Raw genomic sequence first — 66942 nt, forward strand, 5'->3', positions numbered from 1 at the left:
TTATGTGGGGTTTGTTTGCAAGCAACAGCAGCTATAGAATTAATTCCAGTGTGCTTAGAATAAGATCAGTAAATGAAGATGCAGTTTGTTTCAGAAAAATAAAGGTGAGGATAGTAGTCTTGAATATCTTTCTCTCCTACTGAATACCTACCTTCCACTGGAAGACACTTGAATAAATGAAGGAAAATAACTGGTTATGAGCCTGCAATTTGATAAGTTTGTGTAAACTGTTCCTTCCTTTTCCTTTCTCCTACTCTGAAAAGTGCAGTGCTGCTTCTGCCTTGGTCGTAAGGTATTTTCCAAGACACAAGGCTGTATTAAAATAGCAGTTGAGGGTTTTCTTGTTTAGTTGCTTCACCTGCTATATGGACCATTTTTCTAGATTCTGTTGATGATGAGATAGATACACATCTCAGGCTTTCTTAGGTCATACAAGGTTAATCCTTTGCAGTATCACAGATGAAATGTGAAGCTATAGAGTTATAGCTCTAGTTTAAGGTAAAAGGGAACTGCAGGCCCCTCGAAGCCTGGATGCCAAGGACAGAGTGCGATTTGTGTTGTAAAAGTGTGGGGGAGGGTGCGTGCATTTGACTTGTATGGTTTATGTGCAGCTAGGGTGCTGCTGTTTGCCTCTGGTTGCATTGAGCCTGAAGGGGCAAGGAGAAGAGCTGGCAGGAACTGTAGCCGTTGGACAGGCTGGAGAGAACTGAGGCAGATCTGATAACCTTATCTGTACCTTGCTTGTGGCTCTAATGAGAGAAGCGCTTGTAACCGGTGCTTACTGTTAACTTAAAGGAGCTGTCTGTACCCAGGTTCATTCCTCTCAAAATTATGGCAGAGGATTGATATTGCAAAGTGTAGGGGTTCATGGCATGTCACGGTGCCAAAGTGATTATATAGTAGCAGAGAATGATCAATTTGTGTGTTAAAAGCTTCAGCGCTTGCATTGTTTAAACTTTAATCAGCCTTGCCTGGTGGAACAGCTAGTGTTTAGAGTAATGCTTAATTTGTAATAAATTTGGAATTAGGGCAGTGTTTTCATGGTACTCAGCTTGCAGTGAAGGGATAGCTGAAACTACAAGGATCATTAAACACGATCCAATAATGTTAGGGGTGTGTGGTTTTTGGCAGTATTAAACTCCATATTATTGTCTGTGCATTATTCTGTCCACACTAAATACTTTGTCAGTTGACAAATATTTGAAACAATGCTCTGAGTAAGGAAAGTTTGGATTACTTAGATTTCAGTGTGATTAGTAACACAGAATAGGTCTGCACAGTTCATAGCTGTAGTAACTATCAGGCAGTGCTGCTGCTTTTTGGAGTAAAATCTACTATCTGTAACTATCCAGATGATATACTTCGAGCATGTATAGCATCAGGAGTCTTCCTTGACCACTTGGTGCATTATTGTAAGCTTACATCTGTTACATGCTCTTCATGGTGTCAGAAAACCCTAGTATGATGTGTTTTGGTGAGTGAACAGTTGCAAAGAGTGCAGAATGTCAGAAGCTTTAGCGTGAGGGGGCTTGTCAAAGGAGTGGCATCTTTGGGGGATAGCATTAAAGAACTAATGACACGTCTCTTGACACTCTGAAAACTAAAGTTTTGTTTTGGAACCAGGTTGGTTTAAGTGCAGAGATCGTTGTTTGACCTCCTGGAGGATTTGGAGTGTCATAGCTGCTGTGATTCATTTTACTGTGAGGTTTGTTTTTTGGTTTATCCCCCCACCCCTATCTTCCTTCTTTATCCAAGGTCATTCTCAATTTTTTTTTTATGGTCAAATACAGGAAGTGTAAGGTACACCAGTGGGTTGAAGTTACACACATTCAAAGCTACAACTTCTCTGAAAACTTACCCATTTTATTTATTGAAAGAAGGGTAAGACCTCACTGTTTCTATAAATACTTCTCTCTCAACATTCAAATGTTGTGCCCCAGTCCTGAAACCTGCCTGACTGGGAGTACTTGTGGAGTCTCCTTATATGTTGAAGATTTCAATACACGCTTAAAATGCTTCAGCTGTGGGCTTGAATGTGGTGTATTAGTAGGGTGTGTATAGAAAGAGGTGAGTACTGCTAGTAGCTAATTCAGAAGGCAGCTTATGCAACCCATTATGAACACCTGAAATGAGCTTTTTATTTTCAGGGAAATTTACTCTTGAAGTTAAATGAGTGCAACAAAGTACAAAGAAACAGTTGATTGGAGGTTGTAAACTTTGGTGAAGAGTGTTTCAGTCTCTCTATCCCAAAACTGATGTGTTTAAATTTTAATTTTACAATTGTCTAGCAGTGTTTATTGGGATTCACTTATTCGTGCTGGTATTTTATTCATATAAAAAGCACTCTACAGAAAGTATGGTTTTAATTAGATTTCTCTAATTCTTTTCTACTTGATTAATTTGTTTTCAGTATCAGTCATGTTACCTGATTAGATCAGAAGTATGGAAAAATTAAGATGCAGCACTTGACAGAAAGTACGTAGTGGTTGTTGCTGAGTCTTGAAGGAGGAAGCACAATCTGACTGCATTCTGTACAGACACGTAGTTAAGTCTAGAAAATAGTTTTAAAACTGCTGCATTCTGATTGTTACAGAATTAAAAATCTGAAGTGTAAGGAGCAGAGAAGCAAAGGTTGAGGACTGAGCAAAAATAATTGTGTGATTGCAGCATACACATGGAAATCTCTTCAGTTCCAGTTACAAAAGCCCATCCAAGTTTTGTAATTCCTCAACTTTTTTGACTGTATGGCTGCTATTGTTTAAACACAGCTTACTGAACTTTGAAAGCAATTAAATCCACAGGCATAGGAGCTACGAAGCAGTGGCTTCAGTGTGATATGCCAGATGCAGGCTCACATGAGTGTAAGGAGAGTGAGAACTTGCAAAGGGCAGCAGCAGTGTCGCCTTTTTGTCTGAATCAAAACCAGAGTTGCTGTTGTAGCATGTAGCTATCCCACCAAAATGTTAAATGTTTCCTGAAAGGCAGCTTTTCCCCTACTTGTTTGTGAATCGGTTTTTATGATTAAGATAAACCATTCTTATGATCAATCTGGTTAAGGTTTAATTGGACTCTAATTTTAACTAAAACTTGAACTGAAAATGTGGCCTAAAAACCTAATACTGCAAAACAGTGGAAAATACTATCATGGTGTTCTTACAGTGCGAATTAAAAGGGAGTCTTTTGATTCATTCTACTTGCTGGAGCACAACATTTATTCTGGCAAGTCACCTTTAAAAGAAGTATTTTTGAATGAATTATAGTAAGCAAAATGACAACACTTACTAAGGTGTTAAAATGGAACTGCGGAAATGTGTATTTGAAGTAAAGATAGTATAATTGTTGAAGATTAGAGGATGCTAGCTGAAGGATGTTAAGGTGGGTGTTTGGAACCAAAACATCCATAAAGAATGGGGAAACAAACAAATGGGTCTGGGCTGTAGATGAAGAAATGCTTCATATAGCGATGATACAAAACCACAATCGATTGTAGTAATGTGGTAAAATCCTCAGTGAGTTTGAGAAATTATTTACCAGCACATCTTGCTGCTCTACAATTGTTGACAAATTAATATATTTAAGCAGCCATGTATCTGTTGGTTTAAATCACAAGGGATTGTTTTATATAAAAGTATGAAAGTATTAACACTTGCATACTGCAGGGAATCTGCAATAGAAGAGATGAAATCAGCCTTAAATCTACTCAGGGGGAGAAGTGTTGGTTTCTTACCAATATGCTTTAAAGCTGCCGTGTAATTAGTTGCCTCATGTTCCCAACATCTGTAAAAACTACTTCAGCTGTAGCATAGCAATTACAAGAACGTGAAGAATATAGCAAGCTGCAAGTGGACAACTTCTGAGAGAGGGGGGTAAACTTTGAAAAGGAAGACTTCAGTAGTGTGCAGTGAGTGGTTTCTGTAAGTGACAGATCTCCCAAATTCTTTAACAGGTTTCAATTTAATTCTTAAAGTCACTGTTCTTTTTGAAAGTGTGTGTGTGTGGTGGACTTTGGGTTTATCTTGTTTACTTGGTAGTCGTTTGTGATTAGAAGTTGTAAGGCACAGGAAATAGCTTTATAGTTCCTTCCTCCCACAAGTTCTAATTCATTTGTGGCCATCAGGATGTTTTTCTTGGCTTATCTCTTTCTGTGCAGTTTGCCTTGCACATCTGCCACATAAATTATGAAGCTGTTACTTGAAAAGCTGAAATTGTATTTTAGATCTTACTGTACCGTATTGAAGATGGTATCGTTGGTCAGAAAGAGCATAATTGCAACTTGCATAGAAGGTCTGTAATAATACCCAGTATTCCTGTACTAAATTGACTGGTGTCATATTTGTCATGCTTCTGAGGAGTGGCTTAAAAACAAGTAACTTTAAACGGTCAAGTATTAGCTAATGTTGTGCTGTTACCTCTGTAACCTGAGGTATTTCACTAGGCATTTTAGCAGATGGGTACCCATCTGTTTCTTCCCTGAATGTGAACTGCTGGCTTCATATTTGGTATCCATATGTTTCATTTGCAAGGCTCTAAATCTAAGTTTCGTGTTTTATAACAAAAGTGACATTACTGACAGGAGCAAAATGAAAATGCATTAAGTTTGTTACATGTTTTTTAGTTAGTCTTCACTAAGCAAGGAGAGAGATGCTGGCTGAGATTGAATATACGAGTTCACTGAGGGCAAGAGCAGTACCATAGTTTCACAGAATGGTTTGGGTTGGAAGGGAACTTAAAGCTCATCCAGTTACAGCCCTACCTTCCGCTAGACCAGCTTGTTCCAAGCCCTGTCCAACCTGGCCTTTAACACTGCCAGGGATGGGGCAGCCACAGCTTCTCTGGGCAACCTGTGCCAGCGCCTCAGCACACTCACCCTGGTGAGACCATCTTTAGTTTGAAGGCAGTTAGTATTTTTTCTCTGAATATCTGCTAGTAACATTAGGTACATACATTCCTGAATGCCCTTTATATTGTTTGGGATAACAGGTGGATAAATTATGTCTTATCTTTTCTGTCCAATCTTTAAGACAGTCTGAATGGTGAGCTTTCTAAGGTAGTGACAGACTGTCGCAGGGCAGTGAAATCTGGTGCTGATACACATCTTTCGGTTTGACTTTGTCTTAAATCCTTTCAGTTTTTTAAAACACAAGTTTGGACCAATGATCAGCTTTAATCCCTCAGAGCCTGAAGGAAGCAAGGCTAAATAAGTGGAGTTAATATGATGCCCCTTTTTAGGTGGTGTGCTAGCCCTGTGTGGTTTGGGAGATGGTGCTGTGTGGATCGGGACAGTTTCTTTTTTAGCTCACCAATTCAGATGCTCCGTTGAAAGTGTTTCATGCCCAGATGGATAAGTATTAAATGATTTTTTTAATTGGCAAAAATGTTTCTGGAAACTAATTAACAATTTAATAGATGCCAAGATTCCCACACCTGGAAGTGGGGGAAGCATAGCCTGTGCTCAGGCAAGTTGTGTAGTTTTTTTATTTACCATGTACTCTCAGTAGTTGAAGCTAAATTCTCCACACAGTTTAAAAATGGATCATTTAATATTAAAATAAGCTTTCTCAGAATGCTAAAACGTTTCTGTCTATTTTCAGTCCTGCTTTACAAGAACCTTTTAATTTAGAGACTAAAAATAGTGTAGGTGCATGACTCATAGAAATTGAGTGGTGGGGATAAGATGGGTCCTTCCTCTCCAAAGGCTTCATCTTAGATGAATGTGTGTCTGTGGGTTGGGGTCTTTTAGGTAACCATATTGTGAAAATGTTCCTGGAGTCTGCCTTACTCTTCTCTAGGTGTTGAATGTTCATTTTGCTCATCTTATTTTGTGTTGTATTTGTCCATTTCTTTTAAAAAAGCAAATATGGATGCAATCTCAAACATCTGAAAGTAAAGCTACATTATACTTTGGCTTGTTTTCATCGTTTGCCTTAAATTGACAGCCCCTGTACTGATTTGGGGGAAAAATGAAAAAAAAAAAAAAATCGCTGTTGTGTTTTATTCCTGTGTGTTGTATTATTCCTGAAACATGCACCATGGACCAGATGAACGATAGCTAGTGAGTCCCTGTCTGGTGTTACAGTGGGAGACTGCTAGCTTCTCAGCTGAAAGGGAGCAGACAGCCTAACTGGCAGGAGAAAATAAGCTGCTGGAAGACAAAGCCAGCTCTTTAACTGTAGGAGCAAAGCATTAGCTCAGCGTCCAGATGTAAGTTACTGCTGCCTTTGTTCAGAGGTTTACGTTGAAGTTACCACCATGCTGATAATAAACCATCCATATGAGAAAGATGACAGCAGTGCTGTGTGCCTTTCCATAAAAATTGTAGTGATGTTTAAATGGAGATACGCAAGATGAATAAATTAACCTGATTCACATTCTTCCTTCTTCAGTTAGAGTTAAAGCAAACTTTCCTTATGCTGTAATTTAATGGTTTCTTATCTGTTTATTTTTTAGATGCCGTTTATGGTATGTTCTGTTTGGACAATGCAATCTATTAATTTAAAATCTGATAACCACAGCATAGAGCTGTGCAAGTGTATTCTTACTGGGTTTTGTCCATGTAGACTTTGGAGACTGTTGCTGTAACAGTCTCCTTTGCTATGTCACCAAGCAAGGTGACAAGATTTTATTCTGAGTCGGTAACATCTGTTCTGTCACAGACCAAATGCAGTGTGCTTTGCTTTGATTCAGTGTGAAAGTCATGGGAAACGTGGTGAAGACTTTCTAAAAATAAAGAAGCTGCTAACAAATTACAGAGAGAAGGAGGCTAAAGTATTAGTCTGAGACTGCATATTGAAACTGTAATGCTAAACACTGTTACATAAAAGATAATTTTATGTTGTGTCTGTTCTGTCGCGTCAGATAACAAAAGGTTAAAGTACTTGTTTCTTGCAAGACTTCGGTGCCACACTGCGTAGTGCTGTACAGAAAAAGAGCTTCTGTTGTCCTCTGTTCATCCAGACCCCTCCCCCTCTAATAGACTATTTATTTTTTCTTTTAAAATTATAATTTCTTTAGTGTTGCTGTTTGTTGGGATGGCATCAGTGTTCAGACTGTGCATGCGAGAGGCATACATGTGTGTGACACTTGAGTTTGTTTTTTTCTTCTGTACTTAGTCTTTAAACAGGTATTTGCAGAATGGTACGTTGCTGGAAACTGTTAATGGTGGTAAAATGTAGAAAGTTTCTTATCTCAGCTTTTAGTATTTTAGTGTTCCCAGTTGTAAGATTAAAAAAAGGAAAACAGAAGGTGCATAATCCAGTGATGTCCTTGGAGTAATAGTTAAAGGCATAATATTATGCACATAGGAGTCCCATGTATACATGATATTGTAATTGGTTTGAAATATACATTGAAAAAAATTTTTAACTGTGTAACCAGGTTTCTTGTTCCTGCTGCTCAGTCCCTCAGCACAGTGGGCAGCTTCCCAGAGGTTGGAGAAGTGTTTCTAATTAGGTTTACCCTGTCCAACCCAATACCTTTATCATCACTATAAAGAAACTGTTGTAATGCACCCTCTCTGTGACTTCTGGTTATTTTAGTTGTCACAAGATTAGACATGGCATTTCACAAATCTTCTGTGGATCTAATGTCTAGAATTGTACTTGTGTCCTCAGTGACACCACCCACATCAATGGCAACTCTAATCCTAATGGTGCTTTTAATGGAGTGGTCTGACTCTTGCCCCAGGGCATATTCAAGGCTTTCAAGTTTGTGCAGAAACATTGACTAAGATCTGTTAGGCTTTCCAATTCCTTAATATATTTTAAAGTAAGTTCTATTCTGGATAGATGGATATTTCTTATTCTTTCATTGTCTTTAATGTATAAGTACTTGCTTTTCTTATGGTTCTTATTTTCATTATGTCAGGTTTCCTGTGCATCCGGTATTTAAAGGTTTCTGTATGTTTAAAACTGCTGCTATTTGAGCATTAATGTAAAATGCTCAATTTGCATGTCATTTGAAGAGCTGAAACTCCGAGGTACAGCTCTTTACTCCTTTCATAATGAATGCTTATCTTAGGAATACTTCCTCCAAAAGAACATTGTTCCCAGAATCTACCAGTGAACTGTAAGCTTCCTTTATGAGTTATGATCTCATGCACTTTGACTGTATTGTCAAGGTGATGAGGGTACAGAACACCACTGACCATGGGGAAAAAGTCTGGAAGATACAGGAGATGCAGGGGAGCATGAAGTGGAAATACCCAACTGTGTGGCATCCTTTTGAGAATACCATGGACACTGAACTCTTTGCTCTTACTAGTGCTATGTGCTGCATCCGGGGTTCTAATCAAAGTGTTGAATCAAGTGAATGAAGACAAAAATTGTTGCACCTTTTTCTTTAGCAGGATTGCTGATGGTGTATGTAAATCATTATCATGAAATGTTGCTTGAGGGTTAACATTAGAGTTTGAGGGCAAATATGTAGAGGAGACATTAGCTGAAAAAACAGTCTACTTCCATTTCTGTCGCTGACTGTGATCAGAGCCTCGTGTTCCCACATCCATGTTTCCAGAGTGTTCCCTGTTCAAGGGATACAATATAGAGAGATTTAGTGGTGGGTTTTTTCCAGTGTAGAACCAGCAGTGATTGATGTGGGATAATTAGTTCAGACACAACAAAGCTACTTGTAATTTTACCAATTGGAAGCTATTACTAGAAGCTACATAGTTATAGTTGTGTAATATTTTGTAAGTGATGATAATTTCCTAACAGATAATTGAGCTGACTTTGGTTACAGCAGATGAATCTGTAGAGATCCCTGTGGTCCTGAACAATGAGAAATCTTCGCTCCGAAACAAACATTTCAATTCATGATGTTGTGATTATTTAATTTTTTAATAAAATGCTGTGTGGAATTACAATGGGATTGCTTTACTGGCAGAAAAGTGATTTTTTTTTTAATAATATTTTTTATTAGTCTTAAAGAGAAAAGCTTTCTTTTTTGAAATGAATTTTGCAGCTATTTTGTGGAAAACACTACTGAAGAAGTGCTGATACATTACCAAGAGCAGAGTGCACCTCATCCTCACTAATGTTCTTCTGAATATTAGTAGCTCAAGTCATGTATTACTATGTAAGGTCAGAAGCCTGAGCAGAGTAGCCAAAATATGTCAGAGCCTTATCCTGGAGTATGTGGAAATAAATAATGGAAATAACGGAAGTTTTCTGCATATATATTCATCACTCACCAGTGTTTGTTGTATTTGTGTCCATGTTGTGGGTTGCTTTCAATATCTGCTTGTAAGAGAGGTGGAAGACAGAACTCCTCTTAAATTGTGCCTTTTCTGTATGTCATCTGTGAAGTGTGCCTTAGGTCTATAAGGCTTTATGTTTTTGCAGGCTACCCACAAGCTATCTTTAATTTCCCTGTTTTAAAGAATAGTGCTCAGAGGATAATCTCAGACCTGTAGGATTTTTATTCACTTATGCCTGGAAACTAAAGTGGTTTTCAGACTGTTGCAGCAGTAAAGGTTGAAGTGGCAGATGCTTGGTCAAACTTTTGGCAGTTTCTCTGATCCCCTCTGTTCTGTATCTGTAGGAGCAGAACTTCTTGTTTGTTTGCTGTCCTGAACTCCAACTAAACATGCATTTTTACCTTGAATTATACAACTGACGTATGTGCAATACTTCCTCTCACCCTGCCCATCCCTCTCCTCTCCCCCTCTTGCTTATTTTCTGGCATTGTTCCGGGTTTTGGTTTGGGTTTAGGGTTTTTTAGCACACTGTAAGAAATGGCCCCATGATCCAGATGACAGCTTTATCTCATATTTACAAATCTCAAAAGGTAACTTCAGAACATTTGAAGCTATTTACAATTGGTTGAATTCTTTGAAAAACACAGACAAAATTGTGCTCGGAGCATTTTTGTGGTACCTCATCTGTGGTACAGCTGTTGAGTTTCACAATTTTTAAGAGGAAGTGTGTCTTATTACCTGATGCAGAGATGATCAGAGCTATTACCCGCTCTTTCACTAGCAGTGTCCATTTATTCATGTGAAGGAATTTAGTCTCGGTCAGATCTGAGCTACCTGTTCAGCATTGCCATGAATTGTAGATGCAAACATTTAAAGTTGAGTGTTCTCTTGCAGGAAATCCAAAGCGAACATTTTGCTCAGTGTCACCGTGCTGCTGTTTGAGAGATGTGACAGTGCCCTCTCTTGGCTCTTCTGAACAGTTTTGGGTTTCTTTTAAAGAAACAATACTGAAATACTGTACAATAAAGAGTAAAACTTGTCTGTTGACATTAGTCTGATTAAGCAGACTTAAAACAAATGTAAGACACAAACAGCAAAGAATGCAACAGTTCATAATGTTAATGTCAACCCATTTCTGTGCCATGCCTTTGTTTTGGATGAAACTTGCAAAATACTCTTCTTGTGTTTAATGCCTGGCCATGTCAAAAGCTTCTGTAAATGCGCTTGTCACAAGATGCCGTTTGCGCAGGGTTTCACTTAATGATTTGGGGTAGATCCAGATGCGATCTCGTAGATAGCAGGGTGTTTGAAACACTGTCTCAAAGATACTTTCTGGCAGCCATGACTGTTATATGTCTGTTTCTTTGCGGAGCGGACTGTGTCCATGCGATCCAGCAGGATTCCCTGGAAGCTGCCCAGTATAAACTAATCAGAGAGCCCCCCCTGGTGTCTGAAAGTGTCCTCGGATATTAAATTTATATCAATCCCAGGAAGTCTTGGCAATCAAAGTAGTCACTTTTTCCCTTCACATCTGGACGTAAATTATTTTCTTGTTGCAGAGGTCACAGGAATCATGGGTAGGGCATGGAATGAGGGCCATAGAAAACATGGGAAAGGAAGAATAAAACTGTATTTCCACCTTCTTAGAAATGGTTATTTTTAAGTGACCTGGAAGAAAGCCAAGCTATACAACAGTTGGTTGTTTTTTTTCTTTCCTTGAAGTTTACATTTGTTGCTGAATTAAATGTGGCTTAAAGATACTTTGTTTTGGAATGCTTTGTGCCATTAGAGCTCATCTTGGCACTTACAAAAGAGCTTTCTCCTAGTTGCTAAGGACAATAACTTTACTACAGGAGTGTTTTAGACACAGAGCATGCTTCTGTGCGCCTTTCTTTTGGCATTACTTAATTTCCCTTGTTTTCCTTCCGTTTCCCCCTTTTGACCCTGATGCTGCCATGCACTTTGAGCTCTTCTATAATGCTGGATTATTATTTTTTATAGGATAAGTTTGCATCTTTCCAAGCATATTTCTATTCTTAAATTCTTTCCTCTAAGAAATTAAGGAAATGTTTCATTTTATGTTTTCCCCTCCCAACTCTCCATCAAGACTCTCAAACAAGCGCTTCAGGAGGGGTTAGAAAAACAAACAGAACCTTTCCATACAACTCCCTGCCTTTCCTCGATGGGACAAGGGAACTAGTGTGCGTTAAGCTGCAAATCCCTGAAGCCTGTAGCTTTGGAGTTGTGGGGTTTTTTTTTACGTTCTATGCTTATGGGGAATAAAGATGGTATTAGTTTATGTTTGTATGGCAAAGAAAATGTCAGGAGCAGAAGCTTGAGGTGCATTTAGCAGAAATGAATTTGTGAAATGTTAATTGCTGTTGTTCATAACTACTGCTGTGTTCCTACGTGGCTTTTTTTACATAGGTTCTGTTAGCTTGCTGATTATTTATTCAGTCGTGTAGCTTACACTTTTTAGACACCAAGTTGAATAAAATCATACACCAGAATCTGACAGCAGGATTCTCATGCTGAGAATTCAAGATTAAGTCCAGGAATTTTATTCTGTTTTAACAGTTACCTTCTGTGTTCCCCTTCAGGCTTAAGGGGATCTTATTCTTGATTCTGCTGTTTATAGCTCTCAGTGACAAGATCTTTGCTATCCTTATGCCAAATAAAATTGAATGGGTATTGCTTGAGTGCTGCGTTGTGCCAACTCCTACATGAACAGAGGGATGACTTATTAAGAGTCTTTATTTTTTTTTTAACCCCTCTTCTCGACCTTCAGGATCAGAGGAGCTTTTTAAGCAGCAAATGCCTTCTCCACATTGCATTATAAGATAACTAGGTTGTTCTTGCAGTAAAATCCGTTTGACTTTATGGGATGGTTTGTGTTGAGAACAGTCATTTTACAGGATTCTTTTAACTTGTATGATGTGCTTTAAACAGTTAGGTGAACTTTCAAACCTTTGTTACAATAGGTGCAAGCATGTTATTTTAAATATATTGCAAAGTACATAGGGAAAGATGAGGGCTTTACTAGATTACTAGTTTTTTTTACTAGATTTCCTTTTAGTAATAGTAATGCTTTCATTCCTATTGAATGCTATAGTGCTCCATAACTGTAGAGCTGTTTTTCAAGCATTCTCTGTATAAATGATGTTTTAGGCCTGCTCACTCACATTAAAATACAAGGAAAATCATTGTTATCAAATATATCTGGGTGTTTTTAGGACCCCAAAGGAGCTTGTAGTTAAAGGTTACCAGTTTGAGAGATTTTTTTTGAAAACGTAATCACATACTATTTTAATATAACCAATATGGAAAAATTGCTTCCTTTTTGCAAGTGATGTTTTTCTGTGAGCTCTCATGGAGACCGTCTGAGCTCCATATAGTATTTGCATTTCTTTAATGGTGAAGCAGAGTGCACTGCAGCTTTTCTTCTTTTGCTGTTTTCCCTTAATTAAATAAATTCAAGCTAGGAAACAGGCTTTGTAGTGAATCTCATCTCCCTTACTTCAGTCTGGTACTGATATTTTTGAGTTTCTCGTGTAGCACTCATCGTTAACAAAAAAAATCTGCTTCTGATTGAGTTATAAATTCTCTTGCAAATAACTGTACACCATACAAACCTGTAAGCAAATATTTGGGGATGCTATCAGCTTTGACTGTCGTGGTTTGGTCTGGCTTTTAATTTGACCAGAAGCCATTTTTACTGGACCAGATCCAGCTGTAATGTAATCCCTAGTTTCTCATCTGTATTCTTGAAGACTAATAGAATAGTAAAACCTTCTTAAAGACAAATGTGTTATATAGTGTCCTCAGGGTAACTTCTGCACTAAAGATGTTTTCTTTCCCACCCTGTAGAGGTATCTCATTAAGTGAGATAGGCACTAGTGTCATTATTAAGTTTTCATGTGTTTCTCAGTTTTGATGCTAATCTTCATGTGTGAATTTTTTTTTCCCTTTGCAGCACCAATGTGGTTATGAATTATTCAGAAATAGAGTCTAAGGTTCGAGAAGCAACCAATGATGATCCATGGGGACCTTCAGGGCAACTCATGGGAGAGATTGCCAAGTAAGTGATAATTTGGTTCAGTGATGAAGAAAAGAAAGGTGCATTTTATACAGGAGTGTGACATTTGCTGCTAAATCAACTCTGTGGTATGCTGCCTGATAATGCTGAAAAGTTGCTGTAAATCAAGTCTTACTTTCTTAACACATAATCTTATAATATATTGAAAACTGTCAAACAAAAATGAAGTCAAAGTCTTTTTTAAGATCTTGATTTTTATTTATGGAGCCTCATAATTCTTTCAATATATCTGCCTGTTTTGGAATGCTTATTTTCAAACTGCTTTCTTGTGACTTTTCAAAATAGAGAAAACCATGTCACATTCTTCCTTGAACTTTTTTTCTGGTAACAATTAGCTTGGAAGTTGCATGCTTGACTAGTTGCAGTGGTTATTAGAGAATTATGTTAAACATTACCTTCATTATAAATTAGTGAAGGTTCTTTTACTGCCTCAGATTTTTAGAATTACTTATTTCTTTTGTAGTGCTGGCATGTAAATTACTTCTATATGAGTAAGAAAGAGGGATAGCTTTTTCCCTCATCAAATGTGAATGGGCTTAGATCAAGTCTGCCATCTACTGTCAGCCCTGAGTCTTAACAAGCCAGGGCCCCAAACCACGGTGACTAAAATTTCTTTACTCCTTTTGTTTAATTCTTTAGGGCAACGTTTATGTATGAACAGTTTCCAGAACTTATGAACATGCTTTGGACTCGAATGCTGAAAGACAATAAAAAGAACTGGAGGAGAGTTTATAAGGTGTGTATGTATATGAGCTGGAAATATTCAAGACTTTGTGTTGGGCTATAAAGGACATAATTCTTGTTGCTTGTATAATGTGCTGATGTAGTGTCTTGTTTAGATACTGCTGTATCACTCCACTAGCAACCTGTAATTTCTTTTCCTAACTGCTACTGAAGTCAAAAGATGTCTTTCTAGTGCTGTATATAAAAGAAACAAAATTTCTGGGTTTAGAAGTGTGTCTTAAGATGCTACCTAATGAACATAATAAAGCAATTACATTTTGCTGATATTCAAGTATTGGAGTAGCATTCACATTTTGAATCTACCCAAAGGAGTTGTTACGGTGCTCCATGAGAAGTAGATAAGAAGTTATTGTGCTGTGGGGAAAATATTTTGGAAGGAACTCAAGAATACCTGAAATAAAATGGAAACGAATCTTAATTTTATTTCCATTCATAATTCTCTAAAAATAGTAGCTTTGAATGGACCAGATTTTCTTGCAGATCTTATAGGAGGTTTTTATGTCCTACTTGTGATCTGGAAAAAGAAGTGAATCATTTGCATTTTTCCTGTCTTTGCTTAATTAACACTGTAGAGAAACTTTTTGCTTAAGATTATCTCATGCTGCACTTAAAGTGGTGTTCAGTGTTCACTGAATTATGCAAATATAACCTCATATTTTAGATGTGTATTGGACTAGCTTATATTTTTGTTTTCCTTGATGCCAGGATTGTAACAAGACAGAATTAATTCTAAGGCATGGCTTGTGCTTTTCACAGGTTCTTGATGTTTTGTATTCATAGTAATTGTTTTCCCTGACGTACAATATAAATTAATATTTAATGCTACCACACATAGCTACTTAATGTTATAAAGACTGCTTGGAATTACTTAATCAGGTTTGGATAGGTTGAAATATAATGATAGTTTTAGCTGATAAAGGAGATACTTTGAAGAAAGAGAATGTATTCTTTTTTTCTAGATACAAATCCTCAACATAAAATTATAATTAAAGTACTACTTAAACTTCATTTATTTTGTTGCTTGCTTAAAATTGTCCTGAAATGCAGTTTTGTATATCCATTGTATCCTGCAGAAGGCTTCTTAAATTTCTGTAGGAGTTACTTTTTGGCAAAACCATTGGAAAATTGTGTGCAAAAGAGGCAAAAGAAAGTGCTTTGTTTACCAGGGTTAACTTTTTCTCTTACATTGCTACTGCTATATTTTAAAATCAGCAGTAGCTGATGAAAGTAACTACTTGTGATTTAGTAATGACAAATTAGAGTTTCTCAAGTACAGTTTTGATATTCTAAAGAGCAAAAGGTGCATGTGGGGAAAGCGTGTTTTTTCTGTGTGAACCCATATAATGAGCATTTATTTAAAAGGGGAAAGTCTTATTACTTACTAATTTGGGGAGGGGGTAGGTTTGCTTTTCTATTGCAGCTTTTCTTTTCTTATCCTTTAAAAAAGATAGAGCTTTTGTTCATACAATCATAAGGTGCTTTGTATTTTTATAGTCTTTGCTGCTCCTAGCTTACCTCATAAGGAATGGATCAGAGCGTGTTGTTACAAGTGCCAGAGAACACATTTATGATTTGCGATCCCTGGAAAATTACCACTTTGTAGGTGAGCAATAGAAAAATCTTATAAGCAAATTAAAACAGTAGTTGGAGTTGTCAGTCACCTGAACCAGCTTAGAAGCTTCCCCAGTCTAATTAGAATGTGACTGTTGCCAGTTGTGTGAAGAGTGCAGAATCCAAGACGTGGGACCCTAGAGTATTAATTAGTGAAGACAAGAACTTGCAGAAAAGTCTGGCTAATAACAACAGAACCAACACAACATGAGTGTTCGGGTTTATATTAAAATATGCACTAGAGACTGGTCCCCTGTGGTGTCCGTAAAGGAATAGCTTTAATCATATGGGAAGAAAAGGTTAGAGCTCCAAAACATACACATCTGTTTGAAGCTGGGTTTTTTTTTAACTCCCACCAAATAATATTTACAGTGCAAAGGCAGCAAGGCCAGTGTGTGTTTTGAATGTGAAAAAGGCTGGGAAAGGAGCACATTTAGCTTGTAGTGCATCCCAACTGAAAGCTGGTTTTCGAGAATTCAGTTGTGCAGTAAGACTGAGTTTGTGCAGTTAAACTTGCAAAACTGTACTAAAAAGACTGAGAAAGAGATGTTGTATTTGGAAGGGTTAAAATTGTTCCATTGAAGAATATAATTTCAGTTTCAATCTCTTGTTAATCTTTTAAATGTTTCAGCAGCAGTGAGATGTTTCTAAATACACCGTTCAGGAAAATCCATTTATCTAAGGATGAACATTTGTGCTGAAACAAAATATTTGGTCGGTCTCTTTTAAAGAAATTAGTGGACCTCAGTAAGCATAAGCTGTTTCTCTGACTGTTGTGTCTGTAATTCAGATTGCTCAGTTTGATGTTCGGTATTACTGCCTCTGATTAATTTTTTTCTCTTCCCCCCCCCCCCCCCATCCATCATCTCTGTCCTGTTTTACCTATACAGATGAAAATGGCAAAGACCAGGGTATAAACATACGCCAGAAGGTAAAGGAAATGGTTGAGTTTGCTCAAGATGATGATCGACTTCGGGAAGAGAGAAAGAAAGCAAAGAAGAACAAAGACAAATACATTGGGGTTTCTTCGGACAGTGTTGGAGGGTTCAGATACAGTGAGTACTAGGCTTTCTTCGTCAAGGATTGACCATCTTTTAACTTGGCTTGGATAATACAAATAATGTAAGGAATTTCTAAGATGCTCCTGTAGGTGCTTTTTTCTTTATATTTCTTTAACTGCCAGTGTTGCTGTTATAAAAGAATTCTTGCACGTTTTCCCCCACATAAAGATTTTTACAGTAATTCATTTAAATTTGTAAGTTAGTTTTTTTCTTTTTACATTAAAAACTAACTATAAACTTATACAAATGACAATGCATTGGCTTAGCCAAAACTTAGCTGTCTCTTTTTTATTCATAGGCAGAGTCTCCTTGTGAAATGAATGCTGCTGTAGCAGAAATAGATAAATAAATGCCCTCGTAAGTAAGGGTTTCTTAGTCAGTCTTAGAAAGTGATGACACTTTCCACCCACTACAGCACAAGAATTGCTTCACCTACTCCTTCCTGCCAACCTCCTTTAGAACCTTTTTAAATTTGTGTTAGGGCTTTTAGGGCAGTAGTAGTGTTTGGGTGAAACAATAGATATATGCCCTTAAACTTTTTTTGTTTCCCAAGTAATAGTGTTGGGACACTTGAAAGATATCTGGGTATTAGCTGTGTGGATTCTGATGTCTGTCAGATCTGACTTCAAATGCATGCACTAAGTACTTTGTAAGTGGTGGAGTTTGTATTTCAGGAATTTACCAATACAGCTGTTCGTGTCTCAGTTTGTGTGTTTAAAATCTAAGTTCCTTTATTTAAAAACATTCATGCACAAAGTGAAAAGTAAAAACCAAGCCACTATCCAAATGCTGATGACAGGTAGCCTGATGTCCCCTTGCTTTGGAAACAAATTCACCTGTTTTGCTGAGGTGACCAGTGTGCTTCGTGTGTGCATTGAGTTCTGTTAGACTATTTGGATCTTCGGTATAGTGTGTTTGTAGGATCTTGGCCTTGGAGGATGTAATGCCATCAGCTTGATTCTGTTTGTAGAGGACACAGTTTTCCCTGAAAGCCTTGGCTAGATAAAGGCACACAACCAGCACTATGTAAGTGTTCAGCTTCCTTCTTGCTCCCCAGTCCCTGCCATAATGTATAGCAGGGATCTGAGCTTGAACTGGTTTTTTATGCCTGATGTATCCCAGCTTATGTCGCCCATGATCCAGCTGTCAGTCTTGAGATGTTTAGCTGTATTTTCTTTGCCTTGAGTAACTCCTTGGCCGCTTTTCTTAAGGGATGGGTCACAGAGTCACAATGGCACATGCCTCTGGTTTGCTAGTCAGTGACTTCTTGGAGAGAAGGGGCTGATACAAGATCTGAGTAGTAACTGTAGGATTTAAACCTCACCTGTCTGTCTCTGGTGCTGCGTATGTTTTTTACTCTTCACTGTGAGCCTTAAATTTAGATTTGCTCTCTTCTGGTTTTGACAGGTTACTTATTTTGTTCCTCTGTTCTCCCTTTTCCTCATATGCAGTTGTTGAAAACCTCTATCTCCATGGCAGGATATGTCTAGTTTTATTATATTCTTTTAGGCTTTTGCTACCTGCTTGGAATTCTGGTGATTCTTTTCTAAGAAATACTTGTGAGTCACTGCATTTGTACTTTAAGTACGTGTCCTTCTGTTCTTTCACTGAGCTTATCTTTTGACTAGCTCTGTACATTCGTGGTCTCCCTGTATGCTGGGTAGAACTCTTTGTCCATATGCTCTTCAGTTATCATTCAAATTTTTTAATTTAAAGGAATATCTCCGTTGGCATGTATTTAGTTTTAATAGTAAAGGATTTTTAATTATCTCTTCAGTGAGTAAGGTTAAAATAATAATCTTTGTAGCGGCATAAAACAAACTTTTCCCAGGTCAGACTTGTCATCTAGAAAATTCTAGTTGTTTAAATCTAAAGTGCTTGTATTTTCAGGGTTTTCCTTAGCTTTTTTCGTCCTGAAAATACCGAGTTCCTGAGGTTTTTTAATTTACTTCAAGATTCCTGTTGCACGAGGAAACCTAATACTGGATTTTATGTTAAAACTCTTGAGAGCCTGGCATGAACTGAAATAAGGACATTTTATTCTCCCGCAACATTTAACAGCAGTATGTTTCTTAGCAATGTCTTCTTTTTCAGTGATAAAGATATCGCTGACTCTCACTGATTTGCAACAGGTTCTCTACTTTGTAAAAGTTTGCCTATCCTTTATGGATCTAAAAAAATACCATTGGAGGCTTGCACTTATATCTGCAGTGAGAAAATACATCCTCCTGTATGTGATAATATTGGACAGATATAGCTCAAATTTTGCACCTTGTAGTGCTGGAATCTGTCATTTGATTAAAAGTGGCTTAATTGAATTAACATCAAGATTACAATATAATTCGCATGTAACTTGAAATAATGACTTTTTCACCATTCTTCTTTTGTGCTACTAAATATTACTCAGCTTAAGTAAATATATATTGGGTTGTTTTATATGCCTGTATTTTCTGATATAAGATCACAATACAAGTTAGTAATGTGTACTGTGTTTCTGGTAGTTAAGTCTTTGTTAAGTGTTGTGTTTTTTCTTTTAAATTAAACTTAAGTTGTCTCAGTGTGTATAAATAAACCTAGCTTAAGTCTTTTAAGCTTTATTAATGAGATTAATAAGCAAATATACTTATTTCAAGTAAAACTTGGTTGCTAAGCTAAGATACCAGTATGGATGTCTTGAATACTTCATTTAGGGGGAGCAAAGATTTTTGATTTTTTGGTAACAGTGCTTAGTAAAGATGCTCAGGGTACTCAGTGGCTGCTGAAATGGTGAGTTGCTTTATTGTCTTTTCCTCTCTTTAGAAGGTTTTTTCACTCACAGTGTGGAGAAGAAAGAACAGAAATTTATGTGTTGCACACTTACATCTTTCCATATTTTGGTACTACACTTCTATGTGCTCAGGAATGTCAACATATAAAAAAAACCACATTGATTTACTTCTGAGCACACAGCTTGGCCAAGAATGGGATATCATGTATTAAGTGCCTGTTACAGAACTGGCACATCCTGTTTCTGATAAGCTGCTTATGCAGCCAGGGTTGACTTTGCCTCTTGTGCTTCTCCAGCAGAGTCCAGCAGTATCTTGATGTGCTGTGCTGTGCAGTGCATTAAGATTGTATCATTGTCATAAACAAAAGTCTTTGAATCTGCATTCCTGCCACTTAATGATTGGCATTACATGCTGTGCCTTGCTATAATAGTGTTGATTCAGCACTGTGGGAGCTTTCAGTTTGCTTTGAAAACTTGTAAGGTTTATGCATGTAGGTCAGGGGGGCTTGAGACTGGTTCCAGAAAGACCACAGGCATTTTTTTTCTTGTTATCTTTAATATGTCTTATCTTAATGCCTTACACAGGTGAAAGATACGATCCTGAGCCCAAGTCAAAATGGGATGAAGAATGGGATAAAAAAACCACTTTTCCATTCAGTGATAAGTTAGGTGAGCTGAGCGACAAAATTGGAAGCACGATCGATGATACCATCCGCAAGTTCCAAAGGAAAGATAGAGAAGACTCTCCAGAAAGGTGCAGGTACTAAGTTATTTTAACATTAATTTATTCTATGCAATTGCTATTATAAAGCTCTTCAACATTGCTAATTATTAGTGATAATACTCTCATTCTTGTCTGTCTGGAAGCATGTTTGGGTTCAGTATCTGCTTTCTGGACTTCATTTACAGCCCTTACTGGCCTTGGGGAATAATGGAGCTCTGTCAGTGGTTAACTGCTCTTGGCTGTCTTCCATTACTGCCCCTAGCTTAGCTGCTGGCAAAGCAGGGGATTTGGCTGAAATTTCCTAAGCTTTTCCTTGTCTCAGCAATTCGGTGGTCTCCCTTGCACCAGTGCACTGGAAGGAACTGGAACTGCTGGAAGCAAGGAGCTGGAGGCTGCTGCAGTTACTCTGAATGCTGAAGTGCCAAAGAGGAGAGAGATGTAAAACTACTTAGACCTACCTTCACACAGTGCTTTTTCCCTGAGCTGATGTCAGGGATTGCAAACTGAAGGTGACTTATTTAAAACCATTTAAAAAGTCAATTTCAGTTGAACCTCCTCAAGAAACTTGTATGTTACATCTGGCCATTAAATTTCTTCAGTAAGGAAGAACACCTGCCCTGCTTTGCCTGCAGAAAGAACTGCACATTACAGTTCAACAGGTCCATTGAATTTTACTGTCAGGAGATCAAATCCATACTTAACAGAATCTGAAATTGCTGTAGAGAGAGCGCTCAATAATTCCCTTTTGGAAAACAAATTTCAAATTTGCACTGAGATTTGATTAATTTTTTTTTTATAGGAGTATCTTCAGGTAGCAATTACACATGCATTTTTATGTATGTGTATATAAAAAGTACACATGCACACACCCAGATGGCACATATTACAAAATTCAAGCCATTTTGCACAGAAACAAAATATAATGGTAGTATTTCTCAGAAAAGGAGAGTGTGGTGTCCTTGCTAGGGCATTAATAAATAATAAAACTGGTATTCTTTGCACACATCAGGGTTCCCTCTTAGAACATACTATCAATAGACTACAAAGAGAAGGGATCAGAAGAAAGGTAAACAATTTCAATTTTAACAATGGTATATTGCTGTGTGCTTTTCTGTACTTACCTTTCAAAAGCAACTTGTCACATGACATCTGGAAAGCTCACTATCCATATTTCATGTAGACGATATGCAGTGGCCATTTTTTATCTTACTTCCTTTGCTTTATTTCTGAGTGGCTCTTGGTCTTGTGCTCGGTAACTGTCGGGTGCGGTATTTGTCTAGAAATTAATTTATGGAAGTAATAAACTCGGAACTTGAAATAAAAGGAGGAAATTTTTTTGGACATACATGAGCAAAACCAATTGGGTAGTTGCAGGCTACCCTGCTATAAGAAGGAATCCAGCAGTATGGCTTCTCCAACATTGCTTTGGCTACCAGCCTGAAATTTCCTTGTGGCTTCTCTTGGCATGGTGATTAGACAATGTGGAAGATTTTTTTATCAGTGTTGAAATGAAGGGGTTTCTTCCTACAGAAGGATCTAAGAAGATTGTTAGGTTATAGGATGTCTATTTATGCTTAAAAATACTGTAAATACAAACCTCATTGATGTTGTATTAATGGAATACTGTATTTAGATGTTGAAACTGAAAGAAACATGGAATTCTAACTATCATGTGACTTAAGCTCACAACAACATAACCTTCTCTTGTAAATGCATCATGGAATCCATTCATTTGTGTTTTCACACTTAAGCAGTTTTTCTAAAAAAAAAAAAAAAAAAAACAAAAGAAGCTTCCAGAAATTTACTAGTTTATTTGTGGCTGCTGCTATATAATGACATTAAGTTGCCTTTTTCCTTGGAAAAGTGTCTAAATGGTGATAGTTGTTCAGCTGGCAAATCTGCTGTTGTATGTTCTATTGTTTCTATCTTAATAGCTTTATAAATCATTATTACTTTAGTATCGTAAAGCCAATAAATGTCTTGAAGCACAAAGAATAAATGACTTGCGTATCTTCACAGTGGTTAACGGAATTTGGATGACACGATCTTTACCTCCAATATACACATTAGGAGAACTTGGCCAAAGTTCTAGATTATTGACTCTACTTTCAAAGCTTGTAGTTTGCATGGAAGAGAATAAAAAATGCTTGAAGTAACCAAGAGCTTAACCTGTGCTATAGCTGGCTTGACAGTAGATTTCAGTGGACATGCAGCTCACACAGCTAACTGGAGAGAAGCCTAGTCTGCTTTTTTTTTCTTGAGAAGAAAAATGTTAGTACTGTGGGGCAATTGGATTTTTTTCCTGAAATATATCCCCTTGGAAGTAAATACCAGAAACAATACCCCATGGGGTGGGAAAAATCTCAGTTTTTCTTTCATAGCGCTTGTTAGTTCTTAGGTGAATAAACCAGTTGCTGCTCTGAGTCAAGCCTTGTGTGCTGGAGTTGTATTTTCTAAAATACCTGCAGGTATACAGAGTATCTTCTGAGACACTACACTTTTCTTCATAAGAATTCTTAAAACTCTGTCAGTCCTTGTTTCTCCACTATTCAGAAAGGTTGATGCAGGTAATGGAATAGAAAGGAAGCAAAGCTTTTAGTACATCTGAAAAAGGATGCAACAGCCATGTTTAAAGACAAATTCCATGTAAAGGGTTACAGGGTCAGTAAACTGTTTTTATTGTCTTAAAGAATGTTAAAAAATACCCAACTCAAAACACAAAATGCACCCCACAAAAACCTTAAGGCAAAGCAAAAAGCATGTATCCAGAGTTTAACTTCTGGAAGTTGCAACCATGTACTTCCTTTACAGGAGTCTTTTTAATTATTTGTACAACGGTAGCTATAATTTTTGGTTTTAAGTTCGCTCTGCAATTCTCAGGTGAAGCACTGCAATTTACTGCTGTGAGCACAGTAAACACATTTAAAGGGAACATTAATCTGTACTTTTTTTTCTTTGTTAACTTGACCATGAAAGAAAAATAAAGAATGGATCTCATGAGACAGTTTGGAAGCAGTACAGGTTGTCATAGAAAATTGAGGATAGTAATATTTGTCCTGCTTTCTGGCATATATATTTAATTTCTTTTCTCAAAAGCTTTTAGACATTTATTTTGCTGTAGATCATCAAAGACTTACTTTTTTTCATTTCTTACATTAGTGAGATTGATCTCTACCACTTCTGTAGCAATAGCCCCATTGATTGGACTTTGATGTTTGTCAAACACTTAACCCACAGAATGTGTACATGAACTAGGCACATTCTGTAGTAATGACAAGAGATACACTGCAGCAGGTTTTAAGGGGCTGAGCCTCAGCTGTGATTGGCATGGTCTGAGATATTTTCAACATGCATCTAAAAGGCAACATTTTCCACATTTCTCTGAGGCTTTTAGGATGGATGTACCATGTACACCATGCTACTGTGCAGATCAGTCTTCTCTGGAGCTCATGTTAAAATCCTGATGTCACAAATGAAAATGAGGCTAGTGGTCTCTGTATTTGTGCACATAGGTAGGCTATCTGTAGAAACCCAGAACTGAAACAGCAGGAGACAGTTGTGCAAGTCAGGGTTGAAGTGCTTTGGAAGGATGAGGTTAGGAGATGCCATTTGAGCTCACTTGTCCATGTAAGGCTGGCTCAAGAAAATGCCAGTAGTCACTTGGCTGGCCAGCAGCTGTGATGTATTTCTTTTACAAATAAAAGATTTAAAAAGGGAGAGAGCATTTATATTCACTGATGTTAATGAATTGAGCCATCCCCAGTGGCGAGTAGGTAATATGCATAGAGGAAATGACACACACAATGTATTCCAAGAAGCCCACTATTGTTAATAGAGAGCAAAGGCTACCCTCCAGAGTATACTGCAGTTACTGTCATATTCCCACTGACAGAGGCACACTCTTTCTTAAATTTTGCAGGTTTAGTATTCTAATGCATTATTAAAATGTAAAAACCCTTCCACTTTCAACTCTATTGCTAAGGGAATTACTATTTCAAAATACGTTTCAATAAATTTAAGCTTTCTCTAAAGCAGTTTTCACTGTTATGCACAAATCTTACCTTGACGGTAAGATGACTGCTGGGGGGGGGGGGGGGGGGGTCAATTGATTTGTTTGTGAAAGACTTAAAATACAAAAGCAAAAAATGTAACAGATTGAACAAATATCCCGCAATAACATCTAAAAAGTTTTCACCTGAAGCAGTGACCAATATCACTGCATTGCATAAATCTGTAAGCATTCTTTTTCCACAAACATTTTAAAGAATCTGAAAGGCAGTTTCTCTGGAATGGAATTCTTGAAATCCAAATGGTAGTACCTGTGTTTGGTTCACTGCTTTCTGTCTCTTGGTGTAAGTACAGAGCAGATCCGCCAACTTAGGTTCTTGTTACTGAAGTGTTATATAATATGTGGAGGAGTTCCTGTCAGAAGGTAATTAAATGTTCTGGATTTAAACACTGATTTCCTATTATCCTTTGCTGTGGACTTGCAGTCAGTGTATAACAAAATAACTTTCTTTTCTTCGTCCCTTTTGTACAGTAGGTGTAATGCCATGTCATGTTGATGCATTAGGTAAGGGTAAAGTGTTTCCTTTCTGAAATGTAGGAAGAAGCAATATTTTCATTATGAATCATTGCTACAAGGAACTACAGTAACCAAAATTCTTGTGGCTTAAGCCAAATGTTTACAGAGTTAACTGAGAAGTCAGTCACAAGTGGTATTCTATTGCTTTTGTTTTTCTAGTGACAGTGATGAAGAAAAATCAAGACGAGGTAAATCTCCCAAAGCTGAGTTTAAAGATGAAGAGACTGTGACAACAAAACACATTCATATTACACAAGCTACAGAAACTACCATCAGACACAAACGCACAGCAAATCCTTCAAAAACAATTGACTTGGGAGCAGCAGCACATTATACAGGAGATAAAGCGAGTCCAGAACAGAATGTTGATGCTCATACTGCACAGCCTACAGCAAAGGTGAGACCATAAGAGAGCACAATAAAACATGATTTTGGAAACAGTTTTCTTCTGACCTTTGAGACAGTTTCTAGTTTAGGGTATAAGTTCTGTTATACAACCTTCAAAAATGTTTAGCTGGGGCTTTCAAAGGCTGTGGAACCATTTGATTATAATTAATTGTTTGATTGCTTTAAGATGCAGAATTTTTAAAATCTAGTCACTACCATGGTGTACTCTCTCCAGAAAAGCAAAAAGAAAATCTTGGCCTGAAATGTGAAGGATTATCTGAACCATCACACTTAACAAATTCTTCAGTTATGATAAAAGAAACCTGAGTCACTGGCTTGTCAGTATTTGGTTTTAAGCTTAGCCACGTTTCAGTGATTGTTGCCTTCAAAGATAAATCTGCCATCTCTCCAGAAAACAAAAAACAACCGCAAAGCCACAGAAAACTTCTCAGAGTCATGTAGGATGAGTAATGACATCATGAGATGAGATCCGTTGTGTTATTTCTTCTTCAGGCTTCTGTACCCTCTGGCAGCAAGTCATCCAATGACCTGCTTGATCTGTTGTTTGATGGAGCTAGCCAGCCAGTTTCAGCAGGTAGGCATGTCTTGGCTTTATTTTCGTAATGCATATTTTGAACCAATTCTGAGGATAAGCTTGTTTGATATATTGATAGAGTAGTAGGTAAATTGAGAAATGAATACTCAAAAAATTTAGAGCTGCCTAAAATCTTTCGTGGCAGGGGTAGTGTATGTGCTATTGCATGGGACCAATAAATGTTAGCAGCACAAAGATTAATTGTCAGATCAGTCTGTCAGAAACTGTCTTTGTAATACAGTTATTTATAATTAACTCTAAAAGCAAATGCAATCAATTCACATTCAGACATTTCTCCTAGTGCAATTCAAAGGCTAGGCAGCTGGAGATGGATGATCTTCATATAAGCTTTCATCTAAAGTATATGGCAAACTTGTTTCTTTATTCTGTTTTGGCACTTGGTTGATCCCAACCCTAATACCAAAAAAGACATTGCTACCTAAAAGTAAAATTACTCATTGTAAAACATGTCCCTTCACTTAGTAAACACGCAGTTAAATTTTAAGTCCATTAACCTTCACAAGGAGTTACGCTCTCAAAACGCAGTTTCTTTTCAGGAGTATGTTTAAATGTTAATGTAGTGCATGCAGGATTGATAAAGGAGTTCAGGGGTTTGGTGGTTTACTTTTCAAAACCTGTAACTTTAAAGTGCTTTGTTGTGCTTACAGGTTCTCTGTATTGACAGATTTGATTGTGGCTAGCATGGCTTAGAAAAGGATTTCCATGCACTTACAGTCTAGTGGCACAGTTGGGAGAGAATTTTTATTTAAAGATCACACTGAAAAGCAAATAAAATACGAGCATGTGCATTTTTATAGATAGAAATGTTTCATGTGACTTCATTAGAACTAAGCAACTTAGATCGTAGTCACATTGGTTGTAGAAGCATATGCGTGTATCTTGGGAATGAGAGATACTCAGCCTCATTTTCTATTTTAAAGATAATATGCAGTCACAGAGGCTGTGCCAAAAAAAATCACAATCCAGAATGGCTGGAGGCCTTGTGTGGCAGGGTAGCCGTGTTCATGTGTATGCAAAGACTACTCTTACTTCTGTCTGAAGTGATGCTGCTTCCGGGGGTATTGCAGTGGAACTCCTGTAGTGTATCACACTAGGTATTTTTATTATAATGTATTAAAAAAAGCCAGTATTATGAGTAGTGTATGACACAGTTCCTTTCATCACTTGGCTACCAAAATGCTACCTCTGAAAGTATTTAATAGAATATAAAATACATCAGAACTCAGTTGAATGGGTGGGAAATTGTCATGGTAATTTAGTATCAGGAATCTGTCTTAATATTTTCTTTCTTATTTCTGGTAGATCTTAAAAACTTTATTCACTCTTAGTTTTTTTGGAAAATAGATACATTTTTATATATCTGGTCTGAAATATGTGTTAATTCCTAATGGTTAAGAAATAAAAGTCATTTCATGCATCTGTGCTTTTATGCACAAATCCCCTCATATTTAAGGAACAACTTACTTTGCATTTGTATCTATTTTATCAGCTTCATATACAAAGGTGTTCATTGTATGCTGGAGTTACTACAATGCTATGGAATTTTAAGATCCTGGATCAGAACCACTACCCCAAATCAGTACTGAAACTTCTATGCAGTTAATGCAGGAAAATATACTGGAGCCTTTTTTTGTTTATTTATATATATATAAAATGTTTTTATTTTTATGTATATAAATTAAATCACATTAAGAATAGATGTTTCCACTTCAAAGTGAACCTTCCTATTTTTCAAACAGAACTGTGGCAGCTTCCATATTATAGTGTATTTGAATCTTTCATCAGTTTGGTTCTTTGGTGTAGGAAGCCTTTTTTCTTTTTGCCTTTTTTCTTCTCTTTCCAAAGCAGCATTTGGAAATGGTATTGAGAAGAGGCATATTACCAGCTGGTCCTGCTAAATAACCTCTTTGCTGACCTGGGAAGGCAGATGGAAAGGGTTCATTTGTAGTGACAGATCTCGCATGGGAATCTTTGAGGATAGCTCATGTTGAGAAGATTAGCACTGTCCTTCACGTGCAGGTCACTTGTTACGACCACTGTTCCTTGCAGCACAGGGTGTGGGAACATTCCCAGTGTCAGGCAAGACACAGGGAAAGGGTCAAATGCAGCCTTTGATCTATCCTGTGAAGGAACTGGCAGGGAAGTCATGTGAATTCAGGGAACTCTGAATCTGCTTATCTATGTATTTTCAGGTGCAGAGATGTGGAAGAAGGTTGGTGAGGCTTTGGGGGGAGGGTGTTACACATTACTAAAGCAGCACAATTTGTACATGAGAGGGGTGATTGGTTGCCATAAAGGAACAATCTGAGATGATGTAGAATCTGTGGTTAGACTTTCTGGAAGTACCATTTTAGTGTTAGGAGATGAGGTTCTTTAATCTTGGCTGGCGATACCTTTCTTTATAGACTTACAGCATTCAGTTTAAGCTCTGTCGTCTCTCTCTGGAATTCAGCATCATTTGAAAACAGGCAGTAGAGGAGCAGGAAAAGTTGACTTGACTGAAATTGTTAAGGGGTTATTTTGGGATTGAACCTAGTTCATTTTTAAAGTTAAATTAATCCCTAGATACTTTGTCATACGGCCCAGGATAACGGGCACACACGAGAGCGTTGCTTTTTTTTTTTTTGAGGATGTGGTTGAGAGTATGCTGTCTGTAACATTAATTCTGCACAGAAACTCTCAAACCATTAACCTGTTCTGAACTCTGTAAGTACACATGTTGAAAAAAGGAGAGTTGAAAATGTTCATTGCAGTAGGCAGAGTAAACATGATCAGAAAATGGTTTTGGCTTGATGTTTCACAGGCTTGTGTTAGCCTTTTCCGTCTCAGGCTGCAGTCAGTATAAAACTTGTATATAAATATATGTAAGATGCTTATTAGATCACTTCAGAATTTGTCTTGAAGAAATTTCTTCACTTTGTGTGAAATCTTCTCCCTCTTGAAAAAGTTGTAAAAGGTTTTCAGTAGTGCTGTGTTTCTGAAAATTCAGAGACCATCCTTGCATTCCCATCTCATGTCTTCTATCATATGCTACACGCTCAGCAAGAAAAGACATTTCCCCTTGGATATGAACAGTTGCCTTCCTGGCAGCATCTACAGTAAAATAACATTAAAAAGAAAAACAAGTACACATGTATTAGAAAGTGAATGGTTCCTTTTATTACTGCTAGCCATTTATTAAAAAGGAGATGGTTCTAGTTTAATTAACCCAGTTGAGAGTAGCAGATGGGGCAGAATGTCTTGCAGCAATAAGACAATTCAGAAATGGCACCAGATGTTGGAAGCTGTCCCTGGTGGTGTTTGAGTGCAGCACAGATGTTCCAGTCCCACCTGGCTAGTTTCTAAGCACTGCAGGCTAAGCAGCTGTGATGTAACCTATATAATGTACGCATAACACTAAAAGCAAAATAATTGAACTGCTGCAGCTTCTTCTAAGGGTGGGACTGCTTGGAGGTGAAATCTTTGAGGACAAACTATTAAGGTCAACTTCTCTTAGCTCTCTCAGGTCAGTGGAATACCTGCTTACAAGCAATATCAACAATTATTGGATGATTTGTTTTTTGTAAACTGTTTTTTAGTGTTTTTTTTTTTAATAGCAGCTTTACAGTATGGTTCTTAGATCTTTCTTCTGGTTTTATACCTTGGCTATATTTTTTTAAGTGAAAAATTGTTACTCTACTGTATTCAGAAGTTAATAATTTATATGCCGCATACAAACGTCTGGTAGCAAAGCTTAATGTTCCTGCTGCAGAAAGGAAGCAAACTTATAAAAAAATGAACACAAATGCTAGCTCTGTCCTTGAAATCCCAACTCAAGATCACTGCAGAATCAGTCATGCTTTAAGTAACACAAAAACTAAATATAAGGCAACACATAATTTTTCACAATAAGCATAGTAAGTTAACTTTTCTACAATAAGAACATTTTATTTGTATGTATTATGCTTCCAAAGTCATAATTCTACAAACTGCCAAACTAGTAGCATCCCTCACTAGTTAAAAACCTGTTAATCTCTCTAAATCTATTTTTAGAGATAGCAAAAACTTGTGTATTTTAGGTCTTCCCTATGAAAACAAAATGGCAGGATCTGCAAGGCAGTTGGAAATAATCCAGTTTATTGTTGTATAAATATAGTATGGGGATGAACAGGAAAACCAGCACTGACTTACAGAGCAGAATCAATAAATCCATTGTGCCAAATACACAACAGCTTTTCTTTATAAATCCCACACGAAGTTGTTGCAATGGATCTTTGCACAATCGTGTAACAGCATTTGGCTTCCTTCTGTTTCTGGGTGGATCAACTGACCCATTTGGGGATTTGCTGATTTTAGTTCAGCTGCTGCTTCAGCAAGTTTCCCATCGTCACAAGGTAGGTTTAATTTACAGATTGAATTGTGGTTTAAGGGCAGAAAGAGGCAAAGAGATGCCACATGGTATTATTGAAAGTCACTTCCCTTTCCAGAGCAAACTGTGTTTATGTAACTGGACCACAAGTGCTATATTGAGTAAGGAAGATACCTACTGTTTGCACAGCACATGGCACATTGGACCTAAAACATTTTGTTAACTGTATTTCAGAAAATGTTAGTAGGAGTTACAAATATATCCCTGTTCATTAATAATGTAAGTATGTAATAAGACTTGAAATGTATCTCCAAGTCTAATTTCAAAATACACTGAAAGGTGATGTACCTTCTGGAGTGGGAAAGTAGAGCCTGAAATGAACCAAGTGTAGGTCTAAATCCTGTCTGAAGTGTTCACTAAGCAATTAAGAAGGAGCCTAGCACATCCCACTCTGAGCTGTGGGGAAGGAGCTGGATTAATTGGAGTTCCACAGTAATGAAAGCTTCAAGAGGATGGTATTTGTGTTTCAAAAATGATTGGAAAATTGTCTGTAGTGATTGGACCATTCACATTATTAATGCTCAGTCTTCCCACTGTTATCTGCAAGATTATTCAACTATTTTATCTGTAATAAAAAGCAGCCATTTTCTGATACTTCAACTAAGAGGTTACAAATCTTTCAGATACAGGTAGGTATTATATAAATAAAAGGTAGCTGGTCAGGTGGGATAAAAAGACTTTGGTGGGATAAAGACTTGCGGTTTACTTGCTTTTGATAACTCTGAACTGAAAAGTTCTCAGAAGGATTTTGTGCTGTTGTCTATATAGTTTCCAGACATATGCAGAGGGTCCATTGCTTTAAATTTTGATGGTATGGGCAGTACAGTAAATTAAAAGGATAAGTTGAACAAAACAAAAGCTGGTATCAGGTTCAAGGGAATATAGCATCCTACTCATGGAAGAAAAATACGAGTCTTTAAAGATGTCCTTAGCTCCCACATGTCATTGTTTAGAGACACACAATTACGTTGGCCATGTAAGATGACATAACCAGGGGAGCCTGAGACAGGCGATTTCCAAAGCTTCCAGTGATGTCTGGGTTTCTCTTGGAAACCTTAGTATTTTTAGGGGGATTTAGTTGAGTTATGCCTTCTGTATGCAATACAACCTCACTGATGGCTTTTGAAGTTGCGAATATGAATTTGCGAACGAAGTTGACCAACACTGTATTTCAGGTTGGCTAAATAAGAATATGAAACAGTCTTTTTCCCCTTTAGGAGAAGCCTGTTAGATGAAGGATATCTAGGTCTTAAGTCAGGCATGAAGAAGTTCCTGCCAATCACAAAAGCAAGATTTTAGTAATGCTTGTTGGAACAGCACTCAGTTTTGGCCTTGCCTGGCTGCATGGCATGCAGTTTAGGGCTGTTGAGTATGCGTACAGTTGGCTCAGTGCATGCACAGCCATTTTGCCTGTAAACAGACAAGCTATTCCATAAGCATGGCCACCATCTGAAACATGTTTCCCTTAAAACTGGACTGGGGGAAAAGAAAATATTACTGGGAAGGCACTTAAAGCAATCATCTTCCTTTTGGTGGAGTGTTTGTGGGAGCCTGCAGTGCTACCCAAGACAAGACAATGCTGCAAACAAACGTGGGGTAAAGGGAGCTGGCTGGCTGTCTCTTGTGAAGTTAATTTGAGCAGTACTAGTATTTGGCTGGGGGTTCTCAGCCAGGGTTTAGAATTAAGACCAAAATAAGAAAAGAATAGCAAAGAAGTTGATCAGCAAATCTCCCTGCCGGCCAGCTTTTAGTCAGAATGCTTATATCTCTTCTGTTGCTTTGCTGTTTTGGGAAGGCTGCACTAGGCATGGGTTAGTTAGTACACCTTTAATTTGCTTGGCAGGAAAAAACTGCTCTGATTTTTCTACAGGCTTTCCTAGTCAAAACCAAGTTGTTTTCCAAACACAAAGCCGCCTACTATGCAAATAATTTCTGTGTTAATACAGTCTAAATTGATACAATCCTTTATCTGCATTAACATGATTAATCTATTCCAATCACCATTATGCAAGGGACAAGGAGTCTTGTGAAATGATTAATCATTCCTGAACAGCGTAAGCCCCTCTAGAAATCTTTTCCTTCTTGATTAATCATCTTTGAAGTTCTACTGAAGGGGCAAAACCTCATCCCTTTTACCCCCAGTTCCTTTATTGGTGCTCTGTGCACAGGTCTGAACACAGAAGGAGCACACTCAGCATTTACTTATCTATCAGGAATATTTAAAGTAGGTTTTAATTTTTAATATGTAATACTAATTGAAACATTCTAATATAGCCCCTCTTTGTGAGAGAGATCAAAGCAAATGTTCTGGTAGGGCCCTAAGCTAATGAATATTAGTCCACTTGATGCACTGAAGTTGTTGGCAATACTTGGATTCTCTGAACAGATTTACTCTCCTACTGTTCTTTAAATTCTAATGTATTGGTAAAGATAAAGATGACTAAAGCTTGAAGGTGAATTTTGATGAATACTTACAAGGAGTGTGAAAGACTGCTGCAGTTACCTTCTGAGTGGGTAGAATACATTTGTAGAAAATTGCTGTGGATGGCCCTTACAGAACTAGCATTGTGTAGGTTAGGAAGCAGCAACTGACACTAGATTCATCTGCCCCTGCTTTCCATTTGAGTCTTCATTTGCTTATAGAAAGAAATTCAAGGGTGATTTAGCTGTTCATTAGAACTCAAAGTTCATTTCGTATAGCAATGATGTTACTTTGAAGTAACATCTGAAGCAGAAGTACTAAAAGCATATCAGTGAGATAGTAGAAAAGCTGACCTGTACAATGGCCCAAACTTGGAACATGGTTCACTGTGTAGCAATGAGAGCTGTGTAAATGGTTTTGCTTTATTTTTAGCATCCCCTGTATATGTTTTTGTAAGCTTTTATTCCCCTATCACAGTAACCCTTTTCTTGTTAATAGAAAAACATGTGGGTTTAAGGGGGATAACATCTCCTCCCATTTGTCTCAAAGGGTATGACATGTTCTCAGTTCACTGGTTTGTGTCTCTGGACATCTGTGATCCTGAAATAGGTACCCTTGGAGCCGTCTACAAACAGCTTATTCTGTTAGGCTCTTTGCAGTACGATAAAGAGCGAGCTGTAAATTGCTGTGTTTTGATTTCAATACTTGTCCTGGTATATTGAAATGAAACAAAGCTTAAGTGATGAACTAAGAGTTCAGCAAAGCTTCTGCTGAAAGAATTGCTAGATACAAGATTGCATTTCTGCTTCAAGCCAAGGCATTTAGTTCATGAATCAGATTTAGAAAACTTAATGTGTTTTACATGAGCACTTCATGGGATGGGAAGAAATTATTCCTTATCACTTCAAATAAGAATTTCCTGGCAATCTGCTTTCAAAGTTCTGGGATTTATTCCCCTCAGCATTGTTTTATACAAAGTACTAATTGTATACACCAAAGTTTGAAGTAGTTGTCTTTGCTTTATCATGAAGGAATTTGCTTTATCAGGTAGTTCATTCCTGATAACTGTACTCTCGGGAAATAAGTATCATCAAAGTTCTAGGCATTGTTTTGACTAGAGCCTCCAATCTACCCCTAAGTTCGCTTTCAGTTGTGTTTCAGCTAAAGAAAACTTGTCCCTGCTTGTCTTGCATCCACAGGTGACATGTTATCAAACATCATTCTACTTTCTGTGCATGGGTGTTTCATATTTCCTTTGCTACCTTGTTAAAACTGTTGGAATATTCATGAGAAGGAATGATGTCCAGATGGAGGTTCTACCTGCAGATGTTAATGTGGACGGACACAGATCGACTCTCATTTGTTTCAGTTCATGGAATATGGCATTTGCTCAGTTCCTTTCTTGAAGTCTGTTGCCTGCCTTCTCTCTGTCTTCCTCTCACACTGTGGCCTTGCCTTCAGGTACAGCAACAAGTGGAAATGGAGACTTTGGTGACTGGAGTGCCTTCAACCAAGCTTCTCCTTGTCCCAGTGCTTCATCTGGAGAGCTCTTCAGCAGCACAGCACAGCAACCAGCTATAGAGCTCTTCGGTAGCCCACAGACAGCTTCAAGCCAGTCTCCAACTGCTTCAAATTCTACTGATCTTTTTGATTTGATGGGCCCCCCTCAGACAACCATGAAGCCTTCTCAGAGTATTAATTTCTGTATGATGACCTCCAATGCTGTAGGTATCAGTTTACCCATGTCAAGGTCACAGGTATGCTGCTATTTGTATGGTTTGCTAATGACCTTCCTCAGTTAATCTTTTCCCTTCTCCTTAACCACAACATTGAAAATGAATCCGTTCCGCTCCTGGAACCCATACCTAGTGGCTTGGATGTTGTGGTCATTATTTTGTAAGAAAGTTTTGTCCAAAAATGTTTGAGCAGCCTCCTAAAAAGAAAAGGTTTCAGATGTCATTGAAAAGCCTATTTTAAGCTAGTCTTCTCTGAAGGGGTCCTCATTGCTCTATGAAGTGTTGCTGCTTTGTTGGGAAAGACTAGGCTCATATTTTAAACCTTAAAGCCATCCTCCACAGATGTTACAGGTTTCCAGTCTCAAGTAGGTGGAAGGGAGGACTGGTCTGTTCTCCAAAACACAGAAGTGCCTGCTTCAGTGGAGAGTGTTTCTTGGAAACCGTAACTGGTCAATTTGGTGTTAGGAGGAAAAAAAGTCAGTATGTCTGAGTTCAGAACTTGACTGCAAATGATCACTGTCATTCCACATACTGATACAGGAGCTTAATGCTAGCTTAGAAGATATTGTGCTCTGATGGCATAACAGCACATGGAAATACTGCTTTGGAAGAGCTTGATTTCATGGCTAAAAATCTCATTGCCTTTTTATTGTTTTGTTGCTATTACTTGTTGTTTAGTTCTGATTCCTGTTGGTAAGTTATTTCAAGCAGATCCCAACAAACTTTTCTTTCCTAGCCTCTGCAAAGCGTGCACACTATGATGCCGAAGCCTAACACTCTTTATAATGCAAGCACAGAGATGGTCCAGAAGAATGCAAGCAAAACTCTACCCTCAACTTGGTCAGATCCCAGTGTAAATATCAGTTTGGACAATTTAGTACCTGGGATGCAGCCTTCCAAACCCCAGCAGCCATCACTTAATACCATGATGCAGCAACAAAGTAAGTAATTATTGCACTGTTTTGCATGCAGAGTCCTGTATGTGTTTAGCAGGTTGTCCTTGAGATGGGGTGTTCTGAAAATTACTGTTTTCCTACAGTTAGTCGTAATTGTTTCTTAAACCGTTGCAATGGTTCTAACACACATGGTATTTTCTAAATGGAGACTGATATGCTAGGAAGCTGTTACCTGTGCATGTTTTTACTATAGAGTTTGTACCATTGCTGCATCTTGATTTCAGGCTTCCTGATCTCTAGAATATGCATAGTAGTGTGTATTGTTATAAAAGGCTACTTAAAACTCTCACAAAACTTATCTGAGTCTTCACACAGAAAGCAGGCACACAAGTGAAATAGCCACATTTCACATTTTTGGCCATCATAATCTTTCTTCACAGCAGTTACTACATAAGTTACTAAAAATACATGAGCACCTTCAGCATCAGATTCTGGGTAATGATTTTTGCATTTGTTCTCTTCTTTGCAGATACACAACAACCTATGAATGTCATGACTCAGAACTTCGCAGCCGTGAACCTCAGTTCTCCACCGAGCATAACACCTGTTCGACCCCAGACAAGCCCATTGATGGGAGGGCCCATTCCTGTGGGGATGGGAATGCCCAGTGTGATGTCAGGTACGATGGGAATGACCTCCATGGGACCCACGCCTATGATGAACCAGGGAATGATGGGAATGAACATGAACATGGGAGTGTTAGCTACAGGAATGGGTTTGACGGGCACAATAGGAATGGGAATACCCAATATTGCTATGACCTCTCTGACTCCTGGGACTGTACAACCCAAGCAAGATGCCTTTGCAAATTTTGCCAATTTTAGCAAATAAAGATTGTAAAATAAATCAAATAAAAGAAAATTAATACATGGGCAGATGGAATGAAGGATTTTTAGCTGCACAAATATAGCTGGGGAAGGGAAAACACTGATCAATACTGCTTTTTTTTATTTTCTTTTATCAGTTAAAGTGTCTACATAAAGAACCAAAAGCTATTTTCTAAGTGTTCAATAACTAGTGTTCAGATTCTGGAGAGGTGAAAGGTTCTTCTAAGGAACATGTTAGATGATTTTGCAAACTAATTTCTATTGAGACCATCAAAAACCTTTCCTACGTAGAAGAACCAGTTTTAACTTTGAGGCTTGATGGAAGGCTGGAAATGGGGTTTGGGTAACAATGTTTGAATCTAATTTTATACCTTTCTTTTTTCTTGAAGAGCTTGACTTTCTTTCCCCCCTCTCCCTGATCGCTTTGTCATAATTGGATCATTCCGTTTACTATCACAGAGAGTCCACAATTGAAGTCACTCAAGTACTAGGATCAGTTTTTTATAAGAATATATATTTTTGTCCAAAAAATGGCTTACATATGTGATTATGGCTAATTCCAAGGGACCTGGAATGTATATATACTTTTGCTAATATTCCAGCCACACTGCTATGATACCCAAATTTTTATTGTAAAAATCCTCTCTCAGCAATTTGGTGATCAAGATTTTTGGGGTCTTAACATGCTTCTAATGTTATAACTGATATCCAGTGCAAGTCTGGGGAAAGCTTTATCCAAGATCTGTTGGAAGGTTTCCTTTCAGAAAATGCACTTTCTTGCAGTTCTTTTACAGTGGCACTTAGCATCCTTTGTACCACCAGTATCCTTGTGGAGCCACTGGCTTAGGGCAGCAGCAGCAATCAAAAGGCAAAAAAACACTTTATTTTGCATAATGACAAAACCAGTAAAGGTGAATTACACTTCAATTATGTAATTCTATAAACCCACCTAACCCAACAGCATTGGATCTTGGCTTTTATACAACAATTATTGCACAGATTCTTTTGTGTAAATATGGCATTAGCAGCTGTGGAATCCAATAGAGGAGTAAAATATATATATATTAATAAAGGAAACCTGTAGCAGTCAAAAGATTTTACTGATTTACTGAAAACAAAAGAATGAATTAAGGTTTTGGGGGTTTTTGTTTTTCCTTCTGTAATTCTGCATTTAAGTTCACATGAATCATGATTCTAGAATCTGGAATACAAAGACATCGTTATATTCACAAGCCAGGAACATCGTTAAGAATAAGCACTATACTATAGGTATGAAATTTATTGCCTCCCTTTTCTTACGTTGGATTTCTTTTTTATTATTAAATTGATAAAACTTTGTTTCCATTGTATTCATAATGTTCTGTTATACATAACATTAAAATGTTCATTAAAATCAATGTTGGGCTGCTTTTCCTTTCATTCCATTTGACGTTTATGAGAGCATTTGGGGAAAAAAAAATAATTATAATTTGGGCAAAGTAATTTTTATAAATAATTTAAAATTGTTTAATGACTTCTTATCTGAAGCCTTTCCTATCTGCCTCTACTGTTAGGAATTAAAAATGAAGCAGGCAAGATATCCTGACCTGCTCCAGCCTTGCTAATGCTCCATCTACAACATTTCTAATTAGGCAGAAATTCATGTACTTCAGCTAAGTGGTAATGAAAAGTGATTCATTTGCTGAATAAGAGATGAGAGTGAGTGTAATTAGCTGACTGCGGTTTTTAATCTTTCAACAATTCAATGTGTTTAAATTAGTTTCAAAGAATAGGAGCTTTCAAGTGTTGTTACATCAAAGTAATCAAGGCAAGCTTTAACGGCTGAGTAGGAAAGATCGCTCTGGTTCCTGTTCTGAAACCTTTAAACTTATATGGAATAATCATCTTCAAAACCTCTGATTGTAACAGCTGGGAAGACTCAAACTGGTTCAATATATGCAAAATTGTGGTGGGGATAAAGCTCGTTCCTGGGGAGGTAGATGGGTGACAAGGAAAACTAAACCTGTAGTCAGTGTTGCTGTCTTAGCCGTACTGAAGGGGTAAAGTGCTTCTCACTAGTCTTTAGAAGGTTTTTGGAAGGGTAGGGTGAGTCTGTTAATGATGTTGTCCTTAAGGTAAGTTTAGCTGGTTAAATAGTTGGCTTTGTGTTGAAAGATCACATCCTTGTTTAGGTTGCTCACATCTCTTCAAAGGAGCCAGCGATTTAGCTTCCAATCAAGAGATTAATTATAGAAGCATACTTGTCAGGGGTTAGAATAACTCCTGTGGAAAACACTTGCTCAGTTTACAGTGGATCTTTTTGGTTGTGTCCATTATATCCCAGTCAAGGGTACATGGGCTTATGGAGCAGTTGTAGTACTGAACTGATTTACTGCCTCTAGCATAGTTATCTTATGGATCAATATCGTATATAAAGGAGGGTGTTTGGAGTGTGAAAAGAAGAGTTGTTTTTTTTTCAGCCAGGCAGGCTGGCTGCAGGTGGATGAGAACTAAGGACATCCTTTGAATCAAAACAAACATCAGAAAAGAAAACCCAGAATGATTCCTTCAGCACGTAGGCCAGCTGCCTCCCCATGTATCTTTAACGTGCATTGACTAGTGCCTGTTGCATGAAAGTTTTTATCCCATTCTTTCTCCCCCCCCCAACCCCCTTAAAGGACATGATCACAGGCAGCAACACTTAGCAGAATATGGTTTACAGCTTTAGATAAAGATCAAATATAAAGTGGGTTGTGTTTGCTTGAAACAATAGTGAACTGGTTTAAGATGGTTATAAAATGTTTCTATATCTGACATTTCAGGTATAAGGAAAGTAGCATATTAAAAACAGAAGTTACCATCCAACGTAAAATTACAAATGAGCTACTGTGTGAATAGTGACAGATCTACCATTTATTGGCTGCTGCCTAATATAACTCCTTTCTTCATTTTTATAGCCAGGTCTGGCTGTAACTGAACTGCCCAGAAGCCTGCATATGCTTATGTTACCATGGTTAGTCTCCTAAGTCGATGAGGTTCAGAAGCCCAACTGTAAGCCTTGTAACCATTGCCAGCTTAGTTGAATAATCTTCACACAGAGCTGAAAAGCAGAAACTGTCAGGAGAGTTTGGAGCCTGCAGGGAGCAAATAGAGGGAACCAACTGGTCATAAGAGGTAAATTTTACCTTCTCTGGCTTCTGCAGCTCTTAAACTGAATAACAGTTCACTTCAGTTAGTTAAATCCTTTGTAGAGGATGTCTCAACTGAAGAAGAGGAGAAAGGGGCATCAGAACCCACCCCTGTGTGTGTGTTTTATATCATCATTTAAAAAATGCATCTTGTTGTGTACAACGGAGTAATAAATTCCAGCACAGGTGCAAGTTCAGTGCTAACTGGAGCATCCACCATGTTCTACAAAAGAAATTATACTCAAACCAGCTAAACAAGGGTATTTATAGCAGCATCTGTTTCAGCTATAGCTGTCAGGTAGGAACGGTCTGACAGAGCTGACGGGAGGTGGGGGAGGGATTTATCAATGACGTGTTTACATAATGCAGGCAGGCATTGTATACTCAAGGTGATACCAGCTATAACAGGATAACAAATATCTAAAGACACTTTTATTCTCAGAGGCCTTTGCTCCAGGAGTTACTCTACAAAATTGCCTCCATGTTCCTCTGTGCATGACTGTAAATACTTTTATAGCATATGACATTTTATAGGAGCATTGCTTGGTTCAGATTAAAGCTTTTAATGGAGATGTGATTTATTTTTTTTTTAAATACCTTTTTTCTTCCCCCCAGGTTTCATTCCAGAATGGTCACTGACCAAAGTAAAAGTCCTTATTTTAAGCAAAACATTTGCAAGGAAAACTTCTTTCTTTTTGCTTAGTACTCAGAACTGTCAGCACAGTGAACAGTCACTTACTGTACAGCTCCACCTACTTGCTGACAGATTTGACTGACAAAAACTAAAAGTATGAAGGAGAGAATTGGAAACTTAAGTACAGAATCATAGAATGGTTTGGGTTGGAAGGGACCTTAAAGCTCATCTGGTTCCAGACCCCGTGCCAAGGTCCCTCCCATTGCAAACCGTTGGATGATTTTCTGAAAAGAAAAAAATAGTAAGTTGCAAAGACAACTAGGTGAGCCTGGTTAATGTTGTGAGACTGAAGAGGATGTCCTGTGGAATCCATAAGTCAATCTGTACAGCTTGTTCAATGATCTGGTTACAGCTTGATCTAGCTGGGATGCTGTGGAAGTTTGCTTCTCTGTGTAAATGACCTTTAAAACATGAGATGTGTCTCGCTTTCAGTTTTTATATGCTTCTGCATCCACTGTTCAGGAAGGAGAAGAGGTAAGAGAAATTTTGCAGCATGTGGAAAATTAAGAAAGTACCTTTGCAGAACTTGGTGTATCCCTGGATGGCTTCAGCTGAGGGTTCCTTACGTGGGGTACTCCAGGTATCTCCATCTATGTGTACAGCACAGTGAAGGCTCAGCTCATCTGTTTTCAGACATGCCTTTACTCCTCACAAATTTGCAGATCCTATTTTTTTTCTAAGTATGCCATAAGGTATTGGTTCAGTAATTAACTGGCTCTTTAATAGAGCTACAATTACTTTGTTTTACAGTAAGGGGGGGGGGGGAAAAAATGCATTCCAAGACAGAGCTACTTTTGACATCTGGGAACCTCCTAACAGCTGGCTATCTAATGAATATGCATCTGCTTAAGAGGCTGTAGGCCATTAATAAACCAGTAGATATAAAACAGAAACAATCTTTGTCAGCCTCAAATGAGATTGGATGCAATGTGCTGTGAAGTGTCACCGTCACATTGAATCGAGCCGGGGAGGTTAACAGCTCCTGGGTACCCACGGAAGAGGAGGCTGCTACAGCCGTTGGGCTCTCAAACACAATCACAGCATCAACTAGGTTGGAAAAGACCTTTAAGATCCTAAAGTCAAACCTCTGAGGGTGGTTTCTGCTGAGTTTTGTCTCCTTATTTCTCCCGGTACCACTTGTGTTTGAGGCTCTGGTCACCTTTTATTTGCAGGTCCAGCTAGTCGATTCTGGTTTGACAGAGGAGGGTGTGGGTTTTTCTACACAAATGATTTGAGCAACATGGGAATCAGTCGTGTATAAATGACTGGGGAGAAGTTACAGGAATGAGATAAAAATGCACCTATTTGACAGAGACCTGGGGCTTTGTAAGGAGACTCGGAACAGCCCTGGAGCCATGTTGTACAACAGCAGTGTTGTAGGGTGAAATAAACACTTAAAACCAATGACACTTACCTCCTTTGACTATGTAAATATCTCTGACCCCTGAAGAGTTGTAGCTGCACTTGTTCCAAGGTGTGTAGTAGTATCATATGTTGTTCCAACTTGCAGCAATGTTTGGTGTCCTGTATTTGTATGTTGTGCACCTTTAATTCCTGTGGCAGCTCCCAGAAAATGTGAACTAGATCTAGCAATATTTTAGGCATCTTCATTCCATCTGCACAGTTCTCTAGCCCAGCCCAAGTTAGTCCAGTAGGTTCTTCCTTTCAGGGGATACAGTCTTTGCTGAACAGCAGCCTCGTGTAGCAGGGAGCATCATTTTGATGAGAAATAATGAGGTAGAATTTTCCAAAGAGAAAAGCTCTGATTTCATCTTAAGCCACACTAATGGCACAAGTTACTGTCAACTCTTGAGTAAACCTGCAACAGGGGTAGCTTTTATTTTTAGTTCTAGGAAAGTAGAGTAGCAGCCTTGTATCATGCCAGGACACTGCCTCAGAGCCAGATTTGGACCATAGGTGTGTTAGACCCTAGCAAACTCCTTGTGAATTGAGATCTGGAATTGTTTTCTTTGTATCTCACTTGTAAAGGGAACCCATATGTTTAGCAGAAAGATTGCTGTAGCGTTATGCTTTTTGCCCCCCCTGATTTCGAGGTTTTCATTATGAAAATGGTAGCACGGAAGATGCTCTGTAATTACTGCAGATCTTTTCTAGCAACTTTGCAAGAGAAAACTACTGCACTGTGTGTCATCACATTGATGTAATCTAAGCCAAAATCTGTTAAATAGATTGACTTAAATACTACTGGAGGAATTATCTTACCCTTAATTACTAAGTTTTAAACTAGAAAAGTATTCAAAGCCCATTTCAGCCACGCTGGTGACAAATTTAGCTTCTCAAACTTCAGGTTTTACATCAAGGGTTGGTGTAAGCTGGAAGTGTAAAGCTCTGCACTACAGCCAAGCACTAGTGTGGGTTTTGCAGGGGTATGATTTTCTATCCTTGTGAATCCACAGCCCCTATGGCTGGGCAGGAACAAGTGCTCACCCATGCTGAGTGGAGCAGATAGGTCATGGATTAGGCACCCACCTTCCCTCCCGCAAGAGCTCTGCCTTCAGCCCAGCATTAGCAGGACTATGATGTTATGGTTTTATCTTTTTCAAGGCAGATAAAAGAGCAGGCAGCAAAGGAGGGCTGTCCTTTCAAACACTTTAACTTTTCAAGGTCATCTGTGGAGCTTTTATCAATAGAAAGCCAAATTCATACAAAAAGCATCTATAATGAACCAAGCATATCTTGAGCCTTATCCCTTCAGCTGAATACGAATTATCTAGGAAGGTGCTTCAGTGGCCACATTCACACAGTTCAGCATCCCTGTGACCATTTATAAAGTAAGCAGAGAAGCCACTGCTATTGTGATTGGGCACCTATCAATTTCTTGTCTTCTTTCTGTAACTGGTTTATTAATTATAGCATCTTAATGATCTATTTAAAATAAATAAACCATTTACACCATTTCAAAGGTATTTTGTGATCTTCAGCTGATATTAAAATAGCACCAGCCTTATGTGCTTTTTCAGCAAGTGACCTAATTAGTTAATAAAGTAATTGAATATTAAAAAGGATGTTGCAAGTGATTAAAATTTAAGAGCCTTCAGAACATTATTAAAGCTATAAATCATACATCACTGTTTTAATTTGCATAGCTACAGAATTACTAATGGTCCCACATGCATAAGCTACTTGGCAATTAGTCTTTTAACAAACTGTTGGTGATACTATGAGGTTACCAAAACCTTTCCCTGTTTTTGAGTTGCAAACAAAATCCTGGATGAGAGAACACTAAGGGTTAAATTCCTAAAAGCCATTCCTTCAGGTGTCTCCCTGCCCTTGCCTCTGTTCACCTCTTGTCCCTTCCCTTCAGGGAACCACATCCTTCTGAGTGCCACCAAGGTGTAAAAAGGAGAGGAGGAAGCGTCTGCCTCTACCTTGAGCTTCCTAAACTTCCCAAACACAAATGTTCCTAAAATCACCTGGTCTTCGGTGATTTTCCAGCCCAATTTGATCCACATCAATCTCCCTACCTAGTGCTCCATTTTTGTCCCATATGTATGACTGTCACACTGTCACTTCCTTCTCCTGGCCTCTGGGTCCCCAGCAGCACTGGGTGGATTGAGCAGAGTGAATACTGATAGGAGGCAGTTGTACTTATCTCTGTTCCATGGATGCCACCTTTGGGCTGTGGGAAGGAGCCCAACCAGCTGCTTGTCACCTTCTGCTCCTTACACTGGGGCTTGCAGCTCATGGGAAACCTTAAGTACCTGTGATAAAAAGGGTTGGGAAAACATGTCAGGGGAGCTGCCTGCTCTGCCTGTGCCACTGGCTGCAGCGAGGGGCAGCTGCCCATGGCCCATGTTTGAAGCCTGGGCTGGCAGCAGGCAGAAGGTGAGGGAGGACAAGAGACAAACTGCTCAGGCCAGGTGAGCTGCCCTGGTCTCCCCCTTACCACGAGCAGCCTCTCTGCAGTGATGGTTCTCAGCCTTGGGAATGAAGTCCAGTGGGACACAATCCCATGCACAGGCAGAGAGTGGGTCTGGCTCTTGCAGGACGTGCAGCTTGATGAGAGAAGAGTGCTGCAGCCGAAGTGAATGACCTGGTGTGTGAGGGAGCACACCCCTGACACACGGGGGAGCCACAAGCTGGCAAGGAGGAAAACAGCCAAAAGCTGTGGCCAGGGCCAAGCAAGCAGCACACCCGCTGTATGAGCGGCACTGCACAGCCCTGGGCCGGCTCAGCCCCCCTGCCTTGCCTGTGTGCTCCCACTGCAGGGACAGCCAGGGGCACCGCGGAGGAAGGTGGCTGAGCTGGTGAGGAGCTCCTCAGGGTCTCCTCTCTCTCTGGGCACTGGGACTCCAGCACCCCAGCCCACCGCAGGAACCAGCACTCACTTGGCTCTTGCTCCCCAGCGCCTCCTTCCCTCGGTCGCTGCAGTGGGGGGGGGGGGTTCAGCCGGTACCTTCATCTCTTCATCTTGTGAGCATCAAGTCCTCTTAATGGAGCAAAAAAAGACATTACAGAACAGCACCTACATGCAAAGTAAATATGTCGTTTCCACCCAGTCAGCAGAAGCCCTGACGTGGTTTCAGCTATTAAAAGTGCACTGGCTGCTGGCTGCTGCTTTACCAAGAGGAGTTCTCTTTTTGTGCTGCAAAAACAATTTTTCAGGAGTTTCCTTTGAAGCCTTTATTGAGGTCAGGGGCTGCAGCCTCTTGCAATCTTCCCTTGTCAGCCTGCAGCACTTTCTGAAAGCCCTTACCCTGGATACTGTGGCAAGCACCAGCTCTTTGTTCATGAGTTTACACTTGGTAATAGATGTGAGGCTGGGACAGAGGATGGCTTTCTGCAAGCGATTCACTCTGCTGCACTAACATTTGCCATGTCTTGAACAGTCAAAGACAGCACAAGCCTCTTCTAGGGGCCTGTGTTTTTAGTTACAACGGCAAACTGAGGAATGGGGGATTTCAGAGCACCCTGACCCAACAAGGAACGACAAGCACACGGCTGCTTTTACAATGAATTCATTAATACTATCTCACTAGTATAAAAGCGTCAGCACATGAGGAGGGTGGGCAAACCCAATGCAAAGCACTGCTGTAAACTAGACTATGTGCAGGCAAACATTACTACAATGCAAGCAACACCCTGAATGCCAATGGTGATCTGGAAGAGACAGGAGCTGATTCCAAGTCACACCACTGGGCTGCTTTTAGGGCAAGTTACATCAAGGACCTGGTTCAGGCTGGCAATGCAGATCACACCTGATTCCAGGCTCTACAGCCAGAGCACCATTCCATCTGGCACAGTATCACTATCCTGTTTGCCATCCTTCCTGCTGCTCTATGCCATTGGCACAATAGCATCAGTCTTACCCCTCAAACTCTCACATCCTTTTCCTGATCAAAACGTCACGATTGTTCCATTGACCGTGCTCTGACGAGTAAAACTTACTGCACCTGAGCCTCATCCCCCAAAACAGCAGAACAGAAAAGGGGCTGTTTCCTTCTCCAAAGCTGGTGCATTGACAGAGAGCTCTAGCACAGAAGCATATACCCAAAGCATATTACTTTAAATGATTTATTCCTCAGCATCATGCATAAATTGTACATGATTTCTGCCTGTAAATACATGACAACATGTGGATACCCACAGAGCACTGTTTTACAGCCTGGGCAGCATCTGCTAGCGGTCACTATTCCAGACATGCTCTAGTACACCCATCATCAAGCAGATCCTGCTCTCCTCCCACAGTCAACACTTTACCACCCATGGCCATCATCCACACTGGATGGCTACAGGGCTCCTGCTACTCTAATACACAGACAGCAGTTACCTGGGAGCCACGCTGCTGCTCCTGCAGCTTGGTCCAGCAATGGTCCCCTCTGCTAGGGGCTGCTTCTCAGCAAAGTCTTCAGACTTGTGTCTGCACAGCCCCTGTGACAGATCCGGTGGTGTTTCACCTGCTCGGAAGACACAGGAGGAGAGACAGAGATCTAAGCTTGTTCAGCCTTAAGGAAAGGAGGCTCAGGGGTGACTTTATCACCATGTTCAGTATGTAAAGGGTGGCCACAAAGAAGATAACTCCTTTTTACAGGGGTCACATGGAAAAGACAAAGGGTGATGGGTACGAGTTAATCCTGGGGAGGTTCTGATTGGACACAGGAGGAAGATTTGTCCACAGTAACAGCCATCGGAATAATCTGCCAGGGAAGTGGTGAACTCCCCAACACCGGACACGTCTAAGATTCGGCAGGGCAGGGTGCTGGGACATCTGCTCTAGGTCAGGCCTTGCCTAGAACGGTTGGAGCGGATGACCCGGGGTCCCTTCCAGACTGACGTGCTGCGGAACGCTGCCTGCCACGCGTTTCCTTTCCTTCTACTGCCACCTCGTGGAAGCGGAGGGAAGGGGCGAGCTCCGGGGCTCAGCGCAGAGCCCGGCCCCGCACGGCCGCGCTCCGCTCGGGGCGCTCCCATCGCTCCCCCGGGACAGCAGCAGCGGTTTTCTGCTGCTCAGAGCAGGCGCAGGGCCCGGCAGAGCGCGCCCGGCATCACCCATAACCTGCGGGGGGGTCTTCGAGGGGGCCGTGGAGGTGCTAGGAGGGCTGGAGCAGCTCTGCTCTGGAGCCAGGCTGAGAGAGCTGGGCTGGGTCAGCCTGGGGAAGAGAAGGCTCCTGAAGGGGAGACCTGAGAGCAGCTCCAGTGCCTGAAGGGGATACAGGAAACCTGGAGAGGGGATTGGGACAAGGGTCTGTAGGGACAGGGCAAGGGAATGGCTTTAACCTGCCAGAGGGGAGACTGAGATGAGCTCTTAGGCAGAAGCTCTTCCCTGTGAGGGTGCTGAGGCGCTGGCACAGGGTGCCCAGAGAAGCTGTGGCTGCCCCATCCCTGGCAGTGTTCAAGGCCAGACTGGACACAGGGGCTTGGAGCAAGCTGCTCTAGTGGAAGGGGTCCCTGCCCATGGCAGGGGGTTGGAACTCGAGGAGCTTTAAGGTCCCTTCCAACCCAACCCAGTCTGGGATTCTACGATCTGGCCAAGACTCCCAGGTGAAGAAAGCAGCCTGAAAGGCTGTCACACATAGGGGATTCTTTGGACAACTGCTTTTGAGCATTTAGTGCCCATGGAAGAGACAAGTCCAGTACCTTCAAAGTTTCCCCAATGCTTTCCCAAAGAAGAGGACCCCCAGACAGAACAGGAACACACCTCAACCCCCACTGTGCCCATCCATCTCCTGCCTCGAGCTTCCTCAGACAGAGTACTGGGGCTGGGTCCTCCGCTGTTTCAGACTGGCAGCAGCAGAATAGGGTCTGAGGGATCTGGAGCTGTCCCAGAGGAGGCCAGAGCATCAACAAGAAGCTGTAAAAGCCTCTGGGCGTTGGCACAGGTCATTTTGCACATATAAAGGATCTACCTATTCACTCTTCCAACCCCACCTTCAGAAAGGACCTGCATACACAGCAGTAGGATTCCCTCAAAGCAAGACCTGTGTAGGCCCTGCATGGAGCAAGACGCAGCTGTTAGAGAGGACACACAGAGCCTTACCTCAGCATCCTCCACTTCCCAAGCACGAGGCAGCACAGTGGCAGGGACACACAGAGCACGATCCTCACAGCAGCCATCAGGATGCAAACAATTACCTCTTCCTGTGGCAAGCTGCCTCCTCTGCCCAGGGTGGTGAAGGAAACGGATGCAGTTATCTTGGAAGAGCTTCACAAACACTGCACTGAGTTCCAGCAGATCCGAGGCAGAGCGGTGCAATCACAGTTATCACTGCCATGTGGTGCTCTTCAATTTAGGGTTCTGAGTGAACGGACAGTGGATATAATGATTCCAGTGGCGAGGCACTGGAACAGGTTGACCAAATAACTGGTGAATGATCCCTCCCTGGCAGTGCTCAAGGCCAGCTTGGATAGAGCCTTGTGTGACATGGTCTAGTGTGAGGTATCCCTGCCCATGGCAGGGGGGTTGGAACTGGATGATCTTAAGGTCCTTTCCAACCCAAACCATTCTATGATTCCAATTTAATTATTCAGATACTTGCTCAGTATCACCCAAACTGACCCATAAAACAAACATGGGAACCAGCAACGTACTTACCTGAATCATTAAAACTTCATTTCCTACACACTGTCGTGTTCAAGTTGTTGAGGACTGCAAAGCTGTGGAAAACCTGACACTCAAACCTAAGCGCTGGTCTGTGTTATGGACAGACTTGTAAACGCCAAGATGAGCAAGATCTCCCAGGCTCATAAGAAACTGTGGGGAACAAGCTGCTGTTTGGGCTAATAAATCATTCACAGCAAGGAGATACAACTCCAAGTTGAGAATTGTTGAGAGAATTCAGGCAACATTTGATAATGCTGGGGGGGGGTAATTGCTAGAACAGGTGTAACTTCCCACAGGCGGGAGGACGTCTCCTCCCCTGTGTTTTCGCTAAGAATTTCAATTCTCCTCTCAAAACAGGGACAGAATAACATCAGGAAGATGAGGAGAAAGCTCTATAGAACACCAAGAAAGCACTAAAATCAACTCTGCAATCTGTGACTTTTCCTCCCCACTCCAGCAATCATCTTTCCTTAATTTGAGCAATACTCTCCTGGGCTATCAGAACATCTGCTTAAACACACTCAGATGTGTCACCTGCATGCAGAAAAACCCACACAGTTACTTGCCAGAGCAGAGCTCTTTGCTTTACAAGCAGGTGGAGCAATATAAGACATTACTACAGCCTGGTGGAGTGGGTGAGTGAGCTCTTCACACCCACCAGGAGCTACTCTGGCCATCAGCCTTCACCCCCAGCAGCACAAGAAGGGCCAAATTGCTCCAATCTACTACATCAGCCTAGGACACAGAAGCTTCTAATTGACGTGGTACCGTGTTCTCACAGACCGTCCCACACTAGAAAAGTCAGTGCTTATAAATAAATATATATATATAAAATGAACTAAAACACAATGAGAAAAGCTCAGGAAAGGGTTTTTTTCTGTGGCAGTACAGGACTTGTTTCCCCAACAGCTTGTGAGTACAACTGTTGCAGTTTAATCGACAGCTTTGACTTCCAATTTAGGCAGGTGTCTGAGCACAAACCCTTAAGCACCTGCATGAATATCAAAGGAAAACTCATGTCCTCTGGACTTGTAAATTAAACAGACACAACTGCAATCCAAAGGAGTAAGAGTTTACTGCCACACTGATTGTAAATCATCTTGTAAGACACCAGGGAAACATCATACACATGGAAGACAGGGCAGACTCCCAGTGTACAGCACTTTTAAAATGCAAATGAAAGTCAATGGGTTGCAGACCTCTTCTGTGAGTTCTCTGTCTGATCCTCCTCATTACATTCATCCTCATACTGCCCCTCCTGCCTTTAAACCACAGATTTTGCTCTCTTTAAACGGCTCCTGGGCTGCAATGGGAATTAATCCTTTTAGAAAACATCTTAATTCCACAGCATGGGTATGTTACCATCTCACAGTATCACAGTATGTTAGAGATTGGAAGGGACCTCGAAAGATCATCTAGTCCAATCCCCCTGCCGGAGCAGGCACACCTAGATAATGTTACACAGGAATGCGTCCAGGCGGGTTTTGAATGTCTCCAGGGAAGGAGACTCCACAACCTCCCTGGGCAGCCACATCCATCTCTGCATCTGCATCATTTACCATGGGAATGAAAAGGTTCCTGGAAGTCAGGTTCCCTGTTGGCAAAGCACATGCTGGGCAGGATGCTTGGATGCTGGCTCTGGACCTCCCTGATGCCTGGAAAACCATCTCCTGATGGCACAGCAGAAGACAACACTCTAAGGTAACAGACCTTGGAGTTATCAGGCCAATAGTTCTCACATTCAACATGAAGTTCACCTCCCCTCTGCCCCTCTAAAGGACATGTATAATGATCTTATTTTATAGATTAACACACTTTTGAACACACAAGTGACTGGTTTCCCCCCAGTCATGGGAGTAGGCAGCAGTGCTAGCATTTAAACCTGGCAGTCTCCACATCCCAGCATCTGTCCTAAATGCTGCAGTAGCAGCTTCATCACTGTATATTGACAGAGCACAGAAAAAAAACATGCTTTGAAGCAAACAGTTATAGGGATATATTTATTGCATTGCAGTCTTGGCAATTTTAAATATAAACATTTACATATGGAAAGCAGAATGCTGCAAATTCAATGTGTTCATAGCAGCATCAGCTTCCCAAGAAACAAAATATTTAGGAAGACAGAGAAGGAATTACAAACAAGTTACACTCTTATTTATCACCATTTGGCCAAAACGTGGTATTGCAGCTGTGAAACAGATATTGAAGTCACCAAATCTGACCTTGAAGACACAAGTAATTTCAGGACTGAAGGGTGTCATTGTACCTGATATCCTGCACGTTTTCAGTGTGCCGAGACTTAAGGCTAACAGTCAAGTGCCTGAAGAGGGCAGATGATGTATGTATCTGCATTACCTGACACATTATAGTTTTAGTAGCAATACTTAGCACTTATGTAGCACTCGCCACTTCCCCGAATCCCTGTAGGGTAAGGATTGCTCTCAGATGGGTTCCAGCTGCAGAGCACGAGGGAAAGGGAAGGAAGTGGCTTGCCAAGGCCTTTCAGTGAGCAAGTGGCAGTAGAGAGATGGGAATTTGTCCCATGTCAGCGTGGTAGGTCACGCTGCTCCTCTGTGATTCATTAAGGAAGTTTTATAGATGACTAACTGGTTACCAAGTCCCAGTCCATGCGACTGCAGTGGATGCGTGCCCCGTTTGAAGAGGGGTCAACACAACTGCTCCCCTCTTAATGCCCATTGCAGTTTTAAAGAAGCCAAACGCTTCTCTCATTTTCTCACCTCAGAATGATGTGTCACACTGAAGATACAATGACACAGCTGCACTTTGCTCTGAAGCTCTGGAAATCAGAAGCAATCGCTATAGAAGCAGGAGCAGCTTTCATTTCTTTCCTGAGGGAGAGCACTGATCTTTTGAGAGGAAAAAAGGATGGATATGTTTTTACACAAGCTGATCAAACTACTTTTCATTCTAAACGAATACAAGACTGACTGAAAGTCTCAGGTGTACTAATTTTCTTCAGCTAAGTCATCCAAGTGTATACTATGAAGCTAGCAGCTAATAAAATAGTTACCCAGAAACATCAGAAGGCATTTTCCTTCCCTGACAGGCCTTCACTTCTACCAGCTAAAAGCAAGAGCACTTACAGTGACATCTAAAAGGACTTGTAAACATCATGAGACAAGCCATCTCTGACACTTCTCCACTAAGGTAGGCCTTTTGCCTGCACCCCCAGGAAGCTAACAAGGATAACCAAGCCTTTCACCATCCCTGCCTCAAAAGGGAAAATTTGCTTACTTGTTTTTTCTCCCACTGGGTTTCCTCTGCCAAGTTTTAGAGGCAGGATGAAACGTGTCAGTTATTAGGGATGGAGTCTGGCAGAGACCCCTGGGGTACAGTTGTACTGTGAAGCACTCACAGCATAACGGATGCTGCACTCCAGAACTGTCTCTGCAACTCCTCCTTCACCTGCAGAGCACAACTGCCCAGTGCTGGCCAAAGCATGACAAGAGGGTACAGGCTGGAAAGCACCCTCACACTCCAAGGAGTTATCACAAAGTAAAGTAATTCCTCTCTCCTCTCCTTTCAGCATGCCATGAAAGCCTAGAGCTGGGGAAATGTACAGAGGTCCATGTTATACTTACAGTAGATTATGCACATTCCTTTCCATCAAGAAAAGTTTCTCTCAAGCACACTGACCCTGCAGTGCCCACCTGGAGGGGGACCCTCACACATGCCTAGCTCTTCCCAAGTGGCCTGTTTTTTATTGCCCAGGCTGCTAATGGGTAAAAAATAGCAGCAAAAGGTGCTCTTCAATAGTGAGGTTTTACTCCACATTTCTGTCATTAACAGCTGATGTTTGTCCTGCAGATACATGGACAACTCCTGACAGAAAAAGCTGTGATGTCTTACAAAGTGTTTTATAAATTAGCACAGAAGACTACATGTAACCTCCTGAAAACGGGTGTCCTTCTAATGACACTCACTTCAAAAAGCACCTTTTGAATGCGAAATGCATATTACTGGCAATGTGAACAGAACAGGACTTCAAAAAAACATAATAATATTTATCTGAAGGTGAGACAGGCACTACTGGAAAAACGTCTGACAGAGTTAAAGACTCTCAATGAAAATGTGAGTGCATTCTTCTCTTTTGGTCCAAGTATACCCAACCAGGGTATTAGTATTTTTGGTAAACTGAAAAATAAAGCTCAGCTTGGACTCTATCTTCCTTTGCTAGATTTATAGCTCATTAGACAGAAGGATACTGCTTAGATTTTAGGTCTCAGCCCTTGGGTTCTTATTGCAAGCGGTCGCCCCTCTCTTCCTCTGTCCACCTAAGTCAGATCTCTCCACTATGTACACCTTGAAAAACATTGTACAGGGCAGCACAAGAATAAACACAAGAATAAATACAAAATCCCCTGTATTTATCTCCTTATGAGCAAGGATAACAGCGACAAGAAAGCTCTGCATGGAGCTAATGCCACAGATGTTAGGGCTGTAAACTGTTCCTTCTCTAGAAACTCTCATTGTAAAGTCAGACTGTTGATACTCAAGTCTACAAACTGAGCCACGCATCTTTCAGCTCGCACCTTGTGCATGTTTAATTCACCTACCATCACACCTGCAAACCGGGAGAATTACCTCGGAAATTACTTCTTCAGTGAAGAAGTAACTACTCCTTCTAATGAAGGATCACCTTCCTTCACTAAAAGGAAAGTATTTACCATCTCTTCTTCCAGCTGTGGCTTCATACATTTCTATTTGTGCATCTTCATAATATCCAGGGGAATGGATATTTTTGGTTTGTAATATCGTAATTACAGTAAGAATTCCATAAATTCTGTTACAACAAAGACTGTCTTAGGATTGCTACAGTATAAACTTCAGATTTTTAAGCCAATGTCAAGAAGCAAAAGCATGAACTGAAACAGTTCTGGGATGCAGAAGATGCATGTTTCAGCGTTTATGTCTTACACTTTGCAACGCAGGCAGGAGAAAAAGCATTAATTTTAATCATGAATTTTAAACATTAATTTCTTAATCTGCAGTATTTTTCAGTTATGCTCTGAGGCAGACACTTGCATAGAAATCAACAGCTTCTAAGGAAAGAGCTTGCCTGGCTGAAGCAATCAGCATTACTGCTACTGTTGCTGCATTGCCTCTGACAGGGTGTAGCACTGTGCCTTCCAACTTCATCCAGTTGCAGAGCTTGCAATTTAAGATAGTCATTATAATTCTGACCTGTTTAATCAAAGGCAAGAAATTTACCTGGGGATACACATCTTCAGAAACTGAGTGTTTTCAGTTTGCTGTCCCTGCTGCCTTTCCATTTTCTTTCAAGATTCTGGATGAAATCATTGTTTCCATCCGTCCCACTTATGTCAGTGCTGGCAAGCAATAGAAACAGTAAGTGTGGACAGCATGTTGGGCAGGATGCTGGCTTCAACAAAAATTAGGTATCTTTTTTCTCTGCTGCTTTTTCTTCACCCACAGTGATTTGTAGGTGCAAGCAGGTGACTGCAACAGCAAACTAAGCAAACCTAGCAAAGAAAGTAAGTAAAAATATTAAAAACCCCCAAATCAGTTTACTCCAATCAATCCAAGATACACAATTCTTCTGAACAAATAATTCCAGAAGTCCGCAGAGAGTATGAAAACCAAGAACAGCTAAAGGCAATCTGGATGCAAAACTAGACAGGGTATAATATTTCTTATTATAAAAGGGAAAAAAGAGACCAGTGGGCAGTCAAGCCTACTCCTGCTGAGAGACCTTGCCCTGCTTCCAAATGATGCAGAAGGGAAAGCTGCATCAGAAACAGCAAATCCAGAAACTGAAGGACAAGAAGCAGATGGAAAACAGTTCTCGCTGGCTACTTCAAGTAATCACCTGGTGAGGACATGCCAAATACCTGTCACTAAGCAGAAAACAGCCCCGAACAACTTCCAGGCAATTAACAAGCTGGAGAAGTCAGCGGAGAGGTGCCACTATACCCACACCTTTTACAAGCTCCTTTTCCTTTGACCTTCTCCATTCTACTGCCACAGCCCTGTTTAAGATGTGTTCAGTAAAAATAAAGTACCTGTGCAAGAGGTTTCCCCAGGAAGTTATCCCAGCCAAGATACCCACAACCACGACTAACACAGCAGCTCTCAGCCTGATTTTCCCTACCAGCTCCCTGCAACCCCATGACACAGCAAGGTTTTATGCTGTGGTTCCATAAAAACCCCTTTCCCACCATCTGCAATCCCTAGGATTATATCACCATACAAATAAAATCATTCTTAACATAACCATGAGACTTGGCTCTCTACTGAACTGTGCTGGCAATGGAAAGACACATGATGACACCATGAGATGGACCTGTGACATCACCTATGACCAGGCTGAACAATGTCCTAAAACACTGGACAGGTTGCAACCAGGACTGGGATCCTTTCCCGAGGTTCTTATACTTGGCCCAAAGCTTTTTCACTCTCACACAGCTTGCTCTTTTTCTTAAGACAACCTCCTGCTCCTCCTCTTCATTCTTTAGCACAATGACTCGAGGTGTGTATGCTCACATATCTCCCATGACGCTGCAGCAAGAGAGGAATTGCTAGAAGCAGACAGCTTTTTGAACCTGGATTTTTATGCCGAGTTTGGAAGAGGAAAAACGTGGAAATAAATAACCAGAAACAATCAATAAATTAATCAAACTTGTTTGCTTCCAAGGGCTGACTTCTTTTTTCATAAACAGACTTCAGTGAGGTAGATGACTTCACTTCAGAACATCACATTCGATTTTATTTAAAGAGCAACTTCAGCTGAAGTATTAAACACGCAAGTGACACACATACAGGATCGCTTCCTTAGTCACGATCATGATGCTTGAAAGAGACTAAATCACAAATGTTATGCATGAAAGAGAAAATTCATAAACTAGCACTTTGATAACAGACTTTAAAAAGATACAATGTGAGAGAAAGTAGGGAAAAGGAAGACACTTTGGAAGATCTGAAGTTGCCGAAGAGGCTGTATTTAGGAAGCAGCTTGGAAATAGTTAAGAGGAGGATCAGGAAGTAGGAAACAACCACCAAATAAGTGATTAAATCTAAATTGGAAGAGAGACTTTTAACTAACCCCACAGATGAGACAACCATGAGAACAGAGGAGGAATAGTTTAATAATGAGGTAGAGCAAAAGAAGTAGACAAACTGGATAGTTCTTAACCAGGTTTGTTGACTGAGGTGATGATTTTGGACAAAGGTGTCAGTGATGGTACAAAAATCAAGGCACTAACTCAAGTCCAAGCACCAGCACTTTTCATAAAATATAAAAAGAGAAACTTGTAGATGTGAAGCAACAAACACCTCCAAGGTTTCAGAGAAAAGGTTCTGCTGAAAGGAAACACAAGGTGGTATAAATTGGGCAAACCAAGAGAATTAAGAATATGAGGTAAAGAAGAGCAAGAATTGAATTCAAAGTCATAGTACATAGGCCTGAGTGGAGATCTGACACCCTTTGGTCAAGCATGAAGGAAAGAGGAGAGGTCAAAACCAGTAGCCTTTGGCATGAATGGAAAAGGCAGAGATCAGTCATCCCAAACTGAAAGAAAAACAAACCAGTCAGAAAGCAGAGGGGGAAAAGCAACCCACAACCAAAACCATAACGAAGACAAGCATTCAGCTGCTACAAAAGCTGAGGAGAAGTCAGGAGCAGAAATAAGCCTCTTGTTCTAGCTTCACATTTCTAATAATTTGTGAGCGTTCTGGTTAGTTGGCAACCAGGAAAGGTTCAGAAACCCAGGACAACTGGGGGTGAATAAAAGAACAGTCTTCCTAAACCAGGATTAGAATGTCCTGAAGAGATAAAATACTGACAAGAGAAGGAGGTAGGGAGAACTGCAGACCACATGAAAACACAACCAAGAACAGCACTAAAAGGAGAGGAAACAAGAACCTTCAAGAGAAGAATCTTTTCAGTGCCCAGTCTCAGATCATAGCAGGAAGGGATGACACCAATAAAGTTATGTATAACAAGAAACTGTAGATATTCTTTCCTTACCCCCTCTGATGAAACTGATTTGCCAACAGTACGTTTTATTCTGAGGCACTTCTGTCCCAGGCTGAACTTGGGTTTGCAGCTCAGGGGCCCTTGTCATCTGAAACATTGCCATAAAAGTTTCAGGCTCCCCCAGAGGCATCCAGCTGCTTTGTGTGTCCAGAAACTCCTGCTAAACGATTTCTGTAATCCACCCAAACCCCAGACATACCCCTAATGACAAGCAAGCAGCATGTTGCATTTGCAGCAACAGAAATACATGTCACTGAGAGTACATGTCAACCAGTTTGAAGACTTACAACCTCTATATGCAACACAAGCCCTACTATAAAGCAATTTCCCAACTTCATCTTAAACACAAAGCGTAAGTCAGCTGAGATGAATATAGGAATAGCAGTATGAAATCTACTGTCCTTTAACAACTAAGGGAATAGACTAGATAATGTAACAGCTTCATTTACCCTCAAACTTCTACATGTAGCTCTCTTGGAAAGCAGTTATATGATAAGCTGACTTTGACTTTTATACTTCAAAACATTTGTAAGCGCACCTCCAAAGCTCAGTTTAAATGGAATTAGATGATACATCATTCACATGGATAGGAAAGACCCATGAAGATTTCTCCTCCGTAAGAGCTGCTGGAAACACAGCACCTCTAGTTTCAATAGAGGGAACTTGAAAGGCGCTTAGATACAGTACAGTTGTGCCCAGCACAAACACTTAAATCTGAGAAGAAAAATGACATCTTTGCAAACTTCACTATTACACCAAGTAGCAAATGGGTGAAATATGGAAGTACAATTTGCCATCTGCAACCACAATATTTACAGAGAAACTCCAAATATGGAGGCCTGTGGATCAGCTACATTAGCTGCTTGCTGGTGACACAGGGCTAAAGCACAGCATACAAAACCAGAAGCCCAAGCTTTGACATTGTAAAAACAAATTAATGTCCTTCCATTATTCAGAGAAAAAGAGTAGTTTTCAGTTGAGAGGCTTTCTATCATACAGGGCATTAGAGAGCTAACTGAAGAAGCAGCTAATAGCCACCAAGTAGCACATCACTCCACCTTTTCATACTTCCAAAATGACTGTCAGAACTGTCTGGAAAAGAGAACATCCATGTAACAGCAGCAGATAAACTATCAGTTTCATTAGCAACCTTCTTTTGAGATTACTCAGAACATGCAAACAAAAACCTTAAGCTCCTTAAATGTGGGCCACAATTAGCTCCTGTAGCCGAGTACACCAATATTCTCTTCCAGCCCTCTCTGTTTAGCTTCTTTTTAAGGAGCAGTAGGATCTGTGCCCATCTCACAGAAACAACTGCATTTCTGACCCCGTCAGCAACAGAAATCCCCAACAGAGATCTAAGGGGGCTGCTTTGGCATCAAGTTCAGGATGCTCCAGTTAGAATTATTTCCCCTATCTTGTTATGGCAATGGGAAACCAGTCACAGTACCATCATACTTAACGAGAATGCTAAATAGCGATGTGAGCTGCAGCGGCAATTCATGCTATCAAATAAATACACTGACAAAGGCTCAGCTAAGTCAATGTGCTAAATGGACAAGCAGGACATTCTCTCCTCGAATAAAGATCTGGTTTATGTGACGTGTGAACACCTGCTGATAATCCACTTTGGGCCGCCTTTTCCTCCGTGACTGGCTTCTTGTACGGGTACCACCAGCACTGGCACCCTCTGTGCGGGCAGTCCCGCTGCCCACATCAGCTTCACCTCTGGCAGCCAGATGTGAACTGTCACCTGGCATCTTCTTTTCTCCAGCTCTGCCCAAGCGTTTCTGCCTCTCACGCTCATCTTCTGCTCTCCCTCGTCCTGATCCAGCTTTCGACCCCAGCATCTGAGAGTCATTTGTCAGGGCTAGCTCCTCTGAGACAGTCTTTGAGTCAGCTCCCTTCTTTACTGAGGAATCCTGCAGCTTGAGTCTGTTAAACAGCTGTAAAAGAGCATTTGTGTATATGACCACATTCATAAAACAAGAGGTGCTTGTTCAGCATTACTATGTGGTATTTGCATCTACAATCCCAAATCAGAGCTCACAATACAATAATGAGTGAGGAATCTTTACCAGCAATAAAGACTATGTTTTCTTGCCAAAGTCCACCAGTGACATAAGGTGAATGCATCTGCTGCATGCACATGAGTGCCTTCATGTGAGCACCAAGGAATTTAATTTGGGAAGCAATACTGATGTGTTTGCATTTAACTTTGGTCCAGACCGACAGACAGTTACCAAGCTGCCCCATGATGGACCTTTTGTGTTCCCCAAAACAAACTAAATCATGCCATGCGGGTATTCTGGGACATGAGCAGGCCGCAAACAATAGAAAAATAATAAAAGCTAGAGCAACAGATCCAGAGCACTGTATGAGCTCATTAATCTAAGGATACATGTGCTGAAACTGGAAAAGAAACTGCTTTTACTCTGGCAGCAGGCAAACTTTTATGAAATACAGACAAATGAAGAAGATTCTCGGTTAGCCTGTCCCTTTCCCAGCAACAGGACAGAACACCAATCCCTGTGAGAGTGGATGAAGGAACAATGGCAACTTGATTATTTTTAACTAATCTTTAAAAGAGGAAGGGTGGGATCTATCAGAAAACAGATTGAAATGGCAGGAGTTTGAAAGTAAATTCCTCATAATGAAATCATTTAAGTGTTTTTATGACACTTCTCTGATGTTTGAAAGGCCCAGAGCTCTGCCATTCAATAGGCACAGCTCTGACACATCTTTTCTTCCCCTTCATTGTTCAGAATTTCATCTATCATCTCTTCAGTTCTCAACTTCATACACATCATTTTTGTAGCTGGATCCTAGAGAGTGTTTTGCTTCAGAGCAATGTCCCAAATCTTGGGCTTCATAGTACCTAGACCAGAAGTTCAACTGACCACAGAGATGTACTGTTTCATTAGGTGGAGACAAAAACTGTCACTCCATGAACATGGGTGTCGAAGTAATGCACTGCCAAACGTGCACAGGACAAATGTGAACCAGATCAATCATAGGTGCAGCAGAATGCACTGAACAAATCAAAACCCAGAGTGATCTTATAGAATGTCAGCATGTTGCACTACACAGTGGTAGCAACTGTGATCTGATATTAGCAACTCCAAAGTAGAACTTCTCTAACACTGAACTATGACCAAATTTCAAAAAGGTCAGAAAACTGCTTTGTTCTGATCTGAAAACCAGTTCAAGTCATTTTTGCAGTCATCTGTAATAAAAGGAGGTAAAGTACTGAAATATAAATACAGTCTTCCAATCAATGCTCCCCTTTTACTGCTTTGAAAAAGGAGACACTAAGAAGGCAAATGAGAGCTGGAGATGGCTACCTACCCTGGTTAGTGAGAGCTGAGGCTCTGCGTAGAACGCTTTGCCCATCACTGGTTTTCTGTATGTCTCATCTACATCTGTCAGGGCCTAGAAGACAGAAGAAACAGAAAGGTCAAGATTAAAAGAAAACATGAAGAAGCTCTGGACCAGCTTTGTGTCACAGCGCTATGGAATTACGTTCTAAGAGAAAAACCATCCCAGGAACAAGCTGTGCTTTGAAGCTGGTTTCTTAATCATCCAAGTTGTAGTGAGCTATAAAAGCAGCAGCAAAGCCTGGCATCTGTCCTGCACTACTTGCAAAATCTCTGTGAACCTGCAAAATCCACCCCCACTCCCCACTTCCAAACTTTTCACAGCTCCATGCTCACAAATATTTAATAGCTGTTTTTCCATCGCTGTCTTTAAAATCTTCATGAGGTGGAACACAAGGAAAAGCTTTTGTCGCTGACATCCCAATGACATGCTAGTGAAAGAAAACAAAGAAGTGGCTATGACTATAAGAAGATTGGGTTCTGCAGAGAAAGCTTCGGAAGCTTCTTATATTCCTCATATTCCACCTTCTTGAATTCTTATACAAAACCTTTGAAGATCTTGGGAACTCTTCAAAGCTCCTCTCTCACCTAAAACTTCTCTAAGATGGCTACTCTCAGATGCACCAATCCAACACCAGGCACCACTTTCACCTGTAACCCAGCCCTCGGTGCAAGAGCAAATTAGTTTTATGAACCACAATACCACATTAATCCTCTCACAGTGTAGTTTGCTCAAACCTATCACAAATTTCAAGTTTTCAATATACCAGTTATAAATCAAGGATACAATAACTAAATGAAAAGTAATTACCATATTCCAGAACTTGTCAAATGCAACCAAAAAACCTGTGCAGACTCCACGAAGTCCTTTGAAAGTGCGGATATGGACATTGATTCTTACACCATCTCGGACACAGCGATGAAGTTCCCCCAGTGGGCTGCCTTCATGGACTAAACCACAAAGAGAACAACACAGGTTTTCAACAAAATACATACATAAACATATGTATATACATATGTGTGTCTAAAAATATATGTAAGAATATACTATGTATATTCCTATAGACATAGAGTGGAAGTACAGCAGATCTTGGCACAACACTTGTCTTCACAGCAAAAGAAAAGAGAAGCCCTGGAGCACTGTAATGCACTGCAGTTGTCATTACTAGACCATCTTCTTTTAGACTCTTCTTACAGTGGGACAGCAAAGACTTCAGAAAATATGAAGGCTTCGCTTTACATAACTCGCAGCCAAAACAGCCTCATCTGAAAATCTTCCTGCTGCATTTCAGAAACATGCAAAGTAATGCTAACCTTAAGCAGAAGTGGTTCAGAGGGAAAAGAACATTCACAGAGGCAGAGTGAGTTATGAAGACAGTGCCTAGTTAAGGCTACCTCAGCTTAGGCACTTTACTCAATAAACTACTGTATCAGGTGTGTTCCTTTTCTTTACACGATTTCTGAAACAATGACTGACTCAAAGATCTTCAACTAACTAAACCGGATCTGTTTAAACTGATGAAAATGGATTGTTTCAGTTGAACTTCCAGCAGGCAGCAGAACACCCTTCAAAGATGCACAAGTCTTTGCAGCAAAGAAATGAAATTACTCTACGCAACAGTCATCGATGAAACCAGCTAACCCACAGAACACTAATCCCAGACTGGTTTGGGTTAGAAAGACCCTTTAAGCTCATCCAGTTGAAGCCCCTGCCATGGGCAGGGACACCTTCCATGTGTGCAGGTTGCTCCAAGCCCCATCCAGCCTGGCCTTGAACGCTGCCAGGGATAGGGTAGCCACAGCATCTCTACGCAACATGTGCCAGTGCTACCCTCAATAATTCCTCCTCCCCCGTATCCAATCTGAAACTCCACTCTTTCAGATTAAAGCCATTCCCCCTTGTCCTGTCACTACATGCCCTGTAAGAAGTCCCCATCCAGATTTCTTGTCAGCCCCTTTTCGGCACAATGGGATTCAGGAAAACATACAGCTTATCTGATAGGAACACGCCTTATCTGCACACTAGAAAATCTCTGCAAGTGTAAATTACCTGGAGGGGTAGATATTATTTACTTTACAACTTCCACCTACACCACAGCAAAGTCATTCCAGTGCTAAATTACAGCTACTCATTTGCTTGTGCAAACACAGCCCCAGGGTTGCTGTACAATTCCTTCTGAGAGCCAGGGGAAAACACTGGTCTAAAATCTCACATGGTTCTTCATATTAATAAAATATCTGAGTCAGGGATGATCTCTCGCCTTGTGCTTTAGGGACCACGCATTCAAGGCCTGATTTGCACGCTAGAAGATACATCCTGTGAGTGTAAAGCGTTGCCATATGACAGCTGATCTGCGGTGTTTGCCTGCATGGTAATTCTTAGCCACAGCAGGGAAAGCTAAAGCAGTTGCCTCTGAATTAACCTAACAACATTTATCTTTTGAGATCCACTGTTGTCTTGCCAGCCCTCTCCAGCTGGGTAGCTGGAGAAAACTGCTTTCACACAGAGCATAAGCTGCCTCAGTACCTCCCAGCTCTGCCTGTGGGGGCCTTTTCACAAGTCTCTCTGCTTCTTTCAGCCAAAGTGATGAGGAACTGATGTTCTGGATGTGCAGGAACCACAGGTGACACCATCGCATCATCAGATGGATGCTTTTAATCAGAAAACACTCTTTCTTTCTACCCAATTCTGACAATCTACAGCATCTTATCAGAGTCAGATTTTAAATTCCAATGCTCCCTTTATACAGGAAGTTTATCTACAACTTCTTGTGAAAATCCACATCCTGTCTATATTCCCAACTATGCCTTTGACTGTCAGCACCCCATTAGGCCTGGTGGAGAACACTGCGGCTCTATCAAACCTAGACAAGACACACTCTTCCACTTGCCCTTGCAGCTTCACCAGGGCAAACCTTCAACTTCACTTGATCAAAAGGGCAGAACACAGAATCCAAAAGCCTTTAAACAATCTGACATCCACTTCTGGCAAAACAATAAAACCAGCAATGAAAGGAATTCATTTCTGCTCTTCTGCAAGCAGCAAAGCCTGGGGTGACCAGGCTCTGCACATAGATAGAGTTGCCTGTGGCTGCTGATGCTGTTATGTACCAGGATCAATAGGTTTTCAATCCACAAGGAAGGATGTACCTGGTTGGTTTTGTACGCTAAACCCAATCCCTATTTGTGTACAGTAAGCACATGCTTAATACCAGGATTCTGAAGAATAGCTAATAAATTACTGCAAGCCAGAGGGTGAGTACCCCAGGAGGGAGAAAATAAAGATACAAACTCTGGTGAAGTTCAAGTCCCTGTCCTCAGGGCAAGGTTTTAAGAGGCAAGATTAAAAACAAAACCAAACCCAAGCAATAATAGCAAAGCAAATGAGAACAGCTGAAATAACCCAGAGCACTACCAAAGGCCTTTCTAACTGCTCTGCATTAACCACCTGCACATGAGTTCTCTGCCCCTTTGGTCAATGCAAAGTTAATTAGGAATAGCTTCTCCTGAACTGATCCAACACAGGCACTGCTCAAGCAGCTTCCTTCTCACTTTTGTGGCTGCATCTGAAATCATGTCTTGTGACAGGCAAAACGTTAGCTCCATTTTACACTTCTGACCCACTGAATTTAGGGAACACATCGTACCTTGTCACTGCTACCTGGGAGCACAAGGATGCAGCAAACCACCCATCAGTTACTTTCAGACGCAGCCACCACCTCAGAACCCAGGCTTCAAATGTGGGCCCATCTGCAGTGCAGACAGACCCCCTGCTTACAGGAGTTATTCTTAAAGCTCTCCAGACTGCTGAATAGCACTTTTCATGGCAGCTGTGCCAGTCTGCTTCAAAGTCCATGCTGCCCAGCCTTAGATGTGTGCATATTAAGTATGTGCTCTTAATGGAACCATGTAATTTATTTGCTAGACCACCATTAAAGTTAATTTTCACAGTTGGGTTGGGTTTGTTTTTTTTCTTTCCCCAATTCCATCACAGCATCCATTTAGGATGCTAAATCAGTATTTAAGGTCAGTTCATCTGGAAATCCTACACCAACAGAGCCTCTGCATTTGTGCAGAATGCTAAGTTGATGGGACATTAGCATCATGCAGTGCCTACAGCAGTGAATACATTATGCTTTGACGTCTAAGCAAGGACAAAGTTCTGCTTTGGGCACTGAGGACTGAACATTCTGGGCTTTGCCTTTATAGAACAACATCATTAAAGTGATGCTGGTGATTAGAAGAGATATTTTGATTCCAAAAAACACACAATGTGTTTAATTAAGTGCACTAAAGCTACATCTCATTTGATAGCAATGCCATCTGATGCTTGCGTTGGCACACGAATTGCACCCCTTCACGTGCAGGGGCTATCGTCCTGACTGCACCCACAGATTTACAGGAGAAACTTGTATCAGCATCACAGCTGCCTCCAGCCTCCCACCACTGTCCTACCATGATGGTATTAGAAATGCCAGCACTGTATTTATGCCCCTGAGACATACAGTTAGTAACTAAGATATATATAGCAGTGTGCTACAGACTCATGCCGAGGTTATTATGATTTAGTCACGAGCTGAACGGGCTCAAATCTGATTCCTGGTTTAAAAAGTGCACTTTCAAAAGCACAGCAGTATCGCATCCTTTTTTCCTTCAATCAAGAGGATCAACATAATCAACCACACAGCTGAGCAGCACGTCACCATAGCGAGTGCCATCTCTGAATAAGCACTCCTGTGAAGTTCACCGCTCCTCATACGCACACGGTTTCCCCGCTCTCTCACCTAACACACAAGCACCGTTTTCCACCCGGATTCCAGCCCTGCCCCTTCCCCACCACCCACATCCATTGTCCCCCAACCGCCGCCTCCTCCAGAACACAACCTCCCAACTCCCCAAACTCCATCCCAGCTCCACGCCTCCGGCCACACCCGGGCCCCGCCGCATCCCTCGACCCCACGGCTCAGCTCCTACAGCGTTCCCCCCTCAGCACCCGGCCCAGGCCCGCGCCTTCACGCCCTCCACCCCTGCCTGCAGCCGCCCCGCGCTCCCTTCCCCACCGCAGCACCCCTCCGTGTCCGCCCGCACTTACGGGGCATCCTGGTGAGGACGTTGCGCGGTGCCCGCCGGCGCCGGGCCGTGCCCCCGCCCTCGGCCGCCTCCTGCTCGTGGCCCGCGTTGACCATGAGGCTGCGGAGGCGCTGGATGCGCTCGGGGTCGGCGGCGGGCGGGCCCCGGCGGGCGGAGCGGGAAGCGGGCGGGCCGCGGCGAGAGGGAGCGGAGCGGCGGCCCCGCGGGCGGAGCAGGCCGCGCTGGAAGCTCTCGTACTCGGCGAGGTTGTTGAAGCAGGGCGCGGAGGGGAAGGGCAGCGGCGTGCTGGCCGAGTACAGCGCCAGCAGCGGGTCGAAGCGGCTGGAGCTCACGTCCAAGCGGCTGGGGCTGGGGCAGCGCTCGCTTCCGACCCGGCGGCGCGGATGCCGCGGCTCCGCGCCGCCCGCGGCACCCTCCTCCTCCTCCATGCCGGGCTGCGGGCAGGGGCCCGGGGCACCCCGCTGCCGCCAGGGGGCACTGCCGTCCCGTCCGGAGAGCCCCCCCTGCGGCCGCACAACCTTAGCGGGTCCCGCGCTGCGCGGGGAAGGGAGGGCAGAGGCCGCGGAGCACCGCCCGCGTCCGGGGCGGGCCGAGGGGCGGAGTCGGCCGCGCCCGCGCAAGGAGCCGCGCCAAGTGCGGCGTTCTACGGCTGCCCTCGGCCCGTGGCGCCGGCGGGGCTGGTCTCTGCACCGGGTTTCCCTCTGCAGCCCCACAGCTGATGTAGGAGATCGCCGCCGCGCAGGGAACGAACGGCACCGCCCTGGCCATGAAATAGCACCTGGGCAAACGGTGGTTGCAAGGGAGTTTGCATTTTAACCCGTAAAAAGGGTGTAAAGCACAGGAACAGCAAGGCCCCGTGTGTTAATGCTGCAAAGCAGTTTTACTGAGACGGATTCCATCGCCTCCCATTAATCTTCCAGACCTGGGTCCTGTACGTTTGTGGTTCCTGTTACGGAAGGACTCCTTACTGGGTCACCGTACGGGACTGCTGCAGCCGTAGAAATCCCTACAGGCACAGGCCGCAGGTTGAGCTGTATGTGGTGCTAACACCTGTCTGCTGCTTGAGCCTTGGGGAGATTTATTTCCCCCTACAGCTACAAAGTCGCCGAAACGACCTGACGCATGACAACAGCACAGGGATTTTCTTTCTCCAGCATTTATATTAATGCAAATCAAAGGGTATGGTTCTTCAGCTAATCCGTATGTTGGTTCTAAAGTCTGCGTCCATATGCACGCAGATGCATTTATGTATTATTGTAAGGATGACCTAATATACACACATATCATGTACATACATTCCACAGTGTATTTATGGATCAGGTAGTCATAGAAGACAAAAAAGGTACATAATACTTTCCATGCATGAATCATGGTTGCCAAATTTCTTAATCTAAAACTTTGACTTCAAAATCCAGCTGTTACCACCTCTGGAACAGTTGCTTTAGATGTAACGTCCCAAGTCAGGCAACAGATAGCAACACACAGCATCTCAAAGGAAAGTAAACCCCAAACCAACATGCAAACAGGAAGGGCTTAAGGGTCAATGGTGAGTGCAATGATTCATCTGGAATCATCCTCTCATAATCCCTCATATCCTCTTCCTGGGAATTACACAGCCCATTCTCCAAAGGAAATTCTATCCCCATTCTCCCACAGAGTCTGCTTCATGTTAAACAACACAGCCGTGAAAGGGAAGCCCTGTGATATCAGCAGCACATTGGCTCATCGTTTAATCTCAGGAAGAACCTACAAAGGTGTAGTTTACATCAGCACCTTGTGGGTGGCTTTTAAAAAACAAAACCAAACCCAAATACACATCGCCTTAAATGTGTAAGTTCTTCCTGGGGGAAGAAAAAAGGAAACAGAGAGCAGGCTGCTGTACAAATTCATGGGTAACTAATTCAGTCCCACCTTAGCCTTTGCTTCCAGTTTTATGGCCAGTCCCAACTCCTGCCTGTCTCTCCCTTAGCAGCAGCGTGCCCAATTGCTGTTCTAGCAGTAATATCCTTATAAATACCTGTTCTATCATTATAGTTGTATTTCTATACTGAAATAGGTTGTTTCTCTCCAATCCCAGCTGCACTGGGACAAGCTCCTTTACCTTGGCAGAACTATCTTGGCTCAGAGAGGTTGTATGGATTTAACTGTTTGATTAATTAGTTGATTGTTTTCCCTCTAACCCGTACTGTCAGGAGCACTGTCTTGTGTCATCCCCAGGAAAATCAGAAGACAGCAGTACAAAACTGGTTCAGCGGCCTCTTTGCAGGCACCAGAATTTCCAGTGGTACCACTTTTCACTCTGCTGCCCAGCAGGAGACACACACCAACTCTGCTGCCGGGCACAGAAGAGGAGAACACAGTGTGTACTGCCCATGGCCTAACAGACTTCAAATCTCTACCA

The 66942-nt window shown here is 41.0% G+C and overlaps 2 protein-coding genes across 2 annotated transcripts; one reads left to right on the forward strand and one right to left on the reverse strand.

Moving 5' to 3' along the window:
• The first annotated feature begins 13145 nt into the window (after positions 1-13145).
• On the forward strand, positions 13146-37530 carry CLINT1 (clathrin interactor 1). Its single transcript, XM_057412105.1, is given in 12 exon segments — positions 13146-13271; positions 13929-14025; positions 15528-15636; positions 16535-16699; positions 20058-20232; positions 24941-25178; positions 25682-25763; positions 30057-30098; positions 30101-30157; positions 34076-34371; positions 35087-35291; positions 35776-37530. Coding segments are annotated over 12 exon segments (1920 nt in total). The 5' UTR covers positions 13146-13179; the 3' UTR covers positions 36138-37530.
• Positions 37531-55840: 18310 nt separating this feature from the next.
• Positions 55841-65008, reverse strand: LSM11 (LSM11, U7 small nuclear RNA associated). The gene is made up of 4 exons (XM_057411990.1): positions 64543-65008; positions 60262-60401; positions 59422-59505; positions 55841-58019 (listed from the first exon to the last, which is right to left on the reverse strand). Exons 1-4 carry the CDS (start codon positions 64967-64969, stop codon positions 57615-57617), a joined length of 1056 nt encoding a protein of 351 aa, XP_057267973.1. The 5' UTR covers positions 64970-65008; the 3' UTR covers positions 55841-57614.
• Positions 65009-66942: the final 1934 nt, after the last annotated feature.

The sequence above is a fragment of the Pezoporus wallicus genome, unplaced genomic scaffold (assembly GCF_028554395.1).
Source record: "Pezoporus wallicus isolate ANWC-B61680 ecotype Strahan unplaced genomic scaffold, APGP_CSIRO_Pwel_v1 contig_6354, whole genome shotgun sequence".
Lineage (NCBI taxonomy): Eukaryota > Metazoa > Chordata > Aves > Psittaciformes > Psittacidae > Pezoporus > Pezoporus wallicus.

Bases quoted from the DNA above. Each gene is read 5' to 3' on its own strand.
- LSM11 (XM_057411990.1), bottom strand. From the start codon at position 64,969: ATGGAGGAGGAGGAGGGTGCCGCGGGCGGCGCGGAGCCGCGGCATCCG. The intron at 59,506-60,261 runs GTAATTACTTTT...TCTGTCTTCTAG, and splicing joins TTGACAAGTTCTGGAATATG to GCCCTGACAGATGTAGATGA. The intron at 58,020-59,421 runs GTAGGTAGCCAT...GCTCTTTTACAG, and splicing joins CTCAGCTCTCACTAACCAGG to CTGTTTAACAGACTCAAGCT.